The sequence below is a fragment of the Pelodiscus sinensis genome, chromosome 19 (assembly GCF_052426305.1).
Source record: "Pelodiscus sinensis isolate ZL-2025 chromosome 19, ASM5242630v1, whole genome shotgun sequence".
Taxonomy (NCBI): domain Eukaryota; kingdom Metazoa; phylum Chordata; order Testudines; family Trionychidae; genus Pelodiscus; species Pelodiscus sinensis.
In genome coordinates, this window is record NC_143070.1 from 11,155,421 (window position 1) to 11,225,962 (window position 70,542).

At 56.4% G+C, this 70,542-nt stretch overlaps 1 pseudogene; it reads right to left on the reverse strand.

The window, feature by feature from the left end:
• Positions 1 to 32,288: 32,288 nt before the first annotated feature.
• On the reverse strand, positions 32,289 to 42,610 carry LOC149522166 (zinc finger protein RFP-like; annotated as a pseudogene).
• Positions 42,611 to 70,542: the final 27,932 nt, after the last annotated feature.

The following is a 70,542-nucleotide window of genomic DNA, read 5'->3' on the forward strand; positions in this document are numbered from 1 at the left end:
CATTCTTGTCCTGCCTCCAGTCCAACTGGTTGGCAACGGCTGGTGCCTAAGGATCTGAGAGACGTGAACTGAGCCTCTGTCAAGAACCTCAGGAAGCCGCTGTCCCCGCGGGCGTGAGAGAGGATGAGTCTGTACAGAAGGTAATTCCCGGAGTCTTTCCCTGCCCCCGAGAGCCCACCTTGGAGATTGGAGCCTCCTCGGCCTAGGACGGGTGGGGGCAGGGTCTGCAACAGTCAGTTCCCAACACTCCGTTTTGATTTGACTCGGGGCATCTTCCCCTCTCCTTCTGCTTCAGCCTTTCCCGTGCTCCTGAGGCAGATGGGGATGATTTTCCCTCCCTGCCGACCACTGGGGATGAATTTCCATGTTTCTTACTTAAAGGGAACGTAGCAAAACTTGAGTAGAATTTGTGTTTATTTCTCCATGGAGCTTATTCCTCTTGGAGGTGCCCCTAAGGCATCCCCTGCCTTCAGGGTGGGTAGAGAAATGTTTGGTGTCAAGTAATGATTGTCCAATATCCATGTGTTCAGACAACATCCAGCTCAGAATGTACAGAATTAGAATAACAAAGTGCTATTTTAATTATATTGAAAGTGCTACAGCTCCATAGCCAGTCCCAAGCTCTCATGAGGGTAGTTCTCTCAGAAACTCAAAACCCCTTAGGAATTGTCCTCTACCCCCTCCAGCCTATAAAATATCTGTGTAAATTCCCTCTGACATTCCATTCCAGGTAACGGGTTGAAATAAACTGCTACCTCATTTTGTCACGAGTCTCGGTGTGTTTTCTTTGTAATTTTTTGGTGACCTCAGTTCTGATTCGATGTTCTAAATAGTGTGTAAAACTCTTCATTGAATGCTCACTGGTTCTTTCCCCCCTGCTAACAAAATCCAGATTTTGAAATACTTGACAGGAATTAAACACATTTGCAGCTGATACTCTGTCCTTGCAGTGCTTCAACACCGCTACTTAACAATCTTTTATTCCTTTTACTGGGTTTGATGGGAACAGAGGGTTCCTCATTTTCAGCTTGGCCCCTATCTGTAGCCAGAGTCCCAACATTCTGAGCACAAAGCTGTGGGGTTTGAGAGAAGGCCCAGCTGAGAATCATAGAAAATAGATGGGACCAGTGATCCCTCTAAGATTCTCCAGCCACGAGTTTTGTCTTGTGCACCAAGAATGAGGTCGTGTGCGCTTGTTTGGATTTGTGCCACTGTGGCACCAGCAGTTACTAACAAATACCTTAGATATATTTAAAATGTTATGGAAGAAAGAATACTACAACAAGGGATCGTTGGCAAGGTGCCTGACTTTAAATGTTTGTTTACTATGAAATCAAATACGTTGTTTTCAGCAGCCATTTGGTATCTTACAGGTGTCCTGTTACTCTGAGGCATAACACAAAACTGCTATTTCTTGGCATAGCAAACAAAATCTGTTATCATTTGTACTGACATATTAAATGAAAAATGTGTTACAGTTTATGCTTGAAATTAAAGATTATGTCTCTTGGCTTGATGCACATGAAAAAAACTTTCTACGGGCAAAAGTGTTAGAGAGTCTCTGTCTCTGTCGTTGTGACTTGTGAAACAAAAACTAAATCATTTGGTTTTAACACAAAAAAATCACTTCATTTATTTGCTGTATGTAGAAGAGCACTAATCACAGTTCTTGTCTGTCTGTCACGTGATTTTCAATTGGACCCTCATGAGCACGTGCTGACCACCCCCACCAGCTCCTGCAGCAGCTCCTGCAGGCATGTGCATGTGTGTGTATATGTGTGTGTGTGAGAGAGAGAGAGAGAGAGAGAGAGAGAGCTCACCGTGAGTTCTGGGTGTGTGAGTGATACCACTGTGGCCTGCAGAGTGTGAGTGTGAGTGTGAGAGAGATCGATATCACCGTGAGCAAGTGATACCCCTGTGGCCTGCAGAGTGTGTGGGTGGGGGGGGCTGCCCTAGACTAACTGCCACCAACTGGCGCCCTAGGAGATCAATGCAGTAGGCGCCCCCCCATCCCAAAGGCAGATATTGACTGAGGGTTTTGGTTCTGTGCTGGGGAGAGGGGGGCTGGGGATGGAGTTCTGTGGCTGGGGGCCAGGGGGTTGGGGTTGGGAGTTTGGGGATGGAGTTGGAGTTCGGGGGCTGCGGGCTGGGGGCTAGGAGCCAGGGGGTTGGGGATGAAGTTGGAGTTCTGGGGCTGGGGGACAGGGGTTGGGGGCTTTGGGCCAGGGGGCTGGGGCTGGTGGCTGCGGGCCCGGGGATGGCCGGGGAGAGGGAACAGGGTGCCAGCCGGGGGACAGAGTCCCCTACACCCGCCTCCCCCCAAGATCCCACCCCCCCCAGAGAGAAACCCCCCATGTTCCTCCTCCCCCGGGGCCGACCCCCCCGCGTTCCTCCTCCCCTGGGGACGACCCTTCCTGCGGCACAGGGGAACCCCCCCCACGTATTCCTCCTCCTCCGGAGCTCCCTCCCCCCACGGCACAGGGGAAACACCCCCACCCCACCCGTGCACTCCCACTCCCAGGACATTCCCCCTCCTGGCCGCAGGGAAGCCATGCTCCAGGTAAGGCACAGCAAAGGGAATGGGAAATGGAAGGGGCAGAGTTTAGAATTTGGCGCTCCATGCAACTTGGTACCCTAGGCAGCTGTCTAGTATGCCTATAGGCACAGACCACCCCTGTGTGTGTGTGTGTGTGTGTGTGTGTGAGTGTGTGAGAGAGAGAGAGAGAGAGAGAGAGAGATCATTAGATCATGGTGTCCTGCAATGTGTGTGTATGTCAGTATGCTTGTGAGATCACTGTGGCCTGTAGAGTATGTGTGTATGTTATCACTGGTGTATATCTGTGTGTGCTGAACATGGCCTGCAGTGTGTATGTGAGTTTGTGATCACTGCGTGTGTGTGACAAATATCGATCACTGTGCAGGGGGTGTGTGTGTGTGTAAGTGATCACCGAGGCACACTTAAGACCAAAATGACAAAAGTTTATACAGAGATAGTTTGGATATTCTAGAGAAGACTAAAGCCAGGCTCACAGACAGCACTGGAAGTTTGAAATGTTGCCCGTGTATCCACTAGTTGTGACACTGCATTGCATTGTCCTACATTCTGTCACCATAAAGTCCCCATTTCCTGCAAATTTGTCATGAACTTTGCTTCATTATTTCTCTGCAATGATTTATTTGTAGCCCTTGTTCTGGTTTGCAATGAACTCCTCCTCCTCCTCTGTGGTCTTTCGGCTGATGATTTCACTTGACTACTGCCCCAAATTGTTCTGTATTTGTTAGCTCGCTTGCTAATGATTTCAGTGCCAAATTCATCCCTGAATTGATGTGTGGAAAGTGAGGCAAAGCTGCCCATTCATTTAGTTCATTCTCTGGAAACCTCTTATGCAGAGGCTTACACAGCAGGGAGATGAAACATAGAACAGGTTCACTGCTGAATGTTCATCGGTTGTGCTTGATTTGGTTCAATTTTTCACACTGTTGCTCCAAGAGACTGTTTTCCCGATATCCTGCCCTCTCATCCTGTGGATCTGAGCCCTTGCTAATTTTACAGCTTCACTTGTTACAGCTTCACTTCTGCCAGCGTCTGGTCAGTTCTGCTAATTTGCGTGAGACATCATTTAATACAGCTGCAGTGACGTGGCAATTATTGTCAGAGAGCTTATTCAGGCAGCACTTTGCTAATGGGTCATTGTTTTCTCAGATTTCTTGTTCCAAATATTTAAGAAGGGGCTCATAATTAAACAGCCAAATGTCTAGATAGCCACCGTACTTCAGTGAGAGGTTTCAACGATACAGTCTCATTTTCTGTGACATTTGCTCTTTCCTCAAATTATCCTCCTTGGACTGAGGAGCTGCAAAAGACCCTATAAACAGTCTTAAAAAGGGTCTCTCCTTTTTTCAGCATTGGCACTTGGTTCCACGCATCCGCTAAACCCAGGTCTTCTCGATGGGCCACGGAGGGTTGTGCTGTTAAATATGGGATGCCCTGCTTGAGTTGTGTGGCAACACCATTGTTTTTCCCTAGTATGACTGAAGGGAACATCACCGATTTCATCACATCCCGCTTATTCAGACTGTCAGAGGCTTAGACAGCAGCTGTAACAGCTTGTGCATTACAAGCAGATCATTGACTAATTCCACCAAACACAGTCTTCTGCCCTGCCCATGCTACACCTCTGAACTTGAAGCAAATGATAAGCAAGTTGGTGACAGGAATCGCTGCGCTTTCATCAGTAATAAGCGTATGGTAGGAAGACAGGTGAATAGCTGTCACGATTCTGAATGGACAATGATGTCAATTGACTCCAAAACCTCAAAAGCAGAGTTTTTTCTATGCCAGCTTGTACATGCTGGTGCGTTCCCATGTGGAGCTGTTCATTTGTATTGGAAGCAGAAAATTATCCATGAGAATTTTTATTTCTTCTGGCTTTAAATGTTTTCTTTCCATCAGTTCCAGTCTCTTCTGTTTCTCATTCGTGGTTTCTAAGAGCATACTTCACAGGTCAAATCCCAGGGGATGAGAATTTCTGCTCCTAATAATATGTACAGCAGATTCACGACTTTGGCTTGCAAAATCAACCTCTTGTAGTTCAACGGCCTCTCCATTCCCATTGGTGGCCTGGGGAGAAGTAGCTGGATATTGTAGCCTTAGCACAAGTTTAGAAGGTCAAGTCCACATCAGCCCTGTACAGGAACATGTCTCTCCTCTGTACACAGATCTTGCCTTTAGATCATTGAGATTCTGCTTCATCTCTTTCATTCAGCCATTCTCCTTTGAGCGTGGGGCAGCATTTCTTAGGATTTCCCGCTGTGTTGGTCGATGCTCTTTGCCTCCATTTACAAATGACTGTTATATGCTCCATTATATTTCCTGGCATAGAAGTTAAGCCGAGTGGTCTCTACTTTCTTGGGTTGTTCCTATTTCCCCTTTTATAGATAGACACTGTATTTGCCCATTTCCAGTCTTCTGGTATCTCTCCCAACCTTAATGACCTTTCAAAGACTATAGCTAAAGGCTCAGATACCTCCTCTATCAACTCCTTGAGCATCTAGGATGCGTTTCATCCAACCCTGGTGACCTGAAGACATTTAATTTTTCTTACTAAGTTTTCATTTCTAATGTTTTTTAGTTTAACTTCTAAACCTCCCCCATTCCCACTAGCATTCACTACCTTAGGCATCTCGTGGTCATCAAACTTGTTGGTGAAAACTGAAACAAAGTGTCAGTAAGCACTTCTGCCATTCCCAGGTTTCCTGTTATTGTTTCTCCCTCCTCACTGAGCAATGGGCCTACCCTGACCTTTGTCTTCCTCTTGCTTCTCACATATTTGTAAAATCTCTTTTTGTTACCCTTTATGTCTCTAGCTAGACTGAGTTAGTTTTGTGCATTCGCTTTTCTCATGTGGCCCCTGCCTAGCTGTGTTGTTTTCTTGTATTCGTCTTTTGTTATTTGACCTAGTTTCTACTTTTTACACAACTCCTTTTTAATTTTTGGATCGTGTAGGAGCTCCTGGTGAAGCCAAGGTGGTCTCTTCCTGTACTTTCCATCTTTCCTGCTCAGTGGAATAGTTTGCTTTTGGGCCCTAATAATGTCCCTTGGACAAACTGCCAGTTGTCTTCCGCTCTTTTTCCTCTTCATCTTGCTTCCCATGCAAAACTTACGTACCACCTCTCCGAGATTACTAAAATCTGCCTTCCTGAAATCCACTGTCTCTATTTTGCTTTTCTCTCTTCTACCTTAGAATCGGGACCTCTATGATTTCATGATCTCTATCACCCAAGCTGCCTTCTACTTTCAAATTTCAACCAGTTCCTCTCTATTTGTTGAAATCAAATCTAGAGCAGCTTTCTCAGCCTTCTGAAATAAAAAATTGTCTCCAATGCAGTCCAGGAATGTATTGGCTAATCTGTGCCTTGCTGTGTTAGTCTCCCAACATGTGTATGGATCGTTGAAGTCCCCCATCACCACCAAATCCTGTGCTTTGGGATGTTTTTGTGAATTCTTTTAAAACAGCCTCATCCACCTAGAATCATCGAATCCTAGGGCTGGAAGAGACTTCAGGAGGTTATTGAGTCCAGCGCCCCAGCCCAATACAGGAGCAACCCCAACTAAATCATCCCAGCCAGGGCATTGTCAAGCCAGGGCTTACAAAGCTCTAGGGATGGAGATTCTACCACTTCCCAAGGTAACGGATTCCAGTGCTTCACAACTCTCCTAGTAAAATAGTTTTTCCTAATAGCCAACGTAGACCTGCCCCACTGTAACTTGAGACCATTGCTCCTTGTTCAGTCTTCCATCACTACTGAGAACAGCCTCTCTCCATCCACTCTGGAACCTCTCTACAGGAAGTTGCAGGCTGCTACCAAATCCCCCCTCACTCTTCTCTTCTGTAGACTAAATAATCCCAAAGCCCTCAGTCTCTCCTCATAGGCCATGTGCTCCAGCCCCCTCATCATTTTGGTTGCCCTTGGCTGGATCCTCTCCAATGTGTCCACATCCTTTCTGTAGTGGGTGGCACAGAACTGGATGCAATACTCCAGATGTGGCCTCACCAGGGTCGAATAAAGAGGAAAACAGGCTTTCTCGCCCCGGAGCTCGCAGGCGGCGGGACCGCCCAGAGCGCAGCGGTCCCACCACCTCGACTTCCGGGGCGAGAAAAGCTGCTCCCGGTGCCCCTGGTCTGCTGGGGACCGTCTCCAGCAGACCAGGGCCACCGGGAGCGAAGCCGCAGCCACGGCGGGGTACCGCGCTTCTGAGGCTTTGCCAGAGCTTCGCGGCTTCGCTCCCGGTGGCCCTGGTCTGCTGGAGACGGTCCCCAGCAGACCAGGGGCACCGGGAGCAGCCCTAGAACCAATGCTTGGGGCTTTCCGCTTGAAACCGATCGCCATCCAGACATCAAGCAATTTATCACTAGCTGTTGGGCCCGACAATCTAGCTCACTTTATATCCACATTACAGTCCATATGTTCAATCCATACTTCCTGAACTGCTGGCAAGAATATTGTGGGAGATCAAATGAAAAGTTTTGGTAAGTCAAGGTATATCACATCCACTGACTTCCCCATGTCCATGGAGCCAGTTACCTCATCATAAAAGCTAATCAGATTGGTGAGGCACGACTTGCCCTCCGGGAATCCATGTTGACTTTTTTAAGTACTTCAAAATGGATTCCTTGAGGATGCCCGCCATGCTTTTTCTGGGGACTGAGATAAGGCAGACTGGTCTGTAGTTCCCTGGATTGTCCTTTTCCCCTTTTAAAAGATAGACACTGCATTTGCTTTTTTCCAGTCATCCAGGATCGCTCCAAATCTCTATGAGTTTTCAAAAATAATGGCCAGTTCTGCAATGATATTTGCCAACTCCCTCAGTATCCTCGGATGTGTTAAATCCAGATCCATAGATTTGGGTATGTTTAGCTTTTCTAAATATTTCTTAACCTGTTCATTTTCCACGGAGGGCTGCCCTTCTCCTTCCCATACTGTCTTGCCTAGTGCAATAATCTATGAGCTGACTTTCTTTGGAAAGACAGAGGCAAAGAAAGCATTGAGTACTTCAGCTTTTCCCACATCACCTGTCATTAGGTTACCTCCCTCATGCAGTAAGTGCCCCACGCCATCTCTGAGCACCCTCTAATTGCTAACATGCTGTGACGGACCGGGCCATGTCTGGGCACAGCTGAAGGCATCTGCTCAGGGGGAATGGCTCAAATTCGGTGCTCCTTACAGCCCCCAGACTGGAGACCTTCCCAAACAGGCCACAAACCAGTCCCACAGAGCGCTTCAGCAGCCTGCCAGAAGCCTCACGAGCAAAACTCCTCCGACACCCCAGCGATATCCGTGCCCCACATGGCCCCGGGCCTCGTACACAGGTGAGGGGTCTTAGAACCCAATCCCACCTACCCTTAGCAAGTTCTGTCCAGTTCCAAGAAACCAGCCACAGATCCCTGGTCAATTTATCCTCTGGACCTTACCCACAAATCACACTGAGCCAAACCTTTAGCATCTAACTTCTAAAGGTTTATTGCTACAAGAAAGAAAAGCATGAGAGTGAGGTTGCTAAAGTATCATACGTTCCATGCATCGAATCTCCCAGTTTTCGATGCAGGCTCTAGCAGAGATTAGAAGTCCTTGTTGCACATCCTAGGATCAGGACGGATCCACAGTTCTTTCTGGCTCTTCAATCCCTGCACTGCTGCCTCTGGGATGAAGTGCTGAGCTGAGTACCAAGATGGAGTGGACCACATGGCATATTTATATACCTCCTTCCTGGGCTCTTCTTGGCTGCAGCAGCTCACCTGGCACAGTATCCCTGTGTTCCCTGCTGGCAGCCCTTAGGTGTCAGGCCTCATTCTTGAGGTGTGTCCTTGGCCTATTGAGTGCCATTGTTCCACACAGCCTCGCTAATTAGCATGTCCATAGGCCAGGCTCTGCCCAATGCTCAAGCACATTCAGAGAAATATTCAGTATCCATACAAAGTACAGTAAAACTCCATTGGTCCGGCATCTGATGGTCCGGCACTCCTGATGGTCCGGCACCATCAGGAACCCGGAAGTGCTCCGGGCAGCCGGACCATTGGAACTGGTCTGCCCCCGGCTTCCCTGATTCAGACGCTGCTGAAACTGACCAGCGGCTGAATCGGAGAAGCTCGGGGCAGAGCAGTTGGAGTGCTGCCCGGTAGGTCCCATAGCGCTGCCCCTTGGGGCTGCGGGACCAACCGGCAGCACCCCAGCTGCTCTGCCCCAGGCATCCCCCAGAGCAGCTGCGGTGCTGCCAGGTTGGTCTCGCAGTGCCAAGGGGTGGCGCTACCGGACCAACCTGGCAGCACCCCGGCTGCTCTGCTGCAGGCGTCCCAATTCAGCTGCTGCTGAAACTGACCAGCAGCAGCTGAATCGGGGATGCCTGGAGCAGAGCCCGACCATGGGAAGAGGGGGGCTAAGACGGGTGTGGGGTGGCATCTTCCCCCATCCGACCTGTCACAGCCCACCTTTCCAATAGTCCGGTATATCTGATAATCCGGCATCTCCTGTGTCCTAAAGCTACCAGATTATCAGAAGTTTACTGTACATGCTTATAATTTTACACACAGACATTGTACAATCACATGAATAGCGTACATAGGATTAGCAGACAGTAAACTTCTATTCAACACCTCACATGGCCCCCTTTATACCACTTTTGGGGCAAACACACCCCCATGGGTGCAGCAGTGATCCGGCTGCTCCGCTCAAAATCCAGGAACGTGACACATGCCTGTAGAAACCTTTCTTGTTACCCATCACATCCCTTGCTAGCTACAAATCCAATGATGCTTTTTCCTTCAGGACGACTCCCTTGCATTCTCAAGTATATTTAGACTCCTCCCAAGTCATCTCTCCAAGTTTCCACTTCTTATAAACTTCCTGTTTGTGTTTAAGATCACGAAGGATTTCCCTGCTAAGCCCATCTGGTTGTCCACCATATTTGCTTTTCTTACCGTGCATCGGGATGCCTTGGTCTTGTGCCTTCAATAAGGCTTCTTTAAAATCCTGCCAGCTCTCCAGGACTCCTTTCCCCTTCATGTTAGCACCTCAGGGAATCCTGCCCATCACTTCCCTGAGGGAGCCAAGTCTGCTTTTCTGAAGTCCAGTCCCCTCTTCTGCCTGGCTTGGTGGGCTGGAGTGGACCCCTAGCATAAAACCACCCTTCTTTTTACCTCTTTTTACCTAACCCAGACACTCTTAACAAGTCGGTCTTCTACGCCTATCTCCACCTCAGCCCCGTGTACATTCTTAATAGATACGGCAACACCTCCTCCCTTTTATCCCTGCCTGTCAGTCCTGGGCAAGCTGTACCCTTCGGTATCAATATTCCAATTGTGTGTATTATCCCACCAAGTCTCTGTGATACCAACTGGGTCATCCTTGTGTTTCTTTATTAGCACTTCAAGTTCCTCCTGCCTATTCCCCATCCTCCTTGCCTTTGTACACCGGCATCTAAGATACCAATTGGATTTTGCCCCCCACTTCTGCCTTGTCCCTCCTTTCTCTCTGCTGTTATAGCCCATGCTCCCTCCCATTTCCGACCCATCTCCCAGGTCTCCATGTTTTTCATTTGCCTGTGGGCTTTGGCCACCTGTCCCCATCAAAACTAGTTTAAAGCCCTTCTCACTAGGGGTATGTCTACACTACAATGTTAGTTCAAACTAACGGACATTAGTTCGAACTAACATTCATAGCCACTACACTAGCGCTCCGCTAGTTCGAATTTGAATCGAACTAGCGGAGCGCTTAGTTCGAACTAGGAAAATCTCATTTTACGAGGATTAAGCCTAGTTCGAACTTACTAGTTCGAATTAAGGGGTGTGTAGTCCCTTAATTCGAACTAGTGGGAGGCTAGTCCTCCCCAGGTTTCCCTGGTGGCCACTCTGGCCAACACCAGGGAAACTCTATTGCCCCCCTCCCGGCCCCGGACCCCTTAAAGGGGCACGGGCTGGCTACGGTGCCCGTGCCAGGTGCAAGCCTGCCAGCACCCAGCCAGCAGACCCTGCACCTGGCACGGCACAGAGCCACCCACCTGATGTCCCCCAGCCCACCCCCTCTTCCCGGGACCAGGCTGGCGGCTCCCGGCAGCTTGCCCTGGACCGCAAGAGGCGGGCACCTTCCTGGGCTAGTGTGGACATTGTGGACCTTGTCCACGATCTCCGCACTAGGCAGAGGAAAGTGGCCGTCTAGGGCAGGAGAGCTGCCAGCCTGGCCACCCAGGAGCAGGTGTGCATGAAAATCAAGGGGGTCCACTGAGACCCCCGACCCTCAGCCCTGAGCTTACAATGGCCGTCCTGGGTCAGACCAAAGGTCCATCTAGCCCAGTAGCCTGTGTGCCGACAGCGGCCAACCCTAGGGACCCCGGAGGGGATGGACTGAAGACAGTGACCAAGCCATTTGTCTCGTGCCATCCCTCTCCAGCCTTCCACAAACTTTGGGCAGGGACACCACTCCTACCCCCTGGCTAAGACTACTCCATGGACCCAACCTCCATGACTTGATCTCACTTCCCTTTAAACTCTGTTCTAGTTGTAGCCTTCACAGCCTCCTGCAGCAAGGAGTTCCACAAGTCGACTCTTTGCTTTGTGAAGAACAACTTTCTGTTACTAGTTTGAAGCCTGCTACCCATTCCTTTCCTTTGGTGTCCTCTAGTCCTTCTTTAGGGGAACTCATGAAGAACTTTTCTGAATGCACCCTCTCCACCCAACTCCTGCTTTTAGAGACCTCTATCCTGTCCCCCCTCCGTCTCCTCTTTTCTCAGCTGGCCAGTCCCAGTCTCTGTAGCCTCTCTTGATCTGGGACTTGTTCCCAACCCCTGATCATGTTAGTTGCCCTCCCTTCTCCCAGCATTTCGCTTCCCCTCTCCCACCTCCTTTTCCCAGTCTCCCCCAGTTTTGTTCAATAAAGACAGAGTCAATGTTGGAAGAAAAGTTATCTTTATTTTGTACATCAATATGAAGGGGGGCTAGGGAAGGGTAAGTGGAAGGAGGTGAGGGAGGAATGGGGTACGAGCCCCCGATGGGGAGGACTGGGCTGGCTCTGCGGGCTTCTGGGTGTGGAAGCTCTCCTGCAGCCCCCCAATTGCCCCCTCTCCCCAGATGGCAGCCTGCGGCAAGTGCAGCCGGGCTGATGGCCGAGTGCTGTGATGTGCCCAGTGTGGGCACTCCGGGCACTCCAAGCCAGGACTGCTTTGCAAGCGGGGCACCTCTGAGAACTGTCTGTCCGGGGTGGCGGTCGGGTCCCTTTAAGCGCAGCCCTCGGCTAGCCTGAGACAGCAGCTCCACGCTCTAAGTCCTCCTCTGATGCCCTGCCGGCACTGCTTCCGGCCATCCTTAAGCCCGGTTCAGGGTCTACTTAATGTGGACATGCTAGTTCAAATTAGCAAAATGCTAATTCGAACTAGTTTTTTAGTCTGGATCCGTTAGTTCGAATTAGCTTAGTTCAAATTAACTAATTCGAACTAAGTTAGTTCGAACTAACGTTGTAGTGTAGACATACCCTGCCTTACTAACTAAAAGATGCTGCACTCACACACTCCATGGATGAGGCTCTGGTTCAGAGATGACTCGGTCACTGCAGAGGGGCTGGTCTCTTCTGGCAGGGATCCTCTTCAGGCAAGAATCAGGCTGCTTCAATCCCGGAATTTCCCATTACCACAAAGGGGTGCCAGGCTCAAGGTGCAGGCCACACAACTGCACCAAAATTCAAACTATAATCTCCTAGCCCAGCATTTAGACACACACACAGCAGGCAGCAGCCCCGAACCAGCAGACAGGGCAGAGCTGACCATGGTGGCTGGTCTCACCCAGGGAGCGGGAGAGCCAGCTCTGCCTCGCTGGGGAAGCCTCCCAGCAAACTCCACAAACTGGGAATCAACAGTGGAGACATAACACCCAGCTGAGGGATCCTGCCTTCCGGTCCCTAGAGGCTAGTTCTCAGGGGGAACCCTGCATGCAGGCCTGGGGTTCACTAGCTCCCTCACAGCCAGCTTCCCCTTCCGTGGCTGGCTCCAGACTCTCCAGCCAATGGCTCCTCCTTCCCCTCCTGAACTCCCTGGGAGGGGCATCTCACTCCCTATGGGTTGCCGGGCAGACTCTGTCCCTGGTAGGGAGGGGGAGCCAAGGCAAACTCCCTGCGCCTGTCCCTGAGCTGCCAGCAGACAGAGCCCCAGGAATCTAGGTCATCTCCTTGGGGTTACAGACACATATAGGCTGTGTCTACATTGGCACCCTTTTCTGGAAAAGGGACGCTAATGAGACACTTCCGAATTGCAAATGCCGCAGGGATTTAAATTTTCCCCTTGGCATTTGCATGAACATGGCTGCCGCTTTTTTCCGGCTCGGGGCTTTGCCGGAAAAAAGCGCCAGTCTAGACGGGATCTTTCGGAAAATAAAGCTGGATGGGGAGCAGCCTCTGGGGTGCCAGGCCCAGGACACCAGCCTAGCAGAGGATGGGTGGGAGGTGGCAGTGACATCACAAAGGGCCTATTGTATGACCACAGCCTATTGGGGGACAGTGATGACCTCACAAAGAGTCTCTGGCAACAAGCACTCAGGACAGAGGTGCATGGCCGGGGCAAACGCCGAGTTTCCTGCGGCTTGGCAGCAGCACGGCCCCTTCTCAGGGTCTCTGCAGGGGCCGGATGGAGAAGTGGGACCGAGGGGCGGGGGCAGGAGCCTTGTCGACATTTTCTTCTTCCCTGCAGCTGGTCCTGTCGTCCCAGGTGACAAGGTAGAAGCCTCGGAAAGGTTTGGAGCCTGCTCAGTCTGGTTCCCCTTTTCTCCATTCCCTCTCTCTGTCTCGCCTTCTCCTGCGTCTTTTCCCCTTTCCCTGCCCCACCAAGCAGGAGGAGGAGTTGGGGAGTTAGGACAGTGGGAAGCCTCACACAGAACTCAGACTGGCAGAGTTCTCGGAGCAGGTGACCTGGCCCTCCATTTGGACGTGTGCTGAGACCCACCCCCCACCTTCTAGCTCCCAGAGTCTTGCTCCCGAATGGCCAAGCGGGTGGTTACTGACGGAGGACACTTGCAGCCTTTTGTTCTCTTTCAAACCGATTTCGGGGAGTCATTATTAACAGTTCCCAGCCATGCGGGAAGTGCCTAACACCTGGGGTTCCACAGGGGTCTGCTTATTAAGTTTGCAGATGACCCCAAGCTGGGAAGGGTGGCAAGTGCTTTGGAGGACAGGGTCATACTTCAAACTGATTTGGACAAACTGGAGACATGGGCTGAAGTAAACAGGATGAAGTTTAATGAGGAGAAATGCAAAGCGCTCCACTTAGAAAGGAACCACACATTTCACACATGCTGAATGGCTAGGAAGGAGTCCTGCAGGAAGGGATCTAGGGCGTCAGAGTGGACCACAAGTGAAAGAGGAGTCAACAGTGTGACACTGTTGCAAGAAAAGCAAACATGCTTCTGGGAGGCGTTAACAGGCATGTCGTGAGCAAGATTCGAGAAGTCATTCTTCTGCTCTACTGTGCACTGATTAATCCTCAGTTGGAGTCTCGCTGCTGATTAGGCCTCTGTTGGAGTTTTGCGTGCAGTTCTGGGCACTGCATTTCAAGAGAGTGTGTTCTACTTCCAGGGGGAAAAAAGGAAACTGTGAACCGTAATTTGAATACCTTTCTTCCAGGACGGGGTTTTGTTTTTGTTTTGTTTTTTGAAGAGGCATTTCTGGGGCCAAATGTCACAAAAAGCCCTCTTTCGGAAGCTCCCTTCTTCCTGATGGGAGGAGGAAGACTGGGCTTCCAAAAGAGTAGGTTTCCACTTCCAGCTGAGCAAACGTGTTCCCTGGATGTAGCGGGGGCGGGGATGGGCAGGTGTGTGTGTGTGGGGGGGGGGGGGCGTGTTTCTGGGATACAGCAGTATATACCAGGCCTGAGAGGAGACACGAGAGCAGTTTTCAAGTGCCTAAAATGGTGTTATAGGGAGGAGGAGATAAATTGTTCTCCTTGGCCTCCGAGGAGAGGACAAGAAGCAATGGGCTTAACTGAAGCAAGGGAGGTTTAGGCTGGACATGAGGAAAAACTTCCTGTGAGGGGGGTTACACTCGGGAGATATTTCAGAGCAGACACCTGTCAGGGATGCTCTAACGGTGCTTGGTCTTGCCGGAAGGGTAGGGGGCTGGACCCAATGATCCCTGATGGCTGGTGCCCATTAGTGGTGGCTGGGCTGTGGCCGGTTGGAAGGCCTCTGTGTGTCCGAAGGGGGTGCTTGGGGGCAGGACATCAGCCTGACTGGGGTTGGGGGGGCAATGACACCACAAAGGCCTATGGAGGGGAGGGGCTAGGGAAGGGCTGAGCTCATGGAGATCCCCTGACAGCTGCACGGCAGGGCAGCCTCAGAGACACCCCCCAGCCCTTTCTGGCTGTGTGAGGAGCCCCCCAAAGAGGCGGGGCTGGAATCGCTCTGAGACCGACCCTGCTGGGGGTGACCTGGGCCAGCCCTTGGGACGTCCCCGGAGACCTCTCGCCCGCCCCCCTCTCCCAATCTCGCTGCTGATTGGCTGAGCCGGGGGCCACGGACAGGGAGGAGGTTTCCCGGGTGTGACCCCCCTGCCCTTCCTTTGCAGGCTCTGCACGGCCGGGGTCCAGGCCTCCAGCTGGCCCTGCAGGGGGACCGGCAGGCACAGCCCCACACAGGTGCCAGGAGAGCTGGTAGGTGAGCATGAGCAGGGGTGTGGGGGCAGTTTTCCCTTAGCACTGGGGTAGGGGGGCATGGGGACCCTGGGGCAGGGCCGGCAAGACAGGGCTGTGTTGGGCCTTTTCTCCATCCGGGACAGGGGAAGGGGATGGAAGTTGAAGTCAGGGCCTGGCTGGCTTTGGGATAGGGACCCTCAAATCCCATACACCTGGAAGGGGGGGGGGGGCTTGTTGGCACAGCCTGGGCACTGGTCTATTGACCCAGCTCTACCTCTCTCCCCCGCAGCGCGTCAGCTCCTGCATCACGACCACGGTGTCCTAGGGGAGAGCCAAGGCCCAGGGAACAACAGAGTCGGTTGTAACCCCCCCCCCATTTCCACGTGGGAGGTGAGTGACCTCTGAGCCGGCCCTGGACCCCGGGGTGGGCAGGCGGCTCCCACAGGCCGCAGGGCCGGCAGCGGTAGGGCTGCGGGATGGCAGCAACCCCTGGGGAGGGCCAAATCCGAGCCGGGCCTGAGCAAGGTGGCCAGTGTCCGGTTTGGAACCGGACAGGCCAGAATCTGAGGTTTCTGTGTGGGAAAGAAATGGAGACAATAGAAATGAGACAATGGGAATGGCCGGGATTTCCCTGGGGAGATGGAATGTCGATTGTGATGTCATGTCAAGTGTGTCCAGTAGTTGTGTTGAGACCATCTGGCAACCCCCGGCCTGAGCCAGACTTAGGCCCAGTTCAGGGGAGACCCTAGGACTTTAAGGGCCCATGTTCCAGCCAGACTCCTGCCCCGACCTGGGTCCCTCCTTGTCCCCCTGTAGCATCTGGGGGTGCAAGTCCCCCTGGAGGGCCTTGCCCACCGCTCTTTGCCCCAGGAGCTGGGGGTCTCGTTAGCTCCTCTCCCCAGTGGCTTCAGCGGAGGGATGTGGGGAGGGAGGCGCCTGGCCCAGGGGGGTTGGGAGCTGGCAGCAGGACTGCCAAAAACCAGACTCTCCAGTAGAAAACTGGACACCTGCCATCCCTAGCCGGCTGCAGGACACTGATGGGCCCCGTCTCCTCCCTTCCATCCCAGTTCAGCACAGCCCCCACTAGGGAGCTTGGGGCCCAGCTGGGACTGTCCCTCAGGGGCCCAGCCGAGGACACCGGCCGGCCGGCCAGGGAGGGGCCTGACCCCTGTGCCCACTGCTGCTGCACCAGAGGTAAGGGACCCCGCTGGGCAACGGGCCCCCAAGCGCTGACACCGACAGACGCCAGGCCGGGGGCCCTGCTGAAGTGTCGCCCCCCGATCCCGCCCCCCCCCCCGGGAATGGGAGCCTGGTTGCTACACACCAGACCCTCTGGGACCAGCCCCACGGGAGGGTGAGTCTGTCTCTCTCCCCTCCCCCACACTCCATGTAGGACCAGCCCCTCCCCAGGCCCCAAGGCACCTGCTCTTTGTGGGGCCAGGGATGCAGCCCACTGGGAACCCAGCCCCAGCCAGGGCCCTAGGGCAGCTGGACGCCGCAGGGGAACAGCTCGGAGGAGAGGGGCATCACCAGCTCCTGCACTGATAGCCCGGGAGGGGTCTGGCCCTGGGGGGCACTAGAGAGGTGCTACGCCCATCCCAGGGCCCAGCTCCCCCTGCCCCCTGGTTCCCAGGCACCGCATCTGACAGGCCCTTGCTCTCTTGGGACAGGAGGAGCCCGGCCACGGGGACACGCCAGCTCCCCTGGTCTGACCCTGGCCCCAGGTGCTTGCAGCTCGGCAGGGGCTGCCCCAGGGCAGGTGACGACAGCTGGGGAGGGAGCCGCCTGCGATATCAGCACCTCGCTTTCCCTGCTCACGCTGGGAGTGGAGCCGCAGCCACGGCCGGGCACCGGGGAGAGGGAGGGGCTTCCCCCCCCGCCGCTGGGGATAGAACCACCCATCCATCTCCTGTCCCTAGACAGGGAACTGCACAGCCTCGTGAGTCAAGGCCAGCTTACGGACTACAGCCGTTAGGCTGAACTGCCTGACTAAAGGGGCAAAACACTGGCCATTGGGCCACGCTGCCCAGAGGAAAGGGGCAAGGTACTGACTGGCCATTGGGCCACGCTGCCCAGAGGAAAGGGGCAAGGTACTGACTGGCCATTGGGCCACACTGCCCTAAGAAAAGGGGCAAGGTACCTACTGGCCATTGGGCCACACTGCCCAGAGGAAAGGGGCAAGGTACTGACTGGCCATTGGGCCACACTGCCCAGAGGAAAGGGGCAAGGTACTGACTGGCCATTGGGCCACACTGCCCAGAGGAAAGGGGCAAGGTACTGACTGGCCATCGGGCCACACTGTGGAAGCTGGGAGCCCACAGGCTTTGTGGCCAGAGAAGCTGCCGTCCCCTCGGCACCAGGCGCGAGTTGGACCCAGGGGCCAGATGGTGACGATTCCAGCCCAGGGACGGGGCGTGTCGTGGCACAGACTGAAGGCTGAAGAACCAGCCCAGAGGCCAGGACCAGGCGAGGTCACACACGGGACCAGGGCAGCGGAGGAGGAAACCGATCGGCCAGGGGAGAGAGGCCAGACGGGGGCTGCACCTTGGGACCTGCTGAAGCCTGGATCAGATGAAGGGGCCTCCCCGTTGCGCCGCTTCTCCCAGAAGACGAGCTCGGTGCCCTTCAGCCAGGACACCAGGCAGAGAAGCCACCGCGAACCCGGCGCCTCGCAGCCCTGCCATGGGCGTCGGAGGCCTGGCCAGGCCCTTCCCAGGGAGACTCCCATCCAGTGCAGATCCCTATGGCGGGGGTGGGGAACCTCAGGCGCGGGGGCCGGATGCAGCCCCGGCTGGTGGGGATCCGGCCCCTGAAGGTCGAGGCTCCCCCCTGCATAGGGGGCCCACGCTGGGGAGGGGAGGGGGGCTGTTTCTCACTTGTGTGCAGCCCCCCATGGATTTCTCTGTGGGTCAGTGGCCCCGACCCAGCAAAGGTTCCCCACCCCTGCTCTGTGGGGGGTAAAGGTCCCTGGGAACCTGACTAGGGCCCCACCCATTTCACAGCCAGGAGACGTGCAACGGGGGGAGAGGAGGGGATGGGGGAATGGCGAGGGGAGTCTGAGCTCCCCACGTGGCGAGGGGTCTGGGGCGTCAGCTGCTCCCTGACCTGGCTGGGATGGGACAGGAGTTGTCCTGCCCCAACACGGGCACTCGCGGAGGGGGCAGATCAGAGCCACCCTGAGGGGCAGGGAGAAGTGAGGGTGGAACGGCTCTAGCTCTGCCCCTCAGGCTGCTGGGAAGTGAAATTGGCACTCTTGGGACGCCCCCACCCCCACTGCACACAATCCTAGTTTGGGCCAGGACCCAGCCGGTCAGAGAGCCGGGAAATTTCCCACGGAAGCCCCCAGGAGTGTGCCAAGGAGCAGCGTGGACACGGTCTGGCTGTGAAATGGGCGAGGTTGCAGGGGGACGCGATGGGGCCCTAGTTCCGGCGTATTCCCTGGAAGTTGTGGGAAAGGGTCTGCCAGAAACTCCTGGCCCTGTTGGTCTCCAGGGTCATTGGGGAATCCCCTAGTGCAGCCTTTCTCCAGCTGGGGCTCCCCACCCAAAAGGGGGTCCCAGGGCCAGGGGAGGGGGCTTGCGAGCAGGGTCACTGGCCGCCTGGGTTTTCCCAGCCATGACCTCGTCTTCGGGCTTCAAATCTTCCTCTGGGCAGATGTTTGGAAATATTAAAAACTGTCGGATTTCTCCCGGCTTTCCCAGCTGAGTGGCTGGAGAGCAGCGGCTACTGTCTGGCCATCCGGTTTGAGGGCAGCCCCATTGACAGCAGCAGCACAGGAGGAAGGGAGGCCTGGTCCGGTGTTGCCACCCTTCCTTCTGCACTGCTGCTGGCGGGGGGGCTGCCTTTCCATCTGGGTGGCTGCAGAGCAGCGGCCCCTGGCAGGTCACCCAGCTCAAAAGTCAGCGCCACCACCAGCTGCAGCGCAGAGGGAAGGGGGCAGTGCTGCAGGGTGTGGGGCTGCCTTCTGAGCTGGGTGGCTGGAGAGCAGTGGCTCTTGGCCAGGGGCCCAGCTTAGACGACGGCGTCCCTGCCAGCAGCAGCACAGAAGCAGGGTGGCTCCGTGTGGTGTCACTCCTACTTCTGCACCACTGCTGGCGGTGGCCCTGTCCTCCGAGCTGGGCGCCCCAGGAGCAGCCACGACTCTCTGGTCACCCGCTCGGCCGTCAGTGCTGCCCCAAGAGCGGTGCAGCAGGAAGTGCAGGAGGGGCGGGATTGCAGCACTTCCTTCAGCACCGCGGCGGGTGTCAGCCCTGCCTCCCAAACCGGCTGGCCAGAGAGTGGGTGCCACTGGCCAGGGGCTACCTCAGAGGGCAGCGCCGATACCAGCAGCAGCACAAACTAGGGGTGTCAACGTGTGTAGCTGGCTACACGATTAACCGATACGTCTGGGCTTATTGGTTAATCCTGTCGCCTCCGCACACCCCTCCCCCGGCTGCCTCAGGAACAGAAGCAGCAAGAGGGGGGGAAGGTGGGAGCTGGTGTCTGTGGGGATCCAGCATTTAAGCTGCCTCCCCGTGAGCACCAGATCCCATGGAGCTGCCTGGCCCACACCATGGGCTGCTGCCTCTCATAGAGATGCAGCAACACGGTGGGTGAGGGAGTCAGGCAGGAGCTGGTGCACACGGGAAGCAGCTTTTAAGACAGCTCCCCATGTGTATCAGCTCCTATGGGACCACGTCTCACCCATCCCCCTCCACTGCTGCCTCCCTATCAGCGTGGGGGCAGGGCAGACATGAGATGAGATGTTCGGGGAACTATCTTCTAAGCCGGCTCTCCACACAGGCCAGCTCCATGGAGCCCCCTTTCCTCCCTCGCTGTCTCACATAGAGGCGAGGGGGATGGGGGGTTGCTCGAGGGGAGCTGACTTAAAATCTAGTTCTCCGTGAGCACCAGTTCTGCGGAGCTGCCTGCTCCTGCCTCTCACACTCCAGAGGAGGCTGCTGCAGAGCAGCCTCTGTCCGGGGCTGGCACAAGCTCTCGTCGCACAGAGGCTGCTGTGTGGGATGCCGGTGCAGCCTCTGTCTGCTGTGTGGGATGCCGGTGCAGCCCCTCATTGCTGACTCAGGCCCCAGGGACTATCGAATAATCGTGGAATTGCTACAGTTTGATGCAGTGACGTGATTGTTTAGTGACTCCCTGTCTGACATCCCTAGCAAACAGGGAGGGGGGCCCTGGACGGTGCTCCCCTCGTCCTTCTCTGCCATCGCTGGCAACAGCGCCGCCACTCCCGCCGGGCAGCTGGACAGTCCGTGCTGTCTCCGGTAACAGTGCAGAAGGCAGGTGGGCTGCTGCAGCTTTGCCTCCCTGCCTTCTGCACCGCTGCTGCTGGGTAAGGATGTTAAATAACGATTCATGGACAAGTTGAGGAGTCGATGGAATTTCCATTGGCTACTCGACTAGTCGATGGGCACTTTCTGCACTTTGAACTGGACAAGGGCCCCAGCAGGGCCTCCTCTGCACTTCAAAACGGGAACTCCGTGTGCAGCCCGGGGCCAGCAGGAAGTTCCACTGACTCGGCTTTACGAGGGTCCTTCCGCTTTGAAAGGCTCAGGGTCCTGGAGGCTCTTGTACATTTCTGAGTGGAAGCACCTGCATGGAGCCTGGAGTCAGTGGGGGACTCAGACCACTGGGAACCCCGAGGTCCATGCGGCGCTGCTCCTTTGGAGAACCCCCTTTTCAGACCTTTTCCCATGAGCAGGCAGCACCAGCACCACCAGCAGTGCAGAAGGGAGGGCGGCCTGGTGTGGCGGTGCCTCCCTTCCCTCTGCACTGCTGCGGGCAGAGGCTCTGCCTACTAATGGGGAGGCTGAGGAAGTTACAAGGGGCCAGGTGCCCAACCTGGATGGCAACCCCACCGCCAGCAACAGCGCAGGAGGGAGGGGAGCTGGTCTGATATCGCCACCCTCCCTGCTGTGCCGCTGCTGGCCGTGCCTCTCACTGCTCAGCTGGGCAGCTAGAAAGCGCAGGCACCATGTGCACAAGGCCGCCTGCCCCCAGCCAATGCACATAAGGTCTGCGGCTGCTGCCCTCCCTTTTGTGCCACTGCTGGGGGAAGCCCTGCCTGCCACACTGAGGGTACGTCTAGACTACAGGCTTCTGTCCTCATCCCACGAGGAATAACGGGGCTGCCGACAAAGGGCTTTGATGTCGGCAGGGGAGCGTCCAGACTAGCGCGCTGAGCCGACAAACAGCTGATCAGTTGTTTGTCAGCTCAGCGCGGTAGCCATGTAAATTTAAATGAAGCCGCGATTATTTAAATCACGGCTTCATTTCCCTTTGCCGATCTGTCTGATCTACATGCCTCCATCGACGGAGGCATGTAGTCTAGACACAGCCATACTGTCGAGAAAGCTTCTGTCGACAAAGAGTGTCTAGACTAAATCTAGTTCTGTCGACAAAGCAAGCCGCTTTGTTAACATGACAGTGTAGACGCAAAGGACAGTGGAGATGCAATAGCGCCTTCTGTTGACAGAACTCTCTCGACAAAAGGCGTTATTCCTCGTAGATGAGGTTTACAGCTCTCGACAAAACTGCTGAGTTCTGTCGACCTTGTTTCGACAGAATTCAGCGGCAGTGTAGATGAAGTCCACTTTTGTTGACAAAACCCTGTAGTCTAGACACACCGGCTACGTCTACATTGGCACCCTTTTCCGGAAATGCTTAAAACGGAACAGTTTTCCATTATAAGTATTTCCGGAAAAAGATCGTCTACATTGGCAGGATGCTTTTCCGGAAAAGCCCTTTTTCCGGAAAAGTGTCCGTGGCCAATGTAGATGCGCTTTTCCGGAAAAAAGCCCTGATCGTCATTTTTTCGATCAGGGCTTTTTTGCGGAAAAAACTACTGTGCTGTCTACTCTGGCCCTTTTCCGGAACAGTTTTTCCAGAAAAAGGACTTTTGCCCGAGTGGGAGCAGCATAGTTTTTCCGGAAACACAATGACGATTTTACATTAGATCGTCATTGCTTTTCCGGAAAAGCAAGCGGCCAGTGTAGACAGCTCGCAGCTTATTCCGGAAAAGCGGCTGCTTTTCCGGAATAAGTGGCCCAGTGTAGACACAGCCACCGTGAGTGACCTGCGAGTGGGCCATGCTGGCAGGACACCCAGCTGCAAAGTCACCGCCAGCAGCAGCACAGGAGGAAGGGAGGCCTGGTCTGGTATCTCAGCCCTTCCTTCTGTGCCGCTGCAGGCGGTGGCGCTGCCTTTGGACCTGGGCGGCAGCAGAGCAGCGGCTGCTGTTGTGGGGCCCAGATCGGAGGGGGCCCCACTGAGCAGCGAGTGAGGGGTGGCCACTGACGGGTCCCCCAGCTCAGAAGTCAACGCCGCCCCAGCAGCAGCGCAGAGGCAGGGTGGCCTGGCATGTTGTTGCCACCGTTCCTTCCGCACTGCTGCTGGCAGGGCTGCCTTCTCCGCTGGGGACCACAGAGCAGGGGCCACAGGGGAGGTGCCCAGCTCGGAGGGCAGCTCCGCTCCCAGCAGCAGCGCAGAAGGAAGGGGGAGTGGCTGCCATTGCATCCTTCCCTCTGCCCCCTGCTGGGGGCATCGCTCCCTTCCAAGCTGGGTGGCCAGAGCGAGCGGGATCCCAGCTGTGGGGTCAGTGCCAGCAGCAGCAGCAGTGCAGGAGAAGTGGAGGCAGCGATGCCGTTGCCACCCTTCCGTCTGCGCCGCTGCTGGCCAGGTTGGGGGCAGAGAGCAGCTGCCCCTCCAGCCGCCCAGCTGGGGAGGCCAGGAGAGATCAGGGACATTTCTTCTTATTTCCAAACTCCGCCGGGATGGGGACCTGGGGACTGAACACGAGGCCACGGCTGGGAAAGCCCAAACGTCCGGTGCCCCCGTGAGCGACCCTCCTGCCCTCGCCTTGCCGCCCCCTTCTGGGCAGGGACCCCCAGGGGGAGAAACGCTGCACTAGGGGATTCCTCTACGACCCCGAGGGCCACCACGGCCAGGAGTTCCCGGCAGCCCCTTTCCCACCACTTCCAGGGAGGAGGCGGCAGGTTCTCAGGGGAGGTTTCCCCAACTCAGAGATCTGCCTGGATGGAGAGTGGAGGAGCAAAGGGAGGGCCTGGCCAGGATCGCCCAGGGCCAGGGCAGGGCTCACATGGCAGCACCCACGGCAGGGAGTGTCCAGAGACTCCTGGGAACCGACGGGTGTGAAAAGAAACCTGCTGCTCAGCCAGGCCCAAAACTCTGTGTCTGCCGGCCACTGGGGCCAGCCCAGATGTATCCAGCCTCCCGCTGACTCTGGAGTCCCTGCTGCCTTCTCCTGCATTGCCGGGAAGAGGAGAAGTGATTCGTGGTGTCCGAGAGATGCTCCCTCGATGCCAAAATCTCCACCCACCTCAGGAGGCTAGTAAAAGAATGTGAGACTGGTTTAAAATAAAGAGATTGAGGAGAAATAACCCGATCATTCATTGTACGAGCTTCGCTTTCTTGCCCTTAAGCACATGCTCGGGTTGGTCTCAGCCATTCTCTGCAAACCAGAGGACTTGAAAAACTTTTCTTGTGACAGCTGAGGGGGAGGCGACACCCCAGGGCCTGTGGGGACAGAGCGGTGCATGCAGCCTACAGGCACAGAAGGAGTGTTTCTGTTGCCATGACAACAGTCTCTCCCCAGGAAAAGCCCTTCCAGACTCCTGGCTGGAGCAGTCATGACTAGCAGGCAGAGCAGGGGCTGTGGGTCACAGCTGGGGTCAGGAGTCCCAGAGCAGCCCAGAGGCCGGTCTGATGGGCTCAGATTTGAAGGGCCAAAGGAATCATCATGCTCATCTGATCTGAGCTCCTGCACCTTGCAGACCCCAGAACCTTCCCCACCCCTCCGGTCCCAGCCCCACTTGCCCTGGCTGTTACTGACGCCCTCACGTCTCGGCTCAGCAATGGCAAGGGATGGAGAATCCCCCATTGCACGACTTGGTCTCTGCAGAGGGGGGCAGCCGCATCCACCCAACCCCCACAGGCTCTGCCCGTCTGACCCCTTGACAAGCCCTTCCCCCCCCCAACACGGGGTCAGTAGGAGCAGGCGTGTTCTGGCCGGAGCCCCCAGCCACACGGCGGGGAAAGAATTGTCTGGAGCAGCTCAGCACTGGGGAGCCCACGTTTCCCTCTGCGGAGCGCGGGGCAGCCGGTCCAATTCCTCCCACCCATGTCAGTCCAAGGGCCGCCGATGGGAGCTGGCAGCACAAACGCTCCCATTCCCGCCCCGTCGCCTGAGCCCCCGTGTCCCTGGGCCCAAGCCCTGGGCCCTGCTGGCCGAGGAGCAGGGACTCCGACCGCCACACGCTGAGCCCCCAGGAACAATCCCCGCCCTGGGCCCCTTCCTAGCAGCCCTGGCGTCTCTCCCCTCACGCGGCCTGTGGGCACGGCCCGTCCGAGGGCCTCCCTGGCCACGGCTGCTGCTGGAGGCTCCTGCCCCCTCGTCTCCCCTGGGCCCGGAGCTCCCTGCGCATCCTCCTCCTCCTGCAGTCGGCCCGGCCTGAGCGGCTCCAGAGGCTTTTCTACTCCGCTCCCTCGGGGGGCAGGCCCAGCAGGACGGGGGGGCTGATTCGCAGGGCAGGGTTGATGCACCCCCCAGCCCCCGGTCATCTGAAGCAGGGGGCTGTGCCCGCCAAAGCTCATGATCCCACCTGCATGTTTTATTGGTCTGTAAAGTGCTCCCAGGGGATTTGTTGTGTGACCAGAGCGAGGGCTGAGGAGGAAGGTCCGGCCTGGGGCTCACAGCCGGTTGTGCTGGGGGTGTGTGAGGCAGAGGATACAGGCCAGGCAGAGGCCTAAGAGGGTCTGTCCATGGCCAGAGAGGGGATCCCAAGGAGCGACTGTCTCGAGTTGCAGCTGGGGAGATCTGGGGTGGGAATTAGGGGAAACGATTTCACTGAGGCTGGTGAAACGCTGGAGCGGGAGGCCTGGAGGCTAGAAGAGGGATGTGAGGGGTGCACTGGGCACTGGAACTAGGACGTGGTTTCTCCTGGGCGTGTGTGTTGCTTTTGCTCACACTCAGCTGAACGGCAACATTTCCTCCATCATCATCGTCATCATCAGACTAGTGAACACAACAGCCCCGACCTGCTCCCGGGGGGATGCTCAAAGGAAGCACCAGAAACCACGTTGGCTGGTCCAGCTTCCCCCGAAACACAGGCCGTTAACTCTGCATCCTGTGTCATCAGTGCAGACACAGCCCAGCACTGCCTGTGCCCCCCGTCCAAACCCCACCCCCCATCTCCCGCAGCCTAGAAACTTCCCCACCCAGACACCCTCACGAGCCCAGCTAGTCTCATATTATCAGTCACCAACCCCCCATGTACCTGAAAAACTGCCAGTCTGTGCCCCACACACACAGTCCCCTCTGCCAGCCACTGCCCCACATCCCTGACTACCTGCCAGTCTGTGCCTTAGAGAGCCCATCGTTCCAGCACCTATCCCATGTTGCTGACTGCCAGTCTGTGCCCCACACACAGAGCCCCCCTCCCTTCCACCAGACCCGGTGGTACAGGGTGTACGAGGCTCAGGGTCAATTTGCCCTCCCGCCTGGCTTCTCTCCATGGCTGCTGAGGGGCTCCCCTTGCACCCTCCCACATTGGGCCCAGCTCTCAGGGCCAGGCTGCAATGGGCGACAGGGTCACCGCTCCCTGCTGTGTCCTGTCCAGCCACAGGCCAAGGGGGAGCCGCACCCGGCTGGAGTCCTCCCGCCCTGAGCCAGAGCTGATCCGGGGGGTCAGACACTCCCTGCAGCACCCAGCGCCCAGGAGAATGTGGATGGTAAGTGGGGTCAGGGGCCATGGTCATGCGGAGCTAGAGAATTCTCGGTTCCTTGGCCCCCAGCGAAATCTCCCCCGACATTCCCAAGAGGAGCGGGCAGGGAGAAATTTATAAATCTCAACTACCCACCCGGAGAAATAAAAAAGCCAATTGAAAGAGCCAGACAAATACCTAGAAACCATCAACTTCAGACAGACCCAAAAAAACCAGCACTAGAACACCACTTGTCATCACCTACAGCCCCCAACTTAAACCTGTCCAACACATTATCTATAAACTACAGCCTATCCTGGAACAGGATACTAAACTCAGAGAGGCTCTGGGAGACAGACCCATAGTCTCCTATAGACAACCACCTAACCTCAAGATGATTCTTACCAACAACCACAGGAAATACCACACTAATACCAACCCTGGTACCTTCCCTTGCAATAAACCCCGTTGCCAGCTTTGTCCACATAGTCACTCTGCTGATACCATTATTGGACCTAACCAAGCGAGTTATAAGATCAAGAACACATATTCCTGCGCATCCAGAAATATAATCTATGCTATCATGTGCCGAAAGTGTCCATCTGCTATGTACATTGGACAAACGTCTCAGACACTTTGCCAAAGGATCAATGCCCACAAAACAGATATTAGACAAGATCACAAAGAAAAAACAGTTTCTTGCCATTTCAACCAGAAAGGACACTGTCTCAACGACTTGATCACCTGCATCCTGCTTCAAAGGCCTTTTAAGACTGCACTTGAAAGAGAATCCTCTGAACTGTCATTCATGCTCAAATTCAACACTTTACACTTAAGTTTAAATAAAGACTCTAATTACTGTACCCATTACAAAGATAGCTTCCCCAATTATCACCTCTAATATCATTAGCTCACAGACATTTACCTCCCCCCATCCCCTTTCTGTTCTGAAATTTGATTAGTGTAACCCCCAAGGAGATTACTTGGATTCCCGGGGCCTTGTCTGCTGGCAGCTCAGGGAGAGGCTCTGAGTTTGCCTTGGCTCCCCCTCCCTACCAGGGCCAGAGTCTGCCCAGCAACCCATGGGGAGTGAGATGCCCCTCCCAGGGGGAAGGAGAGACCATTGTTGAGGGGAGTCTGGAGCCAGCCAGGGAAGGGGAAGCTGGCTGTGTGGGAGCTAGTGAACCCCAGGCCTGCATGCAGGGTTCCCCCTGAGAACTAGCCTCTAGGGACCTGAAGGCAGGATCCCTCAGCTGGGTTTATGTCTCCACTGGTGATTCCCAGTTGTGGAGTTTGCTGGGAGGCTTCCCCGGTCAGGCTGAGTTGGCTCCAGCTTCCTGGGTGAGAGAGTCCCTGCATGGTCAGCTCCGCTCTAGCAGCAAGTTCAGGGCTGCTGCCTGCTGTGTGTGTCTGGAGGCTGGGCTGGGAGGCTGTAGTTTTGAATTTTGGTGCAGTTGTGGGGTCTGCATCTTGAGCCCTGCACCCCTTCACGGTGAGGGGAAATTCTGGGACCGAAGCAGCCTGGTTCCTGCTTGAAGAGGACCCCTGTGAGAAGAGAGCAGCCCTTTGCAGAGACTGAGTCATCTCTCAACCTGAGGCTCATCCATGGAGTGTGTGAGTGCACCAATTGTTAGTTAGTCAGGCAGGGAATTTGTTTGGGGATTTTATTACCTGCAGCATATTAAACTGTGGAGGGATTTACCACCTTCTCCCTCTTGTGAGTCCTTTGGGCTGTACTGGACCTAGTCGGCTCCACTGCTAAACCACTGCAGAGAAGGATTGTGTGGTCAACAGTCATCAAGGCCCCAACAAAGTACATGTACCAAAGGGACACTGACCTTACAGTTGCTGGGCACCGGTGACCCTAAAAATAGTGTTTTACCCTGTTCTGTTATAATTGTCTCCTGTTTAATATAACTGTGTTTATTATAGTGTATGTGTTTGTGTTATTTTCTGGGAGTCTCCAACTATCTGGCAAATATGTGGGGATTATCCTGGGCTAGAATTTTCCTCCCAAGCTGCCCTGGTGACCCTGCTAGGAAGGAGTGAGGGGGGTGGAGGCACCGCCAAGTACATCAATCAGAAAGAATAAAATTGAGTGGGTGGCGGGATCCAGAAGAACCCAGACCTATCCCTCCAAACCTGAAAGGAGACTGGCTTTAAAAGAAGGTAACCAGGTGGAGAGGGGGCGCTACATGTCCTTTTCATATGTGTTCATTTTTTAATTGTATCCTTTGGTATATATGGTTGTGACAATTTTCTTCCACTATTTGATCTGAGGAAGTGGGTCTGGCCCACGAAAGCTCCTCACCTAATAGACCATCTTGTTAGTCTTTAAAGTGCTACATAGTCCTGTATTTTGTTTCAAATAAACCTTCAGTTCGACTTCCAATTGAGAGTCACGTCTGGCTGTGGATGGGGGTGCAGGCCGGTGACCCCCCCCCCCCAGCCCGTGACAGAAACAAAGAGCCAGGATGGGAGAGATGGGGCCTCCTGTCTCCTCCCCCCACCCTGAGTTAACAGGGCTTCCCCCTCCCCTTTGAGCTTGTGCGGAGGCAAGTGACAGGGCCTGGCTGCAGGGTTTGTGCTGGTGCTTGAGGATTAAACCTGAGCTGCCTGCTCAGTGGCGGCCCCCACAGACCCTTCCATAGCCCGGCCGGCAGAGCGAGGGCTGTAGCGGGCGCTCAGCTAGTGACCCTCGGGGGCTGGCTGGACTCTGGCTCCAAGGGGAACGTCTCTTCCCTCCCCTGGCTGGGCAGAGCGAGAGAAGGGAGGAACGGCTTGGGGGCTCCCAGCCCGAACCCAGCTGCAGCCAATACACCGGGACCTGTGGGTGCCTGGACATGTCCCTTCCCTCACCCTTGGTCCCAATCCTGCTGTAGCTGGGATCTTCCATGGGCCGGTCACCCCTTCCTAGCCCGAATCCCCAGGCCCAGACCTGCCCGGGCAGACTCTCCTACCTGGTGTGAACCCAGCCATGGTCGGTCTTCTCACACCTGTTGTGTCTCCCCTGCTCTGGCCCAACCCAGTCCAGGACCGGCCCTGCTGTGGCTGGGGAGGGAGGCCTGTCCTGGGGCCCATGAGCAGGGGAGCCCCAGACACTGACCCACCCCTTGTGGCTGCCGACTCTGCCTGGGAGCGGGGCCCAAAGGGGACACCGGCCGTCGTGCCCGGGGCCGTGCACCCGTCAGACAGTGGCCGGCTGGGGCAGGGCTCTGGAGGCTGCTGGTCCCTAAACACGGGAAAGGCTCCCCTGCCAGTGCTGGGCCTGGGTGGCCCATTGCCCCTGTTCCGGTCCCCTCCCCCACAGGAGCCCAAATCCCCCCCCTCCTCCATTGCTCCCCTCAGAGGCAGGTTTGTAGCCGGGTTGCTCCCGAGGGAGGTGCAGGAGCGAGGACCAAGCCGAGGGGCTGCCGGGGCCTTTTCCATTCTGTGGCAGAGGCTGGTACTTCCTGTGTCCCAAACAAGCTTCACCGCACAGGCCCTGCCTGGTTTGCTGGCCCAGCGCTGCCGTCCCTGGTCTGTCCCTGGGGCTGGGGCACAGCTCATGTCCCTGGCTGGAGCCCCGAGCGGGGAGGCCGGGCTGATGCCGCTCTGTGTGGGGTGTGACCCTGCTGCACAGTGCCAGGGTGACATTCAGAGACACCCGCAGCCCCACAGCTCCCAGTGCAAAGGGGGCACAAACCTACAGACACGGCACTTGCAAACCAGCCCGTGTGCAGACACCTCGCACGGCCGCTCGGGTCTGGAAGGGGAGGAGGTGGGAGCCAAAGTGACCAGGCCCAGCCTGTCCAACCCTCCCCTGGTTCCAGTGCCTCCGGGCTTCCCCATGTTCCGTCTGCGAGCAGCCTGGGATGTACCCAGCCCGGCGGCTCCGCCCTGCAGCACGAGGCCCCTTCCCCCGGGGCAGGCAAAGCCCCCTCACTCCAGTCCATGCTGCGGGGGGGTTTGGGGCCATCTCACCTCCAGTGCCCCTGTGACACTGCTCTGTCCCCGTGAGCAGGGCTGCAGAGAGGGGCTTTACTGGGGGGCTGGGCTGTTTCCCACCCGCTCTCCAGGGTCTCCCTCCTCTCCTGCTCTGCAGAAACAGCTGCAGCCCCTCCCTCCGCAGCCTGGCCCAGAGGCAGAAACCAGCCTTGGCCAGGGGAGCAGCTGCAGAGAGGAAGGTTTCGGGGGTTCGGGGGCCTGCGGACAGAGGAATGTGAACACTTGGGGTGGCGGTGGGGGTGGGGGGGTCATTTACGTGGGTTTGGTACCTGGGCGAGCCATGGGAGTGACTGAGCTGTACCTGAGAGACTGGACTCAACTCCGGGCTGGAGGACACCCCCCCCCCCCGAATCCTTTGGCTCACCGGGTTCCTGTTCCTATGGCCCTGTGCTGGGATGGAGCAGTCAGAAGGAGGAGGCAAGGGACTGCTTTACTCCACCCCTACCTGTCCTCTGCCTCTCCCTCCCGCCCACAGCCCCTAGCGGAGTGACTCACCCGCGCCCTTCCCACCGGCCAATGGGAGAGCCGTGCCGGCTACGCACTACCCAGGCTGTTCCTGCATTGGCACCTCAGGTACAGAAGGTGGAGGCCTGCCAAGGACGTGAGAACGCCCTGCCAGTAAGGGCTTGTGTTAAAACCCCCCAGAGTCATTCAAACTAATTACTCCCCAGGGCTTCCCGGGGCTCTATGTCCAGGTAGCATGGCCTCAGTAATGGAGCCTGCCTCAGACTATTTTTGAGGCTTCCCCGCAGAGGGCATCCCCACTATACATCTCCCCAGTATATGTTGGTTCCACACTGACGTCATTAGGAACTGCTGCGTTATACATCTTCCTACATGTCAGAGGCAAAATGATTCCATGCCACAAATGGAGAGTTAAGTAGCAGGGACGACAGAGAAAGATGCTTCCCCTACTGCTGGATTTCCAGAAGTTTGTAACTTACTTCACAAAATAGAAATCCACTGTATATTTTAGAGTTTGCGTGTCTGACTGTCTGCCTGTCTGTGAGTCTATTTGTTCAAGAACTCCTCCTAACATTATTTGCTTTTTTCACTGCCGCTGCACACAGAGCGTTTGTTTTCAGAGAACTATCCACGATGACTCCAAGATCTCTCTTGAGTAGTTGTAGCTAAATAGTCTCCATCCTATTGTACAGTTGGGATTGTTTTTTCCAATGTGCATTACTTTACATTTATCCACATTCCATTTCATTTGACATTTTGTGGCCCAGTCACTTAGTTTGGTGAGATATTTTTGAAGTGCTCTGCAGTCTGTTTTGGTCTTAACTATCTAGAGCAGCTTCAGGGGACAGCTCAGTTAGTCTGTACAGCCGTGGTCACCAACTGGTCGCTCGCGAGCTACTGGTCGATCTCGAGGCCTCGACCAGTCGCTCGCAAGGCGTCCTGTCAGCCCCGCCCCCATTTCCCTCCCACCCCCCCAGAAGCCCTACTACTTACCTCCAGAGAAGACGGAGGTAGTGTCGGCTTCTGGCGGGGAGGGGGCGGTTGGCCCCGGGGCTTCCCACCGCGGGGCGGGGTGGCGCTGGGACAAGTGCGTGCGGGGCTTCCCTGTGCGGGGGGGGGGGGGGTCGGCCCCCTGGGTAGGCGCACGCACGAGACTTTCCTGCACGGAGGTTGGCCCCGGAGCAGGTGCGCGCGCCGGGCTTCCCTGCGTGGGTGGGGGGGTCAGCCCCCGGGCAGGCACGTGCAAGGCTTTCCTGCACGGCGGGGTTGGTTCCGGGGCAGGTGCGCACACGTGGGGCTTTCCTGCACCGGGGGGGGAGGTTGGCCCGGGGCAGGTGCGCGCAAGACTTTCCTGCACGGGGGGTTGGCCCCGGGGCAGGTGGGCGTGCAGGGCTTCCCTGCGGGGGTCGGCCCCGGGGTAGGCAAGCGCTGGTTTCCCGGCGGGGGGGGAATACTGGGAGGAGGGAGATGCAGGGGACTCTCTGCCTCCACTGGCATCCCATGCCCCTGTCCCCACTCCCCTGTCCTCAACTACAGAATGCTGGGGTCCCCACTCTCCGAACTCTGTCCCCACTGCCCTGTCCCCAGCTACAGAACTCTGTCCCCATTCCCATCCCCACTCCCCAAACTCTGTCCCCACTGGCACTCTGTCCCCTGCTGCAGAATCCTGTCCTCTGCCCTCCCAGCACCCTGTTCCCTCTCCCCTGCCCCCAGCCGCAATACTCTGTCCCCACAAAATGTATAATTATAAATGCTTCATTTTAGATTTAAATAGCATGAATAAAAAACAGACTATTTATTTCATAACTATAATTGTATGTATTGCATAATTTAAAAATAAACTGTTTATCAGTGTGTAAGTAAGGGCTGGGGATAGCAAGTGATGGGCAGGAGGAGAATAGAGAGGTCGGGGCTTCAAGGAAGGGGAGGGGCTTCAAGGAAGGGGAGGGGCTTCAAGGAAGGTGCGGTGCGCCTGTTCTGAGATTTAAAAAGTGATCTTGGGTGTAAAAAGGTTGGAGACCAGTGCTGTACAGGATACACTTAAAAAACAACAAATGATCTGGTAGCATTTTATAGACTCACAACACATGTAGATGGGATTGTGAGCTTTGGTGGGCACAGCCCGCTGCTTCAGGTGACTGGAGTTGGATGTCCAAGACCAAAATAAATAGGGGCGGGGGGAGAAGGAAAAAAATGGGAGAGGGAAGGAACAAGAAGAGGCAATTCCCCTTGATGTTTTTACCCACTGCCGGTGTAAGGACAAAAACACTAAGGCTACGTCTACACTGGCCCCTTTTCCGGAAGGGGCATGTTAATTTCAGCCATCGTAGTAAGGAAATGCGCGGGGATTTAAATATCCCCCGCGGCATTTAAATAAAAATGTCCGCCGCTTTTTTCCGGCTTTTAGAAAAGCCGGAAAAGAGCGTCTACACTGGCCCCGATCCTCCGGAAAAAGCGCCCTTTTCCGGAGGATCTTATTCAAAGTAGGGAAGGGGACACGGGGCTTCGGCGGAGAAAGAGACAGAGTCAGTAGGGGGAAGTGGGGGATCGGGTTTGGCTGGGAGGGGAGAGAAGGTGGAAACTGGGTTCAGTGGGGGGGGTCGGGGTGTGTGGAGGGGGGACAGGACTAGGCTGGGTTTGGCCAGAGGGGGGTGGGAGTCAAAGAGCCGCCAGGTGCAAGGGGGGTTTCCTCCTCAGGGCCTCTCCTGCAGCAGCGGGCCAAGGGCAGGGGAGGGGGGTGGCCAAAAATTTTTTGCTTGGGGTGGCAAAAAACCTAGAGCTGGCCCTGGCTACGGCCCCTCCCTCCGCAGCCACGGCCCAGAGGCAGAAACCAGACCTGCAGCCTTTGCCAGGGGAGCAGCTGCAGAGAGGCAGGTTTCGGGGCCTGTGGACAGAGGAATGTGAGAACTTGGGGGGGGGAGGGTTCCATTGACCTGGGTTTGGTACCTGGGCGAGCCATGGGAGTGGTTGAGCTGGACCTGAGAGGCTGGACTCAGCTCAGGGCTGGAGGACACCCCGCTGCTCCGAATCCTTTGGCTAACCGGGGTCCCCGTTCCCATGGCCCTGTGCTGGGATGGAACAGTCAGAAGGAGGAGGCAAGGGACTGCTTTACTCCACCCCACCTGTCCTCTGCCTCTCCCTCCCGCCCACAGCCCCTAGCGGAGTGACTCACCCGCGCCCTTCCCCCAGGCCAATGGGAGAGCCGTGCCGGCTCCGCACTGCCTGGAAAAGCGTCCGTGGCCAATGTAGACGCACTTTTCCGGAAAAGAGCCCCGATAGCCATTTTCGCGATCGGGGCTTTTTTCCGCAAAAGACTACTGGGCTGTCTACACTGGCCCTTTTCCGGAACATTTTTCCGCAATAAGGACTTATGCCCGAGCGGGAGCAGAATAGTTTTTCCGGAATAGCGGCTGATTTTGTACAGTAGAGAGTCGTTGCTTTTCTGGAAATTCAAGGGCCAGTGTAGACAGCTCGCAGCTTATTCCGGAAAAGCGGCTGATTTTCCGGAATAAGTGGCCCAGTGTAGACACAGCCCCTGTGTCTACACTGCAACTTTATTTTGAAATAAGTTAGTCCACCTCTACACAGCATGTAGTTATTTCAAAATGGTTTCAAAATATTGCCAAGCTGTAGGACTTCTTACTCTGACTCCTGTATCCCTCAGGCTACGTCTACACTGGCAGCTTCTTGCGCAAGAACTGTTTTGCGGAAGAGTTCTTGCCCAAAAAGTCTTCCACAAGAGCGCGTCTACACTGGCATGTGCTTTTGCACAAGAGATGTGGACGCCCTCTTGCGCAAGAAAGCGCTGATGGCCAGTTTAGCCATAGCGATTTCTTGCGCAAGAAATCCCCCTTTGCGGCAACAATCCATTTCCTAGAGGTGGGAACACACCAGAGAGCAACCAGACAGGAGCAGATGGAAACATTTTATTAAAGCGAATGATTCACTCTCAGTTCCCGACACAAAAGTTACACAGGGGCTGGGCAGGGAGGGGTCCCTGCCTCTGTGTGTGGGGGACTGGGAATGGGTGACGGGGAGGGGTCACTGGACGTTCCCTGTTTTGTTCCCTCCCTCTGGGGCACCTGGCACTGGCCACTGTGGGCCGACAGGACACGGGGCTGGATGGGCCTTTGGTCTGACCCAGTCTGGCTGCTCTGATGTTCCCTGGTGAGCGCCCCCCATAGACTAGCTCAGGCAGCTCCCTGCCGGGCCTGCTGGCTTGTCCCAGACACTCCCATCCCCCGTCACTCAGGCTGGGGGCTCACAGCGTCGTGCCAGGGATTTTCTGGGCAGCTACAATTCCAGGCAGCGCCGTTCAGCGTTGCAATAGCCCAGCCCCTGCCTGGAGCTCGCTCCTTGTCTCCAGCTCTGCCGGGGAGAGCAACGTTCCCAGCAGGCAGCAGCTTCAGGAGCCAGGGCCGGCTGCTTTCCTGAGTCCAGCTGGACCCCAGAGCCCCTAATCCGGGGGGATAGTGAGGGGCAGAGCCGTTGGGTTGGTCAATTTGTGTGAGCTGATCTGAACTCTGCCTGTCCCCAGCCCGGCTGTTAGCTCTCCCCGTGCCCAGCCCCCAGCTCTGCCCTTCAGGCCTGTCTGCTGTCTGGGGCTGCAGTAGGGTCCTTCCACCTCCCTTAAGGGGAGCTGCAGGGAGGGAGGGAGAGGAGGTTTCAGAAGCCATAGAGAGGAGGAGCCAGGGGCGGGGTACAGGGGAGTCCTCCAGGGTCACACAGACTGGCGGGTGTGAGGCCAGAGAGGCTGTTGTCAGGGAGACAGTCGGAGCTCAGTGTCTGTGTCCCCCACCCAGATCCAGGGTCGGATTCTCTCCCCAGGGAGGGAGCCCGGCGGGAAAGTGAAGATCGGGGCCTCAGTATCAGCATCGATAAATGTCACCTGCCCCCGGTCACAGTCCAGATAAACCTGGATCCTGCTGGGGGGGCTCAGGGGCAGAGGGGTGTGAGGGTCAGTGAGAGCCTGGAAGGGTTGCCCCCACCACCACTGCCCCACAGCCCAGATCCCATTCTCGGTGCTCAGGCTGATCTCTCCCTTCCTGCTCACAGACTCTCTGGCCACCCCCACAGCCCATCGCCCATCCCCACCCTCCACCTCCCAGTAATGTCTCCCCGAGGTGAAGCCCTCACTGCCCAGCACACAGGGCACATAGTCAAATCTCTCCAGGGTGTCGGGCCGTGGCTGCCGTGTCCCTGTCCATCTCACACGTTTCCCATCCCCCAACAGGACGAACCAGGGATATGCGGTGTCTGGATCCAGAGTCACATTGGCTGGGGGAGAATCAGAGCATGAGGGGCAGAGCTCGGCCCTGGGGGGGTCGATGGCGTCAGGGACAGAATCTGCCTCAGCTGGGCAGTGACTCAGGGACTCTCCTGCCTCCTGGGGCGCCCGGCTCTGAGTGGGGAGCAGCCCTGAGGTCTCGGCCCAGCCCAAGGGGCAGCTCACTCCTCTGGCAGGGAGGGGCCGTGGCAGAGAGAAGGGATCAGAGGGGCCCTGACACTGGGAATCTGCCCCCCTCTCCCTGGGCCGGGGACAAGCAACTCTGGGCCGGGGACCCCAGAGGGACGGGATGGAAACTGCCTGGTCAGGGCTGGCTGAATCCAGGCCCTGCGCTCGGCTAGGCCCCTCCCCATTGAAATGTCCCTGGGTCCCAGCTGCTTCTGGGCAGGGTTTGTGATTCCCCCTGGGACACGTCTCCCGCGAACGGCCCGTCTGGGATCGACTCCTTTTCCGCCGCACTGGGGCTCTGGGCTGAGCTCCGACCTGCCCCACACCAGGCTGCTCAGCCTCCGGCTGGCGGCAGCAGAGACGTCACCGACTCCCCTTCTGTCCCTCTCGGGGCCGGGCAGGATGCCCTTGGGGCTGCACACTCAGGCAGGGAGCCGGGTGCTGGAGGCGCTGGGGGCTCTGGGGAGCCCTGGGGATGAGGGTTTGGGATGCAAAGGGGGCTCCAGTTTTGGGGAGGGACTCTGGACCGGAGGGTGGGCTGTAGCTGTGGGCTTTGGGGGGTGCTTGGGATGAGGAATTGGGTGCAGGAGGTGCCCCTGGCCTGGAGGAAAGCCAGGGTTTGGGGAGGGGGGTAGTTTGGCTGCGGCTTGCCCGGTGCCTGCCTGTGTTAGGGCACCGCACTGCGCCCAGGCCTGGCTCTGAGGGGGCTCGAGGCAGCTCACCTGGTCTGTGCACTCCTAGGGATGCCTCCAGTGCAGCCGGCAGAGTGCCTGGAGGGGGAAGGATAGAAGAGGTGAGATTTCAGGTTTGCAGAGTGAAATCCCTTCCGCCACCCTCCTCAGCCCCACCCCTCTCAGGGACACGCCTCTGTCCCTCCTTCCCCCACCCCTCCAACCCCGCCCCTCCCCACCCCTCTCAGGGACACGCCTCTGTCCCTCCTTCCCCCACCCCTCCAACCCCGCCCCTCCCCACCCCTCTCAGGGACACGCCTCTGTCCCTCCTTCCCCCACCCCTCAGGGACAGGCCTTGGGCCTGCAGCTGCTGGGAGGAGGCACCAGAGGCCCCTGTGCTGGAGGGACCCCTTGCCGTGGGGGAGGGGCTTTCTCCTTCCCTGCAGCCCCTTGGCCCAGACGGGCGGCCAGGCAGGACCAGAGCTCAGGGTGGGGCTGGGCCCAGCTCGAACAAACACCCTGGGACTGAGGGTTCAGATGTCGGGTGCTGCCCTTTGGCCCAGGGCCTGGCTCTCAGCAGGATGTGCCCGGTTAAGGGGCTAACCAGGAGGCAGCACCCTGGCTGGGCCGTGCTCCCTGGGCTGGTTCACCAGGACCCGGTGGGGCTGGAGAGGCTCCGCGCCGGCCACGGGCAGGGGGCTGCTCCTGGGCCCGCGGGGGACGGGGCTCTCCAGTGGGAGCAGGAAGTCGGCAGCAGCCCCCGCCCAGGGCTGGTGGTGAGAGCCCTGCAGGTCGGGGGCTGCTCCAGGGGGAAGGGACCGTCGCCAGCCAGACCTGCTCTGTCGGATAATGGGTTAGACACAAGGTTTGCATCCCTGGTTCTCGGGGGGCTGGGCCCCTGCAGCTCCCATGGACCCCACCTGTGGCTGGGGGCTGCACTGCCCTGGGGCCCCCGCCCTGCAGCCCTCGGGCTGGGAGAGATGCAGGAGCCCAAGCGAAGGGATTTGAGTAAATCTGAGCCTTAGTGTTGTGACCTTCGGTGAGACGGGAATTGATTTGAGCCGCCCTTACGCCCAGGCCCTGTCCCGTCTCCGCTGTGTCTGCTTGGCACTAGCCAGTACGGGAAGGGCTGAGAACTGGCACCAGGGGCCTTTTTTATTCATGAGTCTGGAAAAACTGAGACTGAGCATTTACACTGACTGATTGGCGAGCCGTGTGCTGGCCATAAGGGAAATGTTTCCTTCAGTAACCTTGGTCTCAAAGGGCAGGTCTCCCTCTTTCGAGAGAGGGATGCAGATGCAGACATTCCAAATTGCAAATGATGCCAGGATTTAAATATCCTGTGCTTCATTTACATAAACATGTCCGGCCGCTATTTCGAAATAACAGGCGCTGTCTTGACGCAGTTATTTCGAGAGCAAACCCTTCTTTCGAAATAACCCTACTTCTCACAAAATGAGACAAAGGTGACTGGAGCAGAGCTAATTGGTGTTCAGTCTGCCTGTGCGTAACATGTCAGACATCGTACAGGGCAGTCAGAGCATCACAGGAGAAATGCATCATGACACACCTATGCCCCAGGAGAAGGGAACGGGGCAGAATTTGTTTCTCTCTCTGGCGTTTCTCACTCTCACAGGCAGTGTCATTGCAAAGCTTCTGAACACAGAAGGGTTAAATTAACGAACCTGAGTGTCCTGCACCCCCAGTCTGTGCCATGCACCCTGTTCGGTCCCCCCAAGGTACCTCTGAACTCCCCCAGTGTTTTCGACAGCGCAGTAGTTTGCTGGGAGAATTCACGGACTCGCTCTTCCAATTCAGGAGCCATCTCCTCTGGCTGCTGGGCCCGCCCCTCCTCACACCTGGAGAGAAACAATGTCCCATGGTGACCCTGCACTGAGTGACTCAGTTCTTACCCTCTGGCCAGCGAGTCGCTGCCCTGATGGGCCGGGAGTTAGAATTTCCCTAGTTCTCCCAGCCTGAGAGTAGGGGCAGCGCAGCCCTCGGCCGGACGACCTTCCCCACAGGGACTCAGGAATGTTCCTCATGTCCGGCCTGAGGAGACCAGCTCTGGGGACAAAGGGGAACTGAGTCACGGCTAATTCACTCCTGGGCCTCCAGGCGCTGAGGGACCGGAGGTTCCCGGGGGAAGGGATGTAGAATCTGCCAGCTGGGGACGAGACTGAGACACCAGCTCCCCCTCCCCAGCACATCCCACACAGCTCTCCAAACAGTAACACAGAGGAGGTGGGGCCAGGGTGGGTTTGAGGTCGATCTTGGATTGCACTTCAATTCAAAAAGTGACCTTGTGCTTAAAAAGGTCAGAGACCCCTGGACTAGACTGAGACACCAGCTCCCCCTCCCCGGCTCATCCCACACAGGTCTCCAAACAGCCCTTGGGCGGGACGGACCCTGGGTCCCTGCTGCCCTGGGCTGAATGGTGCCCAGCGCCCAGCAGGGACAGGCCCACGTCCCACCCCTCAGTCCTGGGGCAGCCAGTCCCCAGGGAGGTGACATGGGTAGAATATACCACAGGCCAGTCTGCGCCTTTCCCTGGGGAGTTGCAGAGTCGTCTCTAAAGGGGCGAGGGCCTCAGGGTTAAATGGGTCAGAGATTTGAATCCCAAATGTGACCTTCCCGCACGTTCTGCTGTGGAGCCCTGGGGAGAGGCAGCGACAACTTCACTGCCCAGTGTTTCTCCTGCGCTGTGAGGGGGTGAGAGCCACTGACCTGCTCAAGGTGCTTCTGATGTCCTGGGGGAGGCGGGGGGGGGGGGGAGAGAGAGAGAGAGAGAGAGCGTTTCAGTTCCACCTGACACACACTGTGAATTCCAAGGGAGGGATTTGGCGAGCGAGGGGAGCAAGGAGAACTAGGCTTTGCCTGGCCCCAGGGCCATGGATCCCTGAGCAAATGGGGCTTCCCCTTCTCTAGTCTCTCTGTGCCTGTGGGTCTGCATAAAACAACAATTCCCATGCCAGGAGGGCGCACACGGAGCTGCCCTGTGACCTCTGACTCCTGTGCCCACCTGTTAGGGGCTGTCCTGTCTCTGGGGTGGGATCCGGGGAATTTCCCCCTCAGTCTCACCTGCAGGAATTCACTCGCTGGCTTCTGACACTTCCCCTCCAGCTCCCGGATCCGCTCTCTGAGATGGGAAATCTGCACCGAGAGTTTGGTGACAGTCTCAGTCTGTGCCTTCACGATCATCTTGTCCAGCTTCTTCAGCTGGGCCAGCAGGAGTCGCTCTTGTTCCTCCAGGAACTGCCGCAGCTGCTGAAATTCGGCCACAATCTTCTGCCGCTCGGCTTGTGTCTGTTTCTGGAAGAAGAACCAAAGGAAGAACATCACCACCACCACTAGGGGGACATGGATAGAGCCTGGGGCGCTTCAAGGAGCACGGCGTGTGCAGGGGGAGAATCTCTTTGCAAATTCTAAGTCACCGGACAGTGAACAGTCTCCTGTGGTTACTAGAGAGAGAATTTTCTCACGTCTTCCTGTTTGGCCCCAGAATCTCATGAAGCACGTTTCTGTGTCTGACGTGCTTTGGATCGTGAGTAGCTGATGGTCCCAGCGATGCTGATCCAAAGCAGCAGGGAGCAGGACTCCACACTAGCCATTGGTGACATTTTCCTCGTTACATTTTTTTCCTGGGAAAATGAAGATTTGTCACCAAAGAAACATTTCGGCTGCGTCTAGACTGGCATGATTTTGTGCAAATACTTTTAACAGAAAAGTTTTTCCGTTAAAAGTATTTGCGCAAGAGAGTATCTATACTGGCATGTGCTTTTGTGCAAAAGCATCTGTGCCAGTGTAGATGCTCTCTTGCGCAAGAAAACTCCAATGGCCATTTTAGCCATTGGGCTTTCTTGCTCAAGAAATTAACGTGGCTGTCTACACTGGCCCTCTTGCACAAGAATTGTGATTTCTGGGTTCATTCCCCAGCTGATCAAGAGAAACTGTAATCCAGTCCCTAGATTGTCCTGGCCGCTCCTTAGCGTCTGATTCCGGATCAGCTCCCTCCGGCTTGCTCCAACGGCAGGGTAATAACGCCGGGCACCTACCAGATACTCCTGGCTGGTGTCCTCCCTGCTCACTTTCAGTCCCAGCAGCTTTTCTCGCTCGGCTCTCAGAGTCTTCAGCTGGGCCTGGAGCCTTTCCTGGAGACACAGAAACATTTCATCTGACTAAGCAAAACATCAAATGTGAGATTTGCTAATCATTTAAAAATAGATCATTTTCAGTTCAACCCATTTCTGTAATGTCCTGCCCGCAAACATTTTTAATTTTGTTTCTGCTTGTTATTTTCAGGACTATAGGGAGGGGAGCTGGCCCAGCACAACCACGCACTGTACTCACGACTGCAGGGCCCGGCAGGTTTATGGGATCAGAGACAGAGTCACAGTAATAGACACTGGGAGTGTTTTCAGAGGGTTTGAAATTGTCGGACCTTGTTACCGTAGGGAGCTGGGGTCACATACTCCGAGGCTGCATGTGCAGAGGTGGGGGGAGATTGCAGGGGAGGAAGCTGGAGGAGAGGAGGGACACCACGAGCATCAGGGACCTCCAGAGAGGCCAGGGCGCATAGGGGGAGGGGGAGAGGAGCAGAGAGGAGAGACACAGCCAGGCAGGTGCAGGGTGAAAATCTGGCCAGGCAGCCACCCGTGATGACCTAGCTCTGGCGATTGCAGGTGTTTGCAAACACTCCTCAGTGCCCCTCCCCTGTTCCCAACCTGACTCGTTCTTTACCCACCTGCTGCGGGTCATGTGCATGAGGCTGGGGCTGGGGCTAGGAGCTCTCTCTGGCTGGCTTGTCCAATGGGTGCCCCAATCACTCCCTGGGCCCGGAGAGGCTGGTGCTATAGACACCAGTGCATTCTACTAACTACCAATTATTGCCATTGCCATTAACGTCAGCATGGACACGTGGGGGGCACAAGGTTCCCCCACTGAATCTGCAGAGATAAATCCCAACGAGGAATCTGCAGGAGTGGAGCTCTCCCTGTGGCTCAGGAGAGGCGGGTGGGGACGAGACTGGGCACAGGCTGGCTGGCCCTTTCAAGGGAGTAGCTCTCAGCAGGGTCCCTGTAAGCCGGGCGCTTTGGCAGCCACCCAGGAGAGATTCCAGTGCTGTCCAGCTGATTAGCAGAACGCCCAGTTGCCCACAGCTGGCAGCAGGTATTTCTATGGGTGGTGCACAGCCACACATGCCTTGGCACACCAAACAACATTTATTCCACACACAGATGGAAAATTTAGAAGGAACATTGGTTGTGAGCCCTGCCTGAGACACAGTCAATTCTCCTCCCCAGGAAGGGACAATGAAGGGCAGGGTGAAGGGTCGTGGGATCCAACCCGGCCTGGAGTAGGTAAAACAGAGGCCCAGGGAAAGCCACAGGGAGGAGGCCCCTGGAGCAGGCAGAGGAGACCCTGGATCTTGCTCAGGATGATAAGGTCAAACTCCAGACTCAAAGTCCTGAGAGTCCCGGCTGGGAGAGCAGGGCTGTTACTGGCCACACAAAATGCCACCGTCAGTCTTTTTTGGAAAACTGAGGCAGGGCTACCCCATGCCACGAGGGGCACTCGGGCGTCAATGACCCTGCTGCGGTGCCCTATCATCAGGCCGTCCCTGCTGCCTGCAGTCCCACCCCTGATCCTATCGGCTAGATTCCCAGAGTGGGAGCTGCTCCTCTTCAGTCCCAGGAAGGCAGGGATCACAGTCGGCATTTCCCTACCTGGAATTCTTCGGCAGCTTCCTCGGCAGGAATCACGGTGTGACCTCGGTGCCCCTTGGATCTGTCACACACCACACAGATGGGGATTTCATCCTCTCTGCAGAAGAGCTTGAGAGGCTCCTGGTGTTTCTCACACAGTCTCTCTGGGGCTGGTTTCCTCCCTGCCTGCAACTGGAGTTCTCTGGCTGCATCCACAAAACTCCTCAGCTGCCTGTTTGGCCTGAGGTTCCCCTGGGGAAAGGCCCGTCTGCACTGGGGGCAGGAGACATCTGCAGTGAGCCCCCCCCCAGCACTGGGTGATGCAGGCTCGGCAGAAGCTGTGATCACAGTCGAGAGACACCGGATCGTCAAAATACTCCAGGCAAATGGGACAGGTCAATTCATTCTGGAGCTTCTTTCCTGTAGTCGCAGCAGCCATGGCTTCTCCTGCAGAAACCAGAGAGTTTAGTTTCACTTTTGTCTGCTGGGAAATGGGCAGGTTGCAATTTAGATCAGTCAGTGCCACCTGTCTGGGCATGTTCTCCTGCTCTTTTCTTTTTCAGACTCTATGGAGCCTTTACATAAAGTGTGATGAGTCCAGACTGACAGTGATTCCTCCAAAATATCTGCCAGGCCCCAAACTTGGGCCTAAGCACTCAGGGTGCATCTACACTGCCTGCTTATTTCGAAATAAGCTGGTCTGGAAGATACATTCCGAAATAAGAGCATCCCCTCTACAGGGAAGCCTCAAAATGAATCCGAGACAGGCTCCCCTAATGGGGATGGGCTACCTCAATGTAGAGCCCCAGGGAGCACTGGGGAGTAATGGTTTTGAATGGCCCTGAGGGGCAGCTATTTTGAAATAGCATCAGTGGAGCGTCCACATGACCAGCATTTGGAAATGGATCTTTCGGAAGAGGCATTAGTTAGTGTGGAATGAGGGTTACAGAAGCTGGAATGATGCTTTCGACTTTATTTCCCAATAGAGGAATTGCTGTGTGGACACTCGCATTGTTGTGTCGGAATAACGGGGCAGAGCAGACGTAACCTAAGTGAGAAAGGGGTAACAAGCGACTAGGGGGTTCACTGCCCGACATGGGGATGGGATGGAGCAGCCGGGGAAGGAGGGCGACAGTCTCAGCTACTGACTAATTGCCTCTCCCCACCTGGCCATTAGGCTCCTTATGCCCCAGGTCTCTCTGGTGCCCATGTAACCCACCGGTGGGGGTGTAGCTGATGCTGTTCTCAAGGGGTGAACACTGAACACCGAGGGTGGGACGCTCGCCTGTGCTGTGAGGGGTGGGGGTTCTGGTTCCATCCTGGGGGTGCCGACCCAGAGACCAGCTGTCACCCTTGTGCTTTGCCCCAGTGGCAATGCCTCTCTTCCCTGCAGTCTCCCCAGCTCTCCTAGCGGGGGGGAGGGGAGCTGGTTCTGGGCTCCGGCGCTGTGTGGGGCAGAGGCTAACCACAGTTTCCAGGCCCCAGAGCTCTCAGGCCACTTTCCCAGCCTGGCTGCAGGGGGATCTGGGGCCAGTCAGAGGGGGCCTGGGAGAGTCTGGGGAGCAGCCCCCTTGGACCAGCCCTGGAATCCAGCTGTGGGGAGAAAAAGCAGCAAAGAGGCAGTTGGACCCTCTTCCCGCCGGGTTCTCACTGCCCCTCCTCTTCCCGCCCCCCCGCAGCCGCAGCCCGTCGGCCACCGGCACAGCCCAGGCAGGGAGGCAGGAAAGGGGCCAAGTAGCGAGTCAGGCTGAGGGGGCCAGGCCAAGCTCCTCCTGCCTTGCAGGGGCCCTGCCAACAGCTTCTCTCTTGTGCGCTGCTGCTGAGGAAACCGCCCTGGGAGAGACGCGCAGGCCCTGGGGCCAGGGGGCAGCCGCTGAGGTAGAGGAGTTGGGAGAGCACGAGGCTGGAGGTCGAAAGGTCCCTGGTCCAGTCCCTGGCTTGGGCAGATGCCTCTGTCCCTGGGGCTGAGCCCTTGGTTGGCTCCTCCATGGAGAGCGCAGCTGGGCCTCCTGGAAGGGCCTTGTGTGCCCTGCTGTCCACCTAGGGGCCTGCCAGCCCTGCCTCTCCGCCCCCGTCTGCCTAGGTCCCAGCCCTGCTTCTCCGCCCCTGTCTGCCTAGGTCCCAGCCCTGCTTCTCCGCTCCTGTGTGCCTAGGTGCCAGCCCTGCCTCTCTGCCCCTGTCTGCCTAGGTGCCAGCCCTGCCTCTCCGCCCCTGTCTGCCTAGGTGCCAGCCCTGCCTCTCTACCTCTGCTCTGCCTCAGTCAGGGCAGGAAAGAGAAGCTCCCCTTCGAGCTGCAGACAAACCAGCCCCCTAGCCATAGGTGTGAATAAGGGTGTACCGGGTGTGCCCAGGCACATCCTAATGTCTCGGAAAAAAGCGGCTTTGCGTTTTAATTTAACGCATGAAATGCTCTTTTAGTTTGAAAGTACGAATTGCGCACTATAGATGCTGTAGAAATGGATGGAAAGCCCGTGTTTGCTCGCAGCCTGTCCTTTAGGATTGAGTATGCAATAAATGTTCGCCTTTCAAAAAAATAAAAAATCAAATTCCCTGGGTGCACAGCCAAGTGCAATGTGCTGCGCACGCCTATGCCCCTAGGGAATCACTTGGTCGTGTGCCGGGCCCAGCCCTCCCCTCTGCCCGCTGAGCTATCAAAAGGCTGCAGCTTTGTCCAGCTTGGCCCATCTGCAAGAGACTCCCAAGTGGGTGGCATCCCGGGGAGGAACTCACCAGTGTAGCGGGTTCTCCTCTGTGCTTCACATGCAAAGGCCCCTGGGGGAACTAGGGTTGCCAGGTGTCCGGTATTCAACCAGACAGGCCGGTTTGGGCCGACTGTCTGGTAACAAAATCCAGAAAATACCGGACATGTGCAGCCTGGCGGGGGCGGGGCAGTGGCTGGGAGGGAGGCACGATTGGCGCTGGGAGCCTCTGGTTGTGTGTGACGCCTTGGGGCAGAGGGGAAGCCCCGTCCATGTCCCTGAGTGCGGGTCAAGTGTGTTGTGGAGCCACAGCCGGACTTGCTCGCACTTCGCCGGGACCGTGCGTGGGACAGGCAGCGCCCTGGGATCTTCACATGCCCGGGTCAGTCCTGCTCCCTGCCGGCCGATTCACTCCCCCCGCCCCCACTCCCGCTGACACCCTCCCAGCTGGCCGGTTCTCCCCCACTTCTTGTCCCAATTTTCCCCTGCCCGATCTCCCCCGTCCAGATCTGCTGCAGCCAATACCCGCACCCCCCTTTCAGCCCTGCTTCCCACCGGCCAGTTCCCCTGCCCAATCTCCCGATCTCACCCGGCCAGCCCCACTGCCCCCGATGACCACCTAACTCCTCCGGCCAGCCCCGCTGCCCCCTACCCGCCTCCCCCTTCCAGCCCTGCTTCCCACCAGCTGGTTCCCCTGCCCAATCTCCTGATCTCTCCTGGCCAGCCCCAATGACCCCCTAACTCCTCCAGCCAGCCCAACTGCCCCCTACCTGCCCCCCTGCCATCCCTGCTTCCCACCGGCTGCCCCCCGCCCTTCTCCCGGCCAGCCTTGCATCCCTCCCAGCTGGTCCCCCCACCCCCATCTGAGATCAAGTGTGTCCAGTATTTTTTTTTAACTCACCTGGTAACCCTAGGTGGAACCAGGCAGAAACGTGGTGTCTCCTTCTTGGTGGCCCCCGTTCTGCCCTGGCAGGCGCTGCCCCTTCTCCCGCTGGCCTGTGCCTGGCCTTCCTCCCCACCCGGCACCACAGAAAGACCCTTGGCGTGAGCCTGTCCCCTCTCGCAGGCAGGTGCCTCGGTCTCCTCTGCCCCGGGAGGCTGGCTCCTCCGGCTCCTCCTGTGCGCTTCTCGCCAGAGGGGCAGCAGTGAGAGGGGGAAGGAGCCAGTCCAGCTGAGGCTCACAGCTCGGGCTCACGCCCCAGCACAAACCCTGCAGCCCAGCCTATGTCAATCCCTCCTGCCTCCACCCGAGCTCACAGGGGAGGGGGACGCCCTGTTGCCTCGGGCCCAGAGATGAGGCCTCATCTCCCACATCCCTGCACTTGGCTTCCCCTCCCCTGGGGCAGGATGGGCCCTGGGCCCACATCTCCCTCAGCCCACAGGGGAAGGGGGGAGCTAAGAGAGGGCAGGGAAGCAGGGGGCCAGAGCCCTCTCCCCGCAGGCTGGCCCAGCGCAGTCTCTGCCTGCTGGAGCCTCCTCTCACCAGCGCTGGGGCCTGTTCCCTGCTGGCGGATCAGCCTGTTTCCTTTCCCAGCCACTCTGCCCCGAATTGCCGGCTAGAGACAGGCCCCCCCGCCCAGACTGCCTAGCGGGGGCTTGAACCCCCAACCTGCATCATTAGCACCAGGTCTAGCCTGGCACTGGAGGCAGCCTCACGGGCCTCCCTGTGGGAAAGGAGCCAGGGGCGGCCACAGGGATGGTGTGTGGGGCACGGCCTTAAGGGCCCAGGGATCAAGGAAAGATTTAAAATATCAATTTCCAGAAAGAAAGGCACAGACAGAGCCCCCCTCTGACAGTCGATGCCCTACGTCCCTAAATGCCAATCTGAGCACCACAGACAGATCCCCCTCTGCCAGCCTCTCCCCCATGTCCCTAACTGCCAGTCTGTGCCCCACAGACAGAGCCCCCCTCTGACAGCCCCTCCCCCACATCCCTGACTAATTGCCAGTCTGAGCCCCACAGACAGAGCCCCCTGTCATGGCTCCTTCCCCACTCTGGCATGATAAATGCAGAAGTGGGGGTCAGCAAGTGTACCCCAAAGCCTTATCTACCAGGCTTTGGTATAAAACTTCCCCCAAAATCTTAAAAACCTAGATTTTGGGAATAGAACTTCCGCTGCCACCACCCAAATATTGATAAAGAAATCAGGGGAAAGATCGTTTGGAAAATCTCACCCCTAGAATAAAAATCACGGCACACAATTAACCACTGCCCGGTTAATAAAAAGAAAAGAAAGATATTTTATTATTACAATATATTCCTGTTGCAAGCATAACGACTAGATGGGAAGGTAACAAAATATACTCATGGAGAAACTCCATGGGCCTAGAACATAGTTACAAAGAAAAGCCAAAACATCTTTTAATCAGTGCCAGATCTCAGATTCCATACCCAACCCTTAAAACAATAAAGCCTAATGAAACTACCTAAACTTTACCCTACTTACAGAAAATGGAGAATGGTGTCTTGGAGAGAGAGAGACATGCTTGTCCCTCCCTGTAGCTGCAGAGGACTCACCCAGAGAGACACTGGGTACTCTAGACTACATGCCTCTGTCGCCAGAGGCATGTAGATTAGGCTACCAGACACAGTAAAATGAAGCAGCGATTTAAATAATCGCCGCTTCATTTAAATTTACATAGCTGCCGCGCTGAGCCGACAAACAGCTGATCAGCTGTTTGTCAGCTCAGCACGGCAGCCATGTAAATTTAAATGAAGCGGCGATTATTTAAATCGCTGCTTCATTTTACTGTGTCTGGGTATGTCTACACTACAGCGCTAGTTCGAACTAACTTAGTTCGAATTAGTTAATTCGAACTAAGCTAATTCGAACTAACGCGTCTAGAACTAAAAACTACTTCGTATTAGCGTTTTGCTAATTCGAACTAGCAAGTCCACATTGAGTGGACTCTGAACAGGGCTTAAGGATGGCCGGAAGCAGTGCCGGCAGGGCATCAGAGGAGGACTTAGAGTGTGGAGATGCTGTCTCAGGCTAGCCGAGGGCTGCGCTTAAAGGGTCCCGACCCCCACCCCGGGCAGACAGTTCTAAGGGGTGCCCCGCTTGAAAACCAGTCCTGGCTTGGATTGCCTGGAGTACCCACACTGGGCACATCACACCACTCGGCCATCAGCCCGGCTGCACTTGCCGCAGGCTGCCATCTGGTGAGAGGGGGCAATCGGGGGGCTGCAGGAGAGCTTCCACCCCCAGAAGCCCGCAGAGCCAGCCCAGTCCTCCCCATTGGGGGCTCGTACCCCATTCCTCCCTCACCTCCTTCCACTTACCCTTCCCTAGCCCCCCTTCTTATTGATGTACAAAATAAAGATAACGTTTCTTCCAACATTGACTCTGTCTTTATTGAACAAAATTGGGGGAGACTGGGAAAAGGAGGTGGGAGAGGGGAAGAGAAAGGCTGGGAGAGGGGAGGGCAACTAACATGATCAGGGGTTGGGAACAGGTCCCAGATGAAGAGAGGCTACAGAGACTGGGACTGGTCAGCTTAGAAAAGAGGAGACGGAGGGGGGACAGGATAGAGGTCTCTAAAAGCAGGGGTTGGGTGGGGAGGGTGCATTCAGAAAAGTTCTTCATGAGTTCCCATAAAGAAGGACTAGAGGACACCAAAGGAAAGGAATGGGTAGCAGGCTTGAAACTAGTAAGAGAAAGTTGATGTTCACAAACCAAATAGTTAACCTGTGGAACTCCTTGCTGCTGGAGGCTGTGAAGGCTACAACTAGAACAGAGTTTAAAGGGAAGTGAGATCAAGTCATGGAGGTTGGGTCCATGGAGTAGTCTTAGCCAGGGGGTAGGAGTGGTGTCCCAGCCCAAAGATTGTGGAAGGCTGGAGAGGGATGGCACGAGACAAATGGCTTGGTCACTGTCTTCGGTCCATCCCCTCCAGGGTCCCTAGGGTTGGCCGCTTTCGGCAGACAGGCTACTGGGCTAGATGGACCTTTGGTCTGACCCAGTATGGCCATTGTAAGCTCAGGGCCGGGGGTCTCAGTGGACCCCCTTGATTTTCATGCACACCTGCTCCTGGGTGGCCAGGCTGGCAGCTCTCCTGCCCTAGCCGGCCACTTTCCTGTGCCTAGTGTGGAGATCGTGGACGAGGTCCACGATGTCCGCACTAGCCCAGGAAGGTGCCCGCCTCTTGCGGGCCAGGGCAAGCTCCCGGGAGCTGCCAGCCTGGTCCCGGGAAGAGGGGGTGGGCTGGGGGGTATCGGGTGGGTGGCTCGATCCGTGCCAGGTGCAGGGTCTGCTGGCTGGGTGCTGGCAGGCTTGCACCTGGCACGGGCACCGTAGCCAGCCCGTGCCCCTTTAAGGGGTCCGGGGCCGGGAGGGGGGCATAGAGTTTCCCTGGTGTTGGCCAGAGTGGCCACCAGGGAAACCTGGGGAGGGCTAGCCTCCCACTAGTTCGAATTAAGGGGCTACACACCCCTTAATTCGAACTAGTAAGTTCGAACTAGGCTTAATCCTCGTAAAATGAGGTTTTCCTAGTTTGAACTAAGCGCTCCGCTAGTTCGATTCAAATTCGAACTAGCGGAGCGCTAGTGTAGCGGCTATGAATGTTAGTTCGAACTAACATTGTAGTGTAGACATACCCTCCGGTAGCCTAATCTACATGCCTCTGGCGACAGAGGCATGTAGTCTAGACATACCCAAAAGGAGAAAGGAAAAAACCCCAAATTCCTTTGTCCCAGTTTGAAAGTTCCCCCTACATTCCTACTGGTCACTCCACCTGGCTAGGTGTAGTTAACTCCTTAATCCCCAGGCTGCTGGCTAACCCTCATAATCATGACAGGGAGCACAGCCAGGGTGTGTCACCTCCCGAGGGCCTGCCTGAATACCAGGACCCCCCAGGCACAAGTGTGAGTCCAGGCACACGACCTGCCTGTCCTCTGCTCTGACATCTCACCGTGGGGCCCCTGGAGCTCAGAGCCAACCTCACATGCTCCCCTGGGTGAACTGTTCGGCAGAGCTCAGCCCAGGGGAGCCTGTGAGCCCTCTGCCAGTTGGCACCAAGGACGCCCTGGCTCCTAGACACGATGCACCATCTACTGCCACTGGTTCCCCCGCCCCTGCCAAGGCAGAAGTGGGAATGGGGACCCTGGGTTCCTCCTGCTTGGTTTTCAGGGGGGCAGCAGTTTCTGGCCCCACCCAGGACAGGTGCAGGGTTCGCCGCTCCCCATTTCATTCTTGCGTTTTCCACGTGGGCTGCTCCAGGTCCCCGGCTCAGGAGAGGGAGAGTAAAACACTTTCCCGCTCAGAAAGTGACCTTGCAGGGAACCTGTTGACTCCTAATCAGAAAATCGCATTCTCCTTCCCCTCCCGCCTTCCCCCACCCCTGCCCCTGGCCCCGGCTAACCCTGATTTATTCAGCACCTCATTCTGTTCCCCTGTTCTAGAGGTTTTAGCATCGTCATAATGGAGGAAATACAAGGGGCCCCTCTGTGAGCCCAGGGAAGTGTAAAAGCGAGAACAGGGATGCGTGTGGACGAGGTGCTGATGGGTCGATACCCAGGGTACCCTGGGGGGAGGCATCTGATTTTTCTGTGTGGAAGGCGACGGCCCCGTTCCTCTGGGCCAGGGTCTGGCACCTGTGACTCACTCGGGTGTTTTATACCCCCCTCCCTTCCCTGGCTAAAGAGCAGACGAGATATGAAGGGAACCCAGAGGAAGAGCCTTGGGGAAGGATCCAGAATCAGGGGATGTGGGGCGGAGGCTGGGGAGTCCCTAGATGTTATGGGGGGAGAGGAGAGATCTGTGGGGGGGGGGGGGTTCGGGGCAGACAGCAGTGACCGGCGCCCCCCCCGTCTCATAGAGTCCCCTGGGCGGGTCCCCTGAGGGGAGCGGAACTCTCGCCAAGGCGGGAAAATCCGGTTGGAACCGGTTCCCAACGGTCGCTCGGCTCCCTCGCTGCAGGGCCCCGGAGCCATTCCCCCCCTACCACCCAGTGCGGGTGCAAGTGCCCAGCCGCAGTGACACTGTCCCCCCGGCCCGGCTCCACCCAGCTCCGCCCGGCTCCCAGCCCGCTGCCCTCTGCCGCCCAGCCCCAGGATGCGCCCTTACTGCTGCCATGGTGGAGCAGAGCGCAGTGGGGCTGGGATATAGGTGGGGGCACGGCCATGATGGGTGTGGGGGGCTGATCCTTGGTGCCGCCCTCTACCCGGCCCCTCAGCCTGGGGGGACCCAACCCAGAACAGACACAAATCTGACCCCTTCCCCCCCAGCAACAGCAGCAGGGAGGGACATTTAAAAAGGGACAAATCTGACTTGTCTTTTCTGCCCCCCTTTTTAATACTGTAAAAGCCCCTCAGAGTGGAAATGAGCAGAGCAGCAGCTTTAATACCCAGGCCAATGGCAGAGAGGCCCACGGATTTGGGGAGCAGTTTATGTTTTAATGACACTGACACGGCAACCAGGTCAAGGTAGAAACCTGAAATGAGTGAGCAGCGTCTCCCCTTCCCTCAGGACTGGGACATTTCTCTGCCCCTTTGAGCTGCCTTCGCTTCAGCCTCATCTTCCACACATTTCATTTCCAGGCACCCTGTTCCGTCCCTGTCCATTTCTGGGTGTCTCTTCCACTCTCCCCTGATCCCTCTCACAGATCCACCACCTCACGTTCTCCCTTCTTTCCCCTGTGTTTATACCCTCCCCTCCCAGCCCGCTGCCCTCTGCCGCTCAGCCCCAGGGTGTGCCCTTACTGTTGCCATGGTGGAGCAGAGCGCAGTGGGGCTGGGACATGGGTGGGGGCACTGCCATGATGGGTGTGGGGGGTTGACCCTTGGTGGTGCCCTCTACCCGGCCCCACAGCCTGGGGGAACCCAACCCAGAACAGACACAAATCTCACCCCTTCCCCCCCAGCAACAGCAGCAGGGAGGGACATTTAAAAAGGGACAAATCCGACTTGTCTTTTCTGCCCCCCTTTTTAATACTGTAAAAGTCCCTCAGAGTGGAAATGAGCAGAGCAGCAGCTTTAATACCCAGGCCAATGGCAAAGAGGCCCACGGATTTGGGGAGCAGTTTATGTTTTAATGACACTGACACGGTAACCAGGTCAAGGTAGAAACCTGAAATGAGTGAGCGGCGTCTCCCCTTCCCTCAGGACTGGGACATTTCTCTGCCCCTTTGAGCTGCCTTCGCTTCAGCCTCATCTTCCACACATTTCATTTCCAGGCACCCTGTTCCGTCCCTGTCCATTTCTGGGTGTCTCTTCCACTCTCCCCTGATCCCTCTCACAGATCCACCACCTCACGTTCTCCCTTCTTTCCCCTGTGTTTATACCCTCCCCTCCCAGCCCGCTGCCCTCTGCCGCTCAGCCCCAGGGTGTGCCCTTACTGCTGCCATGGTGGAGCAGAGCGCAGTGGGGCTGGGACATGGGTGGGGGCACTGCCATGATGGGTGTGGGGGGTTGACCCTTGGTGGTGCCTTCTACCCGGCCCCACAGCCTGGGGGAACCCAACCCAGAACAGACACAAATCTCACCCCTTCCCCCCCAGCAACAGCAGCAGGGAGGGACATTTAAAAAGGGACAAATCCGACTTGTCTTTTCTGCCCCCCTTTTTAATACTGTAAAAGCCCCTCAGAGTGGAAATGAGCAGAGCAGCAGCTTTAATACCCAGGCCAATGGCAAAGAGGCCCACGGATTTGGGGAGCAGTTTATGTTTTAATGACACTGACACGGTAACCAGGTCAAGGTAGAAACCTGAAATGAGTGAGCAGCGTCTCCCCTTCCCTCAGGACTGGGACATTTCTCTGCCCCTTTGAGCTGCCTTCACTTCAGCCTCGTCTTCCACACGTTTCATTTCCAGGCGCCCTGTTCCGTCCCTGTCCATTTCTGGGTGTCTCTTCCACTCTCCCCCGATCCCTCTCACAGACCCACCCCCCTTATATTCTCCCTTCTTTCCCCTGTGTTTATACCCTCCCCTCCCAGCCGCTGGCAGTTTTCTCCCCCAGGAACTTGTCCTTTTGTTTTCTCTATTACCTCAGGTTCAGCTCCTCCTGCACCATCCCCCCATTTTGTAACCTGTCCCTAGCCCGGCTTTAGTTGTCCCCTGCCCAGCCCCCCATTGGCTCCTCTTGCAGCCCCAGGCATTCTCCCCCCTTCCTGTCTCAACTCTGGGGCTACAGGAAAAGAAAGGGGGGAGTTCGGGGTTATAGAGATGAGGACGGGGAGTCCTCCAGGGTCATAGAGACTGGACAGGCTGATTTAAAGGTCCCCACTGGGACGTCCCTCTCCACCCTCATGTCTCGGGGACTCAGGCTGAGCTGGGATCCTGACCCCACCCAGAGCCAGGGTCGGATTCCAGGGAGGGATCACGGTGAGAAAGTGAAGATTGAGGCCTCGGTACCAGCATCGATAAATGTCACCTGCCCCCTATTAGGGTACGTCTAAACTACATTCCTCCGTCGACGGAGGCATGTAGATTAGCCAGATCGGCAGAGGGAAATGAAGCCGTGATTAAAATAATCGCGGCTTCATTTAAATTTAAATGGCTGCCCCGTTCTGCCGATCAGCTGTTTGTCGGCAGATCGGGGCAGTCTGGACGCGACACGCCGACAAAGAAGCCTTTCTTGATCGGCACAGGTAAACCTGGTTTCACGAGGCATACCTGTGCCGATCAAGAAAGGCTTCTTTGTCGGCGCAGCGCGTCCAGACTGCCCCGATCTGCCGACAAACAGCTGATCGGCAGAGCGGGGCAGCCATTTAAATTTAAATGAAGCCGCGATTATTTTAATCGTGGCTTCATTTCCCTCTGCCGATCTGGCTAATCTACATGCCTCCGTCGACGGAGGCATGTAGTCTAGACACACCCTTACAGTCCAGGCAAACCCAGATCCTGCTGGGGGCCTGGCTCAGGGTCAGGGGGGTCACAGGGTCAGTGAGAGCCTGGAACTGATCCCCCCACCGCCCCACAGCCCAGATCCCCCCTTCAGAGCTGATGGCTCCTTTCCTCCTCCCAGACTTCCTGGCCACCCCCACAGCCCAGTGCCCCCGAGCTCCCACCACCACCTCCCAGCGGTGCCTCCCCAAGGTGAAGCCCTCCCGGCCCAGCACGCAGTGACCACTGTCAAATTTCTCAGGGGTGTCGGGCAGCAGCTGCTGTGTCTCTGCCTGGCTCACGCGTTTCCCATCCTCCGACAGGATGAGGTCGCGCTGAGCAGTGGCTGGATCCAGAGTCACGTTGGCTGGGGGGAGAATCAGAGCGTGAGAGGCAGAGCCCGGCCCTGGGGACGGTTTGATGGCGTCAGGGACAGAATCTGCCCCAGCTGGGCAATGACTCAGGGACTCTCTTATCTCCAGGGGGCACCCGGCTCTGCATGGGGAGCCGCTCTGAGGTCTTAGCCCAATGGTGGACGGAGTCACTCACCAGCAGACAGGGACGTGGCAGAGGAAAAAGTGGAGCCGGAGACACAGAATGTCTCCCTCTGAAGGGGATTAAAGACCTTGAAATGTCAGGAAGCCCCCGGCGACTCCCACTCACATTATTCACAATTATCTTTACCCTGATGCACCCTCCCTCCCTTTTAAAATCTTGGTGCTTGGACACCCGTTGTCTGGTGTGGGGGCCAGCACCTTGGCCCATGACAGAATTAAACAAATCCCCAGGTAAAGTTCCGTTGCTCCTCATCTGGGCCAGCCAAAGAGAATTATCGCCCCCGATTTAAGAGTCTGAAGTTGGGATGTTGGTTTACAAAGAAAGAGCTCTCAGAGCTGAAGGAGGGTGTGGGGGAGGGAGGAGAAAGAGAGGTAGGAAGTGAGTCCATGAAGGAGAAAGTGGAAAATATGGATTAAAACAGCAGGAAGTTGGTGTTGGAGAGAGAGAGAGGGAAAAGGGAGGAGAAAAGCAGAACTTGACCGATCACAGGGGGGCCTTGGTTTGAACATTTGGCTGGTCACTCTTGCGCCTCGACCTGACAATAGGACTGGGATCAAACGGGACAATAACAGCTCAATCACTCGAGTTGGGAACTTTTCCATAATTAGCAGAGCTAGGTGTCAGGAGGGCGTGTGGTTGTGTTGATCCCTTCCTCTTCCTCCTCTGAACCGCAGGGCCCACTCTGTTCTTTGGCCCAGGAAATTAATTCCCCTTTCCGCCTTGTGTTTTGCACGGTGAGAGGGAGCAGCATCTTCTGTCGATGAAACACGTGTTGGAATTACCTGCGTCACTGAGGGATCTTCTCTGCTCTGAAAGCAAAGACACAGGAGGGGGTGAGAAGGAAGCGTGACAAATTCAGTACCAATAGGGTGAGTTACCACAGAAAGGGGAGCAGCAGAGAGAAGCCAAACAGAACATGCCCTTACCTAGCTCTGTGTGAAGTTTTCCTGAATGAAAAACAAAGAAAAAGTTCCCTGTAAAAGCTTCTCCTGGGTGAATTAACCTCCACTTGGCCCCCAGTCATTGATGGCCAGAAGGGGGGTGTTGTTCCAAAAAAAGCAAACATGATTCTGGGCTGCATGAACAGGTGTGTTGTGAGCAAGACACAAGGCAGTTCTTAAATATAGGAGGGTACGTCTACACTACAAAGTTAATTTGAACTAACAGACCTCGAATTAACTTTGATAGGCGCTACACATACAAACCACTAGAAGAGTGCTTAATTCGAACTAGGTAAACCTCATTCTACGAGGACCAACGCCTAGTTCAAATTAAGTAGTTCGAATTAAGGGCTGTGTAGCCACTTAATTCGAACTAGTGGGAGGCTAGCCCTCCCCAGCTTGCCCTGGTGGCCACTCTGGGCACCACCAGGGAAACTTGTCTGCCCCCCTCCCGGCCCCGGAGACCTTAAAGGGGCACAGGCTGGCTACGGTGCCCGTGCCAGTTGCAAGCCTGCCAGCACCCAGCCTGCAGACCCTGCACCTGGCACAAAACGAGCCAGCCACCCGCTACCACCCAGCCCTCCACCTCTTCCCGGGACCAGGCTGGTGGCTCCCAGGAGCCTGCCTGGGGCCGCAAGAGGTGAGCGCCCGCCTGGTCTAGTGTGGAGATCGTGGACCTCATCCAGGTTTGGGGGGAAGCCTCCAACGTCCACGACCTCCGCACTAGGCACAGGAAAGTGGCCATCTAGGGCAGGATAGCTGCCAGCCTGGCCACCCAGGAGCAGGTTTCCATGAAAATCAAGGTGGTCTAGTGAGACCCCCGACCCTGAGCCCTGAGCTTAGAATGGCCATACTGGGTCAGGACCAAAGGTCCATCTAGCCCAGTAGCCTGTCTGCCGACAGCGGCCAACACTAGGTACCCCGGAGGGGATGGACCGAAGACAATGACCAAGCCATTTGTCTCATGCCATCCATCTCCAGCCTTCCACAAACAGAGGCCAGGGACACCATTTCTACCCTCTGTCTAATACCACTCCATGGACCCAACCTCCATGACTTGATCTAACTTCTCTTTAAACTCTGTTCTAGTTCTAGCCTTCACAGCCTCCTGCAGCAAGGAGTTCCACAGGTTGACTATTTGCTTTGTGAAGAAGAACTTTCTGTTATTAGTTTGAAGCCTGCTACCCATTCCTTTCCTTTGGTGTCCTCTAGTCCTTCTATTATGGGAACTAATGAAGAACTTTTCTTTATGCACCCTCTCCACATCACTCATGCTTTTATAGACCTCTATCATATCCCCCCTCAGTCTCCTCTTTTCTAAGCTGAAAAGTCCCAGTCTCTTTAGCCTCTCTTCATATGGGACCTGTTCCAAACCCCTGATCATTTTAGTTGCCCTTCCCTCTCCCACCCTCTCTCTTCCCCTCTCCCACCTCCTTTTCCCAGTCTCCCCGAGTTTTGTTCAATAAAGAAAGTTTCTATTTTTGAACACACATGTCGTTTATTTTGTACATCAGGAAGGGGGGCTAGGGAAGGGTAAGTGGAAGGAGGTGAGGGAGGAATGGGGTACGAGCCCCCGATGGGGAGGACTGGGGTGGCTCCGCGGGCTCCTCGGGGTGGAAGCTCTCCTGCAGCCCCCGATTGACACCCCCCCAGATGGCAGCCTGCGGCAAGTGCAGCCGGGCTGATGGCCGAGTACTGTGATGTGCCGAGTGTGGGCATTCAGGGCACTCCAAGCCAGGACTGCTTTGCTGTCCCTCATCAAGTTAGACAAGTGAGCGGGGAACCCTGAGAACTTTCTGTCCGGGTTGGGGGTCGGGTCCCTTTAAGCACAGCCCTCAGCTAGCCTGAGACAGCAGCTCCACGCTCTAATTCCTAAGCTGATGCCCTGCCGGCACTGCTTCCAGCCATCCTTAACCTCGGTTCAGGATCCATTCAATGTGGATATGCTAGTTCAAATTAGCAAAATGCTAATTCGAACTCATTTTTAGGTCTAGATGCACTAGTTTTAATTAGCTTAATTTGAATTAACTAATTCGAATTAAGTTAGTTCGAATTAGTGCTGTAGTGTAGATATACCCGGACTGTCCCCTTCCAGGAACATGGCACTGCCTCCCCCCCCCCACACGCACACATGAACACCTTGCTTAGGGGGTTGTCAAGGGTGTCAGCTCCCCTGACTGGGGTTCAAAATCTTGGATCCTTCACAGCCGGATACTTGACTGTATGTTTTCATCACAATGGGGGGGACTTTTTTACACTTTGCTCCCAATATCCCATAAGGGCCTGTGTCCTAGTCTCCTGGGAAACAATCCTTGTGTTTTGGGAGAAGTTGCTTATGAACGTCACAGTGAATAGAAATTCATTCATTCATTAAAATGCAGCTTCCATTTTTTCAAGGGAGAGAATATTTGCGACACAGACACTATCCCATGAGAACGGAGAAACACACATAAATCCACATTCACCAAGGCCACAGAGAAATCTAACAATAAACAATCCTAAGTCTCAACTACGTCTCCCAGCCAGGGAAAAACAACAGACACGTACCAGGTACTGCTGGCTTCTCTGCTCACTGGTCTCCTTTAAGCTCAGCAGCTTTGCTCTCCTTGTATGTCTACACTACCACCCTAGTTCGAACTAGGGTGGTAATATAGGTAACTGGAGTTGCAAATGAAGCCTGGGATTTGAATTTCCCGGGCTTCATTTGCATGTTGCCGGGCGCCGCCATTTTTAAATGTCCGCTAGTTCGGAACGAGGAGTACAGGTAGTTCGGAATAGGAAGCCTAGTTCGAACTAGGGTTGTAGTGTAGACATACCCTCTCAGAGTCGCCACATGGGCCTGGAGTTTTTTCCTGTACAACAGAAATGAGTCAGTGGTTTTATTTTGGAGCGGTGACTGTGTTTGTAGGGGGCGTTTTCCCACCCAAGCTGCAAGACAATTCTCGGTCTCTCTAGACAGAGTCGGTGGGGGAGGCGATATCTTCCACCTGTTGGTGAGAGAGCCGAGCTTTGGGGCTTTCACAGGGCTCAGCTCTGGGGAACAGACTCTTTCCTGCACCTGAACACGTGGTGGCCATGAGACTCCCTCCCTCTCTCCATGCCACTCTGGGCCCCTTTGCACACATAGGCCCTTGCCTAGCTATGGGAGCTTCAACCACCGTGTTTTCAAAGCAGAGTTAGTAGAGCGAGCCCCAAACTGTTCCCTACCAGGCCTACCACCAAATCAAGTCCAGCAGCTCCCTTAAGACCTCTGTGCTGTATCTGCTGCATGGAGCCTGCTTAAAGGATACCTTTTGCCTTGTAACTAACACGCCTATTGCGTTGGACAAATGTTCTTTTATGCTCAGATATTAGCTCCTGCATTCTGCAATGTGTCTTCTCTACCGTCCGCCCTTCGCTTGTTTTCTTGGAGAGGCTGCAACAGTGAGCTTGAGGCCCACTCCCCTGGCTCATCCAACTGTTCAGCTAGAACAGATCTGAAGGCAAAAACATAACGGAATGATATTCCATGAGCAAATGCAACCCACCCACATGGGCAGGGTGCAGTTAAATGGGCAGAGGAGAATGGTGCTGCAGAAGATGTGCGGAGCATGAAGAGAGGATAACGTGCATGGAATGTGAAACCAAGACCCAGGAGCAGATCTTGAAGCAGCAAACAGAGCGGCTGACATGCCTGTACAGGCATGGGAGGGGCCGGATTTCTCAGCAACAGTATGGTTATTGCTTGTGGTGCATGGCAGATCGGGGACAGGGCTGTGTAAAATATACAGGTCAGCACATTTAATATGCTCCTACCCTGACATAAAATTTTAGGGAGCACACGGGAGGCTGCCACAACAATGGGAATGCTGCTTATACTGAGGTCTAACCCAGTCAATAGACTGCAAAACCTTCCCTTTAAACGTCCAAAAGCTCTTTCTACCATCATTCTGCATTTGCTTGGGCTATAGTTGAGCTGCTTCCTGCTGATGTCCAGGCTGCCTGCGTACTGCTTCAGGGGCCACAGCAAGAAGGGGAGGCTGGGCTTCTAAGAATCACAATTGGCATTTCAATGCCTCCGATGCAAGTTTTCCAGGTGGGAAGAAAATTCCACCTTGCACCTTTCTGACGAAACAAAAGTTCCTATAGATGCGCATGTCATGCTCCTTTCCTGGCCATCCCATATTGATGCCGGTGAAACGGCCTTTGTGATCCACCAAAGCCCATGGCACCAGCAAGAACTACCACTTCCCAGTTATGAGCTCTTTGGGATAGTGGCCAGGTACCAAGATAGGAATGTATGTTTCATCTGCCACCCCACCACCATTAGGGAACTGCATTGCAGCAAAGCCATCCACTATGGCCTGCATGTTTCCCAGAGTCACTGTCCTTCATTGCTACTTGGATCACTGGCTGCTTGGATCACAGCAGCGTCCCACCGTCTTATTGCCCCGCTCTGAATTAATTTCCAGCTGACCGGTTGCTGCCTGGCCTTGCTAACTTCCACATGGCTATTACCACTCGCTTCTCAACTATCAAAGCCAGTCTCATTCTGGCACTGCTGCACCTCAGGGAAGGAAACCTCCATGAAAGTCGCCTTATGCATGCACAAGTTTTGCGCCACTGGTCGTTGTCCCATAGCTGCAGTCCTGCCAGTCTCTGCTTGTCGCCTGGGTCCAGAACTGGCATTTCTCTCTGTCAGAAGAATCGATTGCCGCTAGCATCTCCACTCAGGTGTTTCACTCACCTCTGTGTTCATGGCCTCCGCACATTCTTCTTGCTCTAGCGGCTCCTGGCTAGGCCCTGGACATGCCGCAGCATAAGTTGTGAATTGTTTGCAGTGATGACCATCGCTCTTTACTGCTGAACAGGATCCATGTTTGCCTTGCAATAATGTCTACCCAGATAACCCAGGGGGAAGAGTGTGAAAAGGTTGTTTGCCGTAACAACATAAGAATGGCTGTACTAGGTCAGACCAAAGGTCCATCTAGCTCAGTAGCCTGTTTGCCGATAGTGACCAGCACCAGGTGCCCCAAAGAGGGTGGACCAAAGACAATGATCAAGCGATTTGTCTCCTGCCATCCCTCTCTAGGGACGGCCATCGACGGAGGCATGTAGATTAGACAGATTGGCATAGGGAAATGAAGCCGTGATTAAAATAATCGCGGCTTCATTTAAATTTAAATGGCTGCCTCGCTCTGCTGATCAGCTGTTTGTCGGCAGATCGGGGCAGTCTGGACGCATCGTGGTCGACAAGGAAGCCTTTGTCGATTGGCGCAGGTATGCCTCGTGAAACCAGGTTTACCTGCACCGATCGACAAAGGCTTTCTTGTTGACCGCAGCGCGTCCAGACTGCCCCGATCTGCCGACAAACAGCTGATCAGCGCGGCAGCCACTTAAATTTAAATGAAGCCACGATTATTTTAATCACGGCTTCATTTCCCTTTTTTGAATAAACTAATCTACATGCCTCCGTCGACGGAGGCATGTAGTTTAGACGTACCCTAATAGATTAGTAATACATGATTTCCCTTTACAGAACCCATGTTGACTTTTGTCCAACAAATTATGTTCTTCTACATGCCTCACAAATTTATTTTTTACTATTGTTTCGACTAATTTGCCCAGTACTGAAGTTAGACTTACCGGTCTCTTGCTATGTTTTATAATTTGGGGTATACATTTAAGTCCAAGAATTTAACTGCTAGAACACATATCAACAGAAGAGCATTACACTGACTACTTCTTTGTTTCGGCTCCCACTCGCTGGCCATGTGTTGGTCCCCACATGAAGCCAAACTGCACTGCAGGGCACAAACAAACTGGCCGTGGGCAGCATCCCAAGTTATTAATAAATATTTTATAAACCTTTCCCTTTTCTCTCTGCTGCCATGTCTCCTCTCCTTGCTCCATCAGCTCCCCTGGTGCCTGTTGCCCCCAACTCCTCACCCTCCTCTGCTGTCCTGACTCCTGCCCTTCTCACTGCCCTGAGCCCTCCTGAGACCTGCCCCCCTCGACCAGCCCTTCTCTCCCTCCAGTGCCCACTACTGGGGGCGGGGGGAGCAGCACAGCTCTCCCTGCTGCAACCCCCTGAGAGGAGCTGCCATTGGAGCAGCTTCACCTTCTCTGCTGTGGGCAGCCCCATTAACTCCCTACAACCTCCCAGCTCCCTGCCCTGAGTCCCCCATTTCCTGCTCTGATGGCTGCATCCTTCCCCCCGTTGCTTAGACCCAAAGATCTCCCAGAGCTCTTCCTTGAAACCTCCATCCCTCACCCCCTGCTCTGATCTCCCAGCACCTGCCCTGACTCCTCACTCCACTCCCTGCCCTGTATCTTGCACCCCTCCCAACCTGCCCTGAGCTCCGAAAACACCCAGTTCTCTGCACTGAGCCCCCCCCCCACACACCTCCAACCCCCTGCCTGACTCCTGCATCCACGTACTGAAAGAATTAAGGACTCTGGGAACTCCGGGTACAGCTGCAGTGTTGCTATAGATGGGGCTGGGCCTACCATGCGGCAACTAAATAAATAATTATATCTGTTTGCAAAGAATTCCTGCTTGTCGGGCTCGTCTTGTTCGGAGTCTCCCCGTCTGCCGCAAGGGAATGGAGGGTTGGAGTCTGGCGGGAGCTGCACGGTGCCCCACTCACTTTGGTACCGCGTTGCCGCTCACGCACGTCTCCAGCAAGTACCAGACCTCCCCCCTCCCCAACGAACTGACAGAGCAGCTGGGTCTTGCTTACTGGAGATTGGCCAGAAAGGGCTCAGGCCCCGCAATGGGATTCACTGCCCATGGGAGCGTCACCTGCTGGTTGCCTCAAGAATTGGGCATCCCCATTCACGGGGAGGGGCAGGTATCTCACAGTATTGCACGACCCAGGACCCCCACCATTCTGTGTCCCAACACTAGGCTGCCTCTTCCCAACTCCCTTGACCATGATTAAGGGCAAAGCAGCAGATGCCAGACCCACAGCTGCCCTTCGATAGCTCAGCTGGCAGAGCGGAGGGCTGTCGTCGGCCTCACCACGTTATCCTTAGGTGGCTGGCTCAGCGTGAAGGAAAGTGTCTTTTTCCCTCCTCTGGCTGAGGCAGAGCAAGAGAAGAAAGGCAGGGCAAGCCGGGACCTAGGGGAAGGAGCCGGGCAGGCAAGGTGCTTCCAGGGATCAGCTGAAGGAGAGGAAATCTCTGTGACCCTGGGGAATGCCCTTTAGGAAAAGAGAGTCTGTCTAGATGGCTGGGTGGGAAGGCCTCATTCAAGTCAATGAACTATCAGGAAAAGCCCCTGTCCTGGCTGCTGTGACCAGCTCACCTGGGACTGGACCCCACCTGGGAATACCAGTGTTTGCCATTGACAGGCCTAGGAACTAAGATCGGAGACAAAAGTTTCTCGCCCTCTGCATAAGCTCTTTGAGGCAGGGGTGTGACACCATCGTGGTTCCTCATTGACTCCCCGCCCAGAAGAGCCTCTTGGAATCAGCTGAGGAACAAGGGCTGGGCTGGGGGAAGAACTGGCGCCAGGCTAGAAGGGTTTCTAGCGTGCGACAGGAAGACCTGGGGGTTTCCACGTGTAGCCTCATTTGCATACTTCTGGCACAACAACCCGCCAGTGTAGACATAGCCTAGGAAGGGGTCTTCTCTAGACGTCTGTGGGGAAAGGGTGGTTCAGCTCTGTCAGTGACCTGCCCCAGGGGCTGGCCGAGAGGGGCTGCAGACATGGCTGTGAGGTGCAGAAACGGGACTTGTCTTCCAGTGGCTGTGAGGAACGTGCATTTGGAAGAGGATTTACATTCCATGGGTCACTGGCTCTGCAGTCATGGGGGCCTAATGAACAAGGTGTTGCCTTCTGGAGTCAAAACTTGTGAGTTTAAGTCCAATGTGGGGTGAAAACCTGCTTTTGTTCCCCTGCCTGGTGCACAGTAAGGTGAGGACTGAAGTGTGGTGGGAGCTGCAAAGTGCTCCAGGGACTTTGTGGTCAGGCTGCCTGCTGTCTCTAGCACCTGCCAGCTCCCCCATTGGGCTGAGAGAGCTGCTGAGCCTTGTTCAGAGGAGATGGCTGGACAGGGCTCAGGCCCTGCAATGGGGTTCGCTCCTCAGGGCAGTGCCACCTGCAGGTTGCTTCAGGCTTGCTCAGCTCATGCACCCTCTACTGATGGTCCGGGCCCCAGCCCACCAAATGCAGCAGAGTTTTCTTCATGACTTGGCCATGCCACAGTCTGGGCAGCCCCCTTTCGAGGGGAGGGGCAGGTATCTCTATCCCCAGAACCCAGCACTCTGTGTCCCAACACAGGGCTCTCAGGTACTGCTGCCTCTTCCTAACTCCCGCCTCCGTTCTTAAGGGCAAAACAGCGGAGACAGAGCCAACACTTGACCTTCGATAGCTCAGCTGGCAGAGCGGAGGACTGTATCGGGGGCTCAGCAAGTTATCCTTAGGTAGCTGGTTTAATTCTGGCAGGGCAGGGGGAGGCAGGCAGGGCATGCTGGGCCCTAGGGGGAGTAGCAGGGCAGGCGAGGCGCGTCCAAGGAGCTGCTGAAGTTCTCCGCAGACCAGGGGCACAGCTGTGATGCTGTAAAGAGCCCAGCTCTAGAGGGTCAGGGGACACAGAGCCCAGCCAAGCCCTGGGACTGAAGCAGGGACCTTTAGATCTTCAGTCTAACATGGGCCCGACTGAGCTACCTCAGGCCTCCCAATACGGCTACGGGGAAAGGCCTTCTCATGGCAGAGGGAAGCCGAGTGTCACACTGAGTCCCCCAGCTGGGTTTCTAGTAGGAATCTATTCTCACTATTTCCCACTAAATACAAGACCCTGAAGATACTGAATTTACTATTTCCCTAAACGCAGTGAAAGAGTGAAAATCGCTAGACAAAAGCTACGAACTACACCGTCTGCGTGGGCGCTCGAAACCCTCACACGGTCACCTCTGCTCGGTCTCACCAGTAAAGACGCAGAGACACCTCTAGCTAACTCGTGTCCTTGGGTCTGGCTAGCTGAGGAGAGAGACCCCCTGTCACGTTACTGGATTTTGAGGGGAGCAGCCAGATCACTGATGCACCCATAGGTGGGGGTGTTGGCCCCAAAAATGGTATAAAAGGGGGCCATGTGGGGTGTTGAATAGAAGCTTACTGTCTGCTAATCCTGTGTACGCTAGTCATGTGATTGTATAACGTCTGTGTGTGTAGTTTGGAGTCTGTAATCTGTATAGATACTGAATATTTCTCTGCATATGGTTGAGCAGTGGGCAGAGCCCGGTCTATGGACTAGCTAATCAGCGAGGCCCTGTGGGACAATGGCACTCAATGGGCCAAGGACACCCCTAAAGAAGGAGTGGTGACTCATACCTAAGGGCTACCAGCAGGGAACACAGGAAGAAGCCGTGGGCCAGGTGACCTGCTGTAGCCAAGAAGAGACCAGGCAGGAGGGATAATTAGGCCATGTGGCGGACTCCATCTTGGTCTTCAGCTCAGCACTTCATCCCAGAGGCAACAATGCAGGGATCGAAGGGTTGGAAAGAACTGTGAACCCATCCTGATCATAGGATGCGCAACAAGGACTTTTAAACCAGCAGCTGTAACATCTCTGCTAGAGCCTGCATCGAGAACTGGGAGATTCGATGCATGTAACGTACTATCCTGTAACAACCTGACTCTCATGCTTTTCTTTATAGTAATAATAAACCTTTAGATGTTAGATGCTAAAGGATTGGCCCAGTGTGATTTGTGGGTAAGGTCCAGAGGGTAAATTGACCAGGGATCTGTCGCTGGTTTCTTGGGACCAGACAGAACTTGTTCGGGGTAGGTGGGATTCGGTGCTAGGACCCCCCACCTGTGTATGAGGCCCGGGGCCATCTGGGGCATGGATATTGCTGGAGTGTCAGAGGGGTTTTGCTCGTGAAACTTCAGGCAGGCAGCTGAAGTGCTCTGTGGGACTGGTTTGTGGCCTGTTTGGAGAGGTCACCAGTCAGGGGGCTGTAAGGAGCCCTGAATTTGAGCAATTCGCCCTGAGCGGACGCCCTCGGCTGTGCCCAGACACGGCCTGGTCTGTCACACCCCCATGTTTCTACATTCCCATGTTTAAGTCCACGTGAGACAGAACATGGTTGTTGCCAAAACCTCAATTTCCACCAAAATCACAAATTTCTATTGAACGCGCCAAGAACGACCCAGGGACGACAGCAGAGATCGATTTATTGATTTATTTGGACAGGCGAGCAGATGACTCATTTACAGGGACAGTTTTTACATTCAGTCTGAGTACAAAATGGCTTTGTTAACGACCACACTCGAAGCTCTGTGAGCCACACACTGTGTATGCACTAGGGACGGGAACATGCATGTACTTAAGTTACACGGTTACATGCAGGGGGCAGGCAGCTCATGGTTTCCCCTCCCCTCTGCTGCCTCTGGACTGGAGGCAGCAGCACAGGGTGGGGGGCAGGTGGCTCCACTACAGCTGGTACATGCGGGGCCTTGCTTTAAAAACCAGCACCCCGGGTCTACTAGCTTCTACCTGCCCCCTGCTCTGAGCTGCTGCCTGTGAAAGAGGCACCCTTGCATGGGGGAAAATGGTCCGGCAGGAGCTGGTGCTTACGGGGAGCTGGCTTGAAAGCTGGCTCTCTGCACACACCGGCTCCCACCTGCCCCCCAAGTGCCTCTAATGCAGAGGCAGTGCTGGGGGGGGGGGGCTGCCTGTTACCGTGCACGTTAACCGATGAGCCGAGGCTCAGGAGGTAACCGCCTCTACGTTGGCACTTTCACGTCCCTAGTGCACGCACACTCTGCCCACTGTAACAGACTGGACTGGAAACGTCTCCTGTCAAGCCCCATGTGCTGCCTGTGAATCCCCGCGCAGGGCTCAGGGCTGCAGAGCAGAGATTTCCCTTCCCAGCCCCAAGGCTGCCGACATGGGGCAGAGGCTCTCGGGAGGTGAGAAGTGAACCGGGATGTGCGGGGGCTGCTCACTGGTTCTGGGTAACCAGTGGAGCCTGGAGGAGCCCCCCACCACCGTGGGCAGGGGTCTGCTCAGCCCCGCGGGGCCCGACACAGGCAGGTGCTGCTCCGGCGGGGCTGGAGTAACCCTGCCTGTGTGGGAGGGGGAAGATGCTCCAGCCCGGCCTCAGGAGCTGGGGGAGCCGGTCCAGCCCTGCCAGACTGCAGCACCCTCTGGCTGCCCCTTTCATCAGTTAACCCAGCGGTTCTCAAACTTACACAGGGGTTGTGAGCAACTTAGAGGGGGGCTGCGCTATCACAACATCTGAGAACAGCTGGATTAACCCATGAAATGGGATATTCATCCCTAAAAAGCACCTCTCCCCGGCAGCCCCAAAGTGGAGCTGCCTGGCTGGGGCAATAGCGCCTCTCCCTGCTGCCCCAGTGCAGAGCTGGCACAGCCAGGCAGAGACACCTCTGCTGCCCCCTCCCACAGCCTAGATCTGCCCCCGTTGGGGGAAATAGGTACCCACCAGCAACTCTCAGGGCAGGTGCTACCGCCATGGAGAGGTGACTCTCACCTGCCCTGAGCTTCTGCAATGAACCAGGGCTGGGGGGAATCCTCTCTGCTCGTCAGCCTGCACCCCATACGCTCCATCCCCAGCCGCGCCCCTGAGCCTGCCGCCATCCAGAACACGTACCGCAGCCCACTGCCCATGCCCTATGCCCCCTGCCGCACCTGGATGTAACAACTGAGAGGGAACGTGTCCCCGTAGAGCTGCCCCGAGACTGGGTTTCACCAATGGACCGATGGGCCAGCAACATGAACTCATGAGTGTGCCGTGACTGCGGGTCTGTCCCCAGCGACTAGACAAACTCTCAGCTGTTACCCAGTTAGGCTGGCGAGTTGTCAGTCCGATGGGGGGCAGATGTCCCCAGCAGAGTGTCCATCTGGAAATGGGTCATAGGACCTCTCTGAGGACTCCTCTGCCCGCCCTCCACCAGTCCCGGTGGCCCCTGCCCTTAGGACCATCGAGGGAGGGGACTGCACCAAATGGGGGAAGTGCCGTGTTGCGGGGTCCAGCCCACAAGAGGGTCCTGTGACCCCTCCCAGGAATCTCCCCACCAGCCCCTCCAAACCAGTGAGGGTCACCCCCCTCAGGCCAGCTCAGAAGGGAAACGTGCACCAGTCAGAGCAGGTGTAGCCCGACGGGCCAGGCGCTGAGTTCTGGGAACGAGACGGGCTCCTTCCCGCAGTGGTGCGCTGGGACGTCCAGGGCGATGGTGCCAGCTGGCCACTCAGCTCCGGAAATGGGGGCTTCTGGCCTAGGCCTTCGGGCACTAGCTGCTCTGACTGGTGCATGTTTCCCCTCTGAGCTGGCCTTGGCGGGGGGTGACCCTCCCTGGTTGGGAGAGGACGGAGGGGAGACTCCTTGGAGGGGTCCCAGGACCCTCTTGAGGGAAGATCCTCACACCACGGCACTTCCCCTATTTGATGTGGCCCCCCCCTGCCCTCGTTGGTCCTGAGGGCAGGGGCCACCGTGATTGGTGGGGGGCGGGCAGAGGAGTCCTCAGAGGGGTCCCGTTACCCAATTCCACATGCGTCCTGGCCTGCAACTGTCTCCAATGGGTGAAATCCATTCCCAAGGCAGATCCACGGGGAGAAAACCCACAAGAGGGTCCCAGGACCCCTCCAAGAAGTCCCCACACGGCCTCTGCCAATTGCCTCGGGTTTCACCCCCTCGCTCATCGCAGAAGGGACTCGGGCACCAATCGGAGGTGGCGCAGCCCAAAGGCCTCGGCCAGAGTTCCTGAAAAACACCTTCTTGGGGCGAGACCACCTCTTCCTCGCTGCGTCGCCGTGGGATCGCCGGGACGATGCTGTCGGCCAGCCAGTTGTTCGGCTCCAGAGATCGAGGGCTTCTGGCCTAGCTCTCCGGGCCTGGCCTGCTCTGATTGGTGCCTGTGTCTATTCTGAGATGGCCCGAAGGGGGAGTGAAACCCGCCCCTGTGGGCAGAGGGCTCTGTGGGGGTTTCTTGCAGGGGTCACAGGAGTCAGAGCACCTGACCACAGCACGTCTGGTGCTTGGGCAAGTCCCCTCTCTCCAGGGCCACTACCCCGACTGGTAGAGCAGTGGGAGTCATGGGCAGTGAGCGAACGGCTCACATGGGACAGCAGAGCCCAGCCCTGCCCCTACTTCCCGAGGCTCCGCCCCCCCATGCCCACCAGGCTGCTGGCCGTGCCCTGCCCTCTCCTCCCCAAACTGGTGGCTGCCCAGCCCCAGATTTCTACCCTCCCATCCCAGCCCCCAGGCTGCCTGGCTCCCTGGCATCCCCACAAGCCCCAGAGCAGCCAGACAGCCTCAGCTCCCCACCCCAGTCCCAGAGCGCGCACAGCCCCTGTCCCTCCCCCCACCGCGGACCCCAGAGCGCGCGCAGCCCCTGTCCCTCCCCCCACCGCGGACCCCAAAGCATGCGCAGCCCCTGTCCCTCCCCCCACCGCGGACCCCAGAGCGCGCGCAGTCCCAGTCCCCCCAGGAGCGTGGTCCCACACTGGTGTTTGTGGGAAGGCCGATGGGCGACGAGAAGAACCCACCCAGATGGGCAGAGGCCAGTGGGAAGGGCCCGGAGATGGGTGGGTCTGATGGTGACTCGTGAGCTGTGTCCTGGGGTGACGGGCCAGACAAACGTTGGAGACCAGACCGCAGGGCTGGGGAGGGGCTCGGCTTCCTCTGGCCTGGGGGCGGAACGGCTCCTGGCCCCTGCGCGGCTGGTTCCCCGTCACGTGCAGCTCTGCCTCTTCCGCATCCTCCTGGTGTCCCAGCTGCTTGGTCTTCTGGCCAGGCCGGGCTCATGGTGGGCTCAGCCGGTGTCTGCCAGAGGAGAAAGGGCAGGAGCACAGATGAGAAGAGCACAATTGTCAAGGGGGAGACTCTGGAGCAGGGCAGGTTCCCTCCCACCCTCTCGCTCCCCTTGTGGCTAATGCTGTGGAGTGCGCTTGGCCCCGTGCAGGGAAGGCCCCAGGCTCTATTAGGGCCTTGTCAAGCCGCCACAGCAGGGCCTGGTTTCCTCACAGGGGAGGGTGAATCTGTCGCCCGGCTCCGAGGGGCCGACTCCTCCCTGAACTGAAGCCTGAGGAAGCCCCACGCTGGGCTGAGTTGCCCTGAGTCAGGTTCCAGCCAATGCAGGAGGCAGGAGCTGGGCTGGTGAGTCTCAGAAGAGGCATCGGCACCTCCGAGGAGAACCAGCAACTCAGTCTGCTCAGTGTCGCTTCATGGCTTGGCCCTCTCCTCTGCCTGAGAGTGGTGCCAGGCCACCCAGGCCTCAGCCTGCTCCATCCCTGCTCCTGCTCCAGCCTCGTCCCTAGTCCTAGCGCAGCCCGGCTCGCAGTCCCGCTAAGCTCCCAGCCCTGCTCCTAGACAGTTTCAGGCCCGCACTTGACTCCTGGCTCTGGCTCCTGCTCTTAGCTCCTCTAGGCTCCACCGCCACCACTCCAACTACTAGGCCCCACTGCCACTGCTCCAACAACTAAGCCTCCCCCCCGCCCACCCTCATCTCAGACAGACAGGAATAATTCACATTTCTGCTTTCCATGTGTCTGACCCTGCATTGGTCAGCACCGGCTTCCCTCTCCCATTGTGCTGCCCAGGACCCCGGCTTTGCGAGAGCCTCGGAACGTCTTCCCAGGTGTCTCTGGGCTGGACTCTGATACGGGAGCTGATGTCCCTTGTGAATACCCAGCCCACGGACCAGTCCTTGCTCCAAAGAGCTGCTCCCCTCTGTTGTACGTACCGTGGCAGGATGAAGAGTCCTGTGTCGGTGCCGCTCCCTAATCAAAACGCACCCCACACGAGGTTTGCCAGCTTCTGCAGCCATTTAAAATGTTCATTCAGGACGATCGCTGTGGTCCTGTCTGATCTTAAAGGCACTTCCTGGAAAGCTGAAAGAAAGGGGAAATGGGTTGGAAACCTCACAGAGCTGCTGTCACAGGTGGCTGGGAAACCTTTGCTTCCCAATGGCCTTTGCCACGGGAACACGACAGCAACCGTAACTCTGGCATTTAGGTGCAGAGCCGCAAAGGGGCTTCGGCTCCTAACTTCTACCGAATCCTTTGTGCATTTGTGCCGCCTTCAGTGCTCCAGAGGTGGCAGGGAAAGGTGTTTCCTGGGGGCCGCATGGGATGGCCTAGGAGCCGAGAACCCAACTCTGGGTGAAAGTCTCTGGCCTACAACCTCTCTAGTGGAGGGGAGCAGGTGGTGGAACTTTTTGTGACAGAGGGTAAGAATCCTTCTCCTCCTGCTAATGACTAGTCATCTTCAGTTCTGGCCGGCCTCCCTTGAGAGCCTTTGTGTTCTTATCCCCATTTTACAGGTGGGGAAGGTGAGGCACAGAGTTGCTCCTGGGGGCTCAAATCTCCTGACTCCCATTTTTACATTGACCAGCAAGACCATTCTTCCC